Here is a 72,089-nt window from a genome sequence, read left to right on the forward strand (position 1 = left end):
CAAATTTATTATCCTTTAAGACTACAGTCTCCTGAAATATTGTTTCAGCTAACTCTTGTACAGAACTAACCACAAGCGCTAACGGTATACGAACCTTTAAGTTTACATCCATAATGTAGTGTAATAATAAATGAGTGGAAATATAGTTAATTTTTCAATATATATAAATATGTTTCATTAGTGCCTTAACACTATAAGACAAAATAATTTATTTGTATTATATCATGAACAAACTAAATAAAACAACAAACGAGTAAATCAACTATCACGCAACTAAAAGACTTGAATTTAATTCTATGAATGTTCTTTATTTTAGAGCAGGAGATAAAAAAATACTGATTTCTGATTCACTAGTGCTGCTTGAATCGGACAATATATTCGGATTTGAACTCGAAGTTGGTTAAGAATCAGTAACAACATCATCAAGACCTCTCCTCATATCTCTTTCAAAGCTCATATACGATGCTTTCTTCAGAAAATCTTACAAACCAATACTGTTTGACTTTACATCGTCAATTTATTGGTTTACGTCAAGTGTTATCTTACTTTCTAGCCAACTGTACTTAACATTCACATAAGTCATTTAATGTTAAATAATTAAGACACATACTTATTATGAATTCGCTCTAATTCGATTCAGACATAATAAAGAAACATACTTGGTTAGAATTTGGTTTCTAAAGAAACGTTTCTCATTTGAATTTGTCCTTGTTTCCAGTCTAACCTACTACGAAAAAACTCCCTAACCTACTCAGAATCTGATCTCCCAGAAAAGTACTAAATAAAAATTTGCTGAATATAAGTATAAGACATGTTTAGAAACTGACTCACTCCTAATCCAACCTAATAAAAACATTATCTACCCAGAAGCTGACTAAATAAGAAACTGGAAAAATCAGGATTAAACCTATTTCGAATTGGGTAACCTCCGCCAAAACCCTTCTTAGACAGTAGTCTTGTCATATTAAATAGGTAATAACTTCTCCCTATTAACATTCCTCGGAAAACCGCATCATAAAGCTTCAGAACTTTGGACTGCTGTAATACTATTTTGGTAAAGACCCAGCCAAAGTTAAAGAATCTGGGACAAGTCGCTACTAGTCGTAAAAACGGACGCTCTTTATTAAGGCTGCCGATTACCGGAATCATCGTGTAAGGGTCGTGTCGGGGCGGAATCCCGATACTTAATTAAAGGACACTGGCTTAATTGACAACCCTTGGTTATCCTCGATCTATGTCACACGCTTTTATTTAATTTATACTCCGTATTAACCACATTTTTAACTTTTTGCATAACTACCATCTGTAATCTATTTTGTTTATCATTGATCTTGCTTAGTTCTATGTGCCTTGTATGTTTTTAAGATTTTTTCTAGTTATAATAAATAAAGCATACATCAAGAGTTTAAGTAGTTAGTTTTCACCGGCCTATAAAAAACTTCCAGTTATATGCTAGGTATAGGTCCCAAACTTTGAACGTAATGGTTAGGACTACTCAAGGAACGCCATACCATGCTAGACACGTTTTAATTTTTCCGAAGATGCAGGTTAGGTAGTGATGTTTTGTTCGCTGAATAAGAAACTGATAAATAGGTCAAACACATGCATAAATCATCAAAAGTTAAAGATACAGGAGCCCATTTTTTGGTTGACCGGACGGTCTCGATCCAAATTGTGACAGGTTGCTTCTTTACTTTTGGGAGCAGAGATATTAAATTATATTTTATTAGTAAATGTAGTTCTAAGTGCCGCGATTTGAAAAAACATTTTATTTCATATAAAAATAACTTTTAGAATTAGTCTTTAGAGGACTGATCTCATCGAGAGACAAGCGCATGCCTCAGATTTAACAATATATTCTTGCTGGAATTTTTGATTGATAACTCTATTTTCAGCTACACCACCGTTCAGGATCAGCAGCTTCGATATCAAACGCTTCAACTCCAAACAAGACTCCCGATAAAACTTTGCTGTCCCGCAAAATTTCCAGAGCGATACCCAAGGATGTTGCAAATAAATGATAAATTATTGAAGTTCCCAGATTCTATTCACTTCATTATCTTGCCTTTGTATTATTTATAAGGGAAACATGGGAGTTGTGTGAAATTATGTGCGATGGGAGTTGGATTATTTTGTTTGACGTACAAGGCGTCCTTTCACTTACCCACGGATTTAGTTAAGACTGGGTCCTGGGCGTCCTCATTAGGAGAATTGTGTTTTTGTAACAAACCAATAATTTCTGTATAAATCAGTATATCGTTACTCTGTATACCATAGCATATAAAATAGCTAAGTGATATAGCCGAGAGATTTTAAAAAACATAATAAAAAAAGAAAAAAAAACATGTAGGTACAGTCAGCATCAAAAGTAGCGGATCAAACAACGCTTCAAAAGTTTCTACCATTCTGGAACAGCTTAACAAAAAGTGATGGTTCTATATGTAGAACAATTTAGGCTCTAAAATATATACTTCTGGATGTGAATTTTACAGATATACCTACATTTAGAAAATTTATTCGGAATATCAGATACTTTTGGCGCGTTGTTTCATCCGCTACTTTTGATGCTGACTGTACACTGTACATTCATTATTTATATTGAAAAGGTATTGTTGCTTAACTTTTAATTGATTCGTTAATGATATTTAAAACCGTCATGTAGTACGAGTATGACAGTGGTTTATTGTTGTTTTGAAAGTAATTTCTAGAATTGTATTAATTCTTTGGAAAAATCGAACAGTAATCCGGGAAATGCCGAATCCCAAGCTAATTCAAATCGTATTTGTCACTTCAACATAAAAACTTTATAAGCCTTATCATACTTTGCTTGACATCCTATTTGGCGAATCCCTGAAAGTAGCGAAGCGCAAACAAAACTCAAAGGCGCAAAGACAATACTAACATATCACAAAGTAGAGAAGCGCAAAGTAAGAGCATTTGCTTGCCAAGTACCAGTGGCGCAAACACCGGGAGAACAGGAACGTGAACATGCGGCTAAAAACATTGCAAGTACCTAAATAACAACGAGGGATTACGAGCTCTTAGTCGTCTACATAACGTAGCTTATATCTTGAAATGGTTAGGCGTCGAAAGAAAAGGCAGATGCTCACATTTATTCTCAGTCGGAATGCCGCTGTACTGTGATATGCTAAGCAAAAGGTAAGTAAACAAATTGGAAGAGAAACATTATAAGACCAAAATGTTTGGTATGGAAATATTTGAATAAGCCAAATTTTACTTCAGAAGAATGATTATGTAATAGATGTTTCTACATTTATTATTATTGCAGTGTCGTAGCTTTTTACCCGGAAAGCCGAGTATTCTGAACGGATTTTCGTGGAAGTTTTTGCATTGAATTATCAAAATAATCAATAACAATGCAATATGTTTTGCCGATTTCGACAAAAATAATTAAAATTATTTTTATTTTTCCATACAAATAAAGCTTAATGTGCATTTTTAAGTTAACGGCCCTCAACTATGTACACACACATTATACGTGTAGTTATACCTACATGTTTTTTCATACGTACGTACGTAAATAAGCTTTAAGACCATCATTTAATACAGAATTATGTAGGAATACTCGGAAATTTTATTTCTGGATATATTTCTTTATATAAATGTCCCTGAATGCTAAATAAGACAACCGTTTATTATATTATTAAGGAAATTTATTATATATTGAATGAAATCGCATTTTAACTAAGACATTTTTGAAAATTGGCTAAAATTAAAGTAAGGGTAACTAACTGGGTTTTACAATAACATATTTATCTGTATAAATATCTGCTCTAGACTGAAGCGACGCATTGTTATTTATAAATTGCTATCATACTTGACGTTAAACTCCTCCTTGGCAATGGATAATTGGCTCATCGAGCGTGTACACCGAGAAAACTCTGCTCAACTTGACTCCAACTTGAACATAAGTTCGTACCAAGAGCCGAGGTGAATAAACAAGCGTATTTGGAAGTGAAACTATGTGTTGCAAGAATCTGTGGCCGACGTGGATGTGTGAATTTAATACGCGCGTATATAACGGGATGCTCTGCAATAGTGGATCAAAATCGTATTTTATTTCCTAGGCATAATATAATACGTAGTTGATTATTTGAGTACATTGTACACGGCTTTCGGCATACAGATTCGAAGAGATAGAAAGTTTTAACATGTTAGGCTTAAACTCCGTTTATTAACCGACTTCTAGATTTCAAAAGGAGGAGTTTCTCAATTCGGTTGTATGGTTTTTTAATTTTTTGTTATTTCATAACTCCGTCATTACTGAACCAATTTCGGAAATATATTTTTTTGATTGAATTTATATATAAACAGATTGGTCCCGTTTTTGTCAAAGCTCAGTTCTGATGATGGTATCCATGAGGAATCGAGGGAACTCTTCAACTGTGAAAGGCATACATATAGTGATTTTTGTATTTTCAACAACAAATCAAGCAATATATAACATTTAAAAAGTGACATTTGATGAAGTGGAACTGCTGATGCTGATCAGAATGGAACTCTTCAACGACGCATAGTTCTCGTTTGGCGATCTGTCCTCTTCGGTTTGTTTGTTAAGAAAATTAGATTTTCCAGACAATTTTTTATCAAGTTTGAGTTCTGACGATGGTGTCCATGAGGAATCGAGGGAATTCCTCAAATGTTTAAGGCATATATCGTCAGGTGTCAAGCAAAACTCAATAGTTATCATGACAAATTCATATCCATTATGAACCATATTACTACTAAATTCGCATTATGGCACTCCAGCAGACGGCTGAGATCAGCCGTTATCAACTCCACGCTTATTTTAGCGCCAGTATTACGAATTATATTACTTAGACTAAATATTTTGTTTCATTTATAAATATCCGAAATTATCCGCAATATTTGAATATTGGGATAGTACAAATTTCATTATTCGAACTATCCGAATAATAAAATCGGATGGATATTGCAAATCCTAGTTACATGTGAACAACAAAAGTTTCAATGAGCGCAAATTCGCTGCTGTTTTGGCATTTTTGTTTATATAGTGTAACTTTAATTAGCTATATCCTTAATAGTATTCTTAAGTCCTCAGTCCTCAATAATAATATTTTTATAGATAATAATACTTTACTAAAAATATCGTTCAGTAAGTTACCTTTACTTAAACATCATTTGCCTTGCAAATTGTATTGAAACAGCCATCAGACTCTTGGTGGTGACATCCGGTATGGAACAAAAATAGTGTAATTTGCTTGTTTATAAACCGATTTTCAAAATGTTAATGGATTTTTATACATTTTTAAGGTTGATTTTTGTTTAATTATTTTTTAGTAATTAGAGAGAGTTCTCAATTCTTTTAAGCATACTTATAGCCATTTTTATTATTTTTATATTTTCTAATAATTATCTGGTGCTTTATTTCATGCATGGTGTGCAATAATTTATTTTAAATACAGCCGCATACCCTATTGTATCTTACCAGTCAACCATAGGGAAAATCTAAAATGTGTCAAGGTGGGTGCAGTAACAAAAATAAACATTTTACCTCCTTTTGTACATAATTAGGCGTAGGACGCTGTCTTTTTAATGTCATTGTATGAAATCCAAAATCAACAATAATCTTTCTTTCACCGGTCTCCCTCATTAAAGTCGTTTTTGTTTTCTTTCTTCTCTTCTCTTATCTTTTTTTCATCGTACCAACCCAAACTGAAAAGCTTACCTAATATTAGCTATTAGATCCACTATATTATTTTTATGACACCTCTTTTAACGTTCTATTTTCTCAATAGAAATAAAAAAACACTTAACGGCTTTTGTAACGTCTATCGTCACTATTTCAAATATGATAGATAGCTACTTCATAAAAACTGGGCTCTTGATTGTATTTACAACTCTCTAATTTGTTAGCATCCCGAAACATTTTCCAGCGGCATCAAAATTTATAAACAGCTAGGCTCTGTAAATTCTTGCTTGTTTCTTAGAATCCGGCGAAGTTTCGCCCGCGATTTATTCATGACTTGGCCAAATATTTGATTGATTACTGTGTCTAAAGCAATCAGGCCTTCGATAAACTTGCAGACCACTTCATTTAGGGAAAAAGACCCTTGTTTAAATCGGAGCGGAAAGTGATGAGGCTGTTTTTGCTTAGTAAGTACAAAATACACTATTTATTAATCTGATAACACTATTTTCTTAGCGCGTTAACTTTTGCTTCGTTTCTGTTTTAGTAATTTTAAAACACGTTTTAGTGATTCTAGCTGAAACTTCACGAAGAAAATAAATGTTCAAAGCAATAGTTACTCAAATTCCAAAATGATTTTGTACGCGGCTGCGCATACATGAAGTTCTGTTAGCGCTATTTACAAATACAAAATACAAATACTTACTCTTCATTGCACACCTCAAAAAAAAAACAATACAGAGACAAAACAGTATCAGAAGTAGAGGTAAACAACAGGCGATGTAGCGGTAGGCGGCTATTTATTTCTTACGCAAGGAGACTTTGTTTCCAAAAATATTTTTTGTACAAAAAAAATGAATACCTGACTGTACTTTTTAGGGTTCCGTACCCAAAGGGTAAAACGGGACCCTATTTACTAAGACTCCGCTATCCGTCCGTCCGTCCGTCCGTCCGTCTGTCACCAGGCTGTATCTCATGAACCGTGATAGCTAGACAGTTGAAATTTTCACAGATGATGTATTTCTGTTGCCGCTATAACAACAAATACTAAAAAGTACGGAACCCTCCGTGGGCGAGTCCGACCCGCACTTGTCCGGTTTTTATTCAACAGGCGACTAATACTTATCGAGGCAAAATTGCAGTATACAATAAGTTTTTGGCAACATTTTCATTTTTAGTACTCTTAGTAGCTTTTAGTAGCTGTTATCGCTGACTACTTTCCTTTTAACAGGCAACTAATACTCATCGAGACAATACTAAAAACCCCAAACACCATTAGGTTGCGTTATTTCATCACAGAGTTCCTATGGCCACCTTCTGTCTCTATCATCAGATCAGCTCGATGGTGCCATAATATTACAATGTCACCCGATTTACATATGCTTGCAAATTTTCAGCTCACTCAATCAGTCAGAAATCGGGAAGTGGTCAAAGGGTGTAGCAGGATAGCCTAGGAAAAATTGCCCCCAGAGATTTTGGGCCGAAACTGTAATCAAACGATGCCTTTTGGGGAGGTTATACTCTGCACAAAGTTTCATCCCTCTGTTACCCCCTGGGGGTGAAAAACACCCGATTAACCCCAAAACTGTTTTAATTAATTTTTCCTAAACTATGAAAGTGACGAATTTCAAATTTCGTACAAATATTAATAAGACTAAAAGCTATGTGCTAAAAAAATATTAATCCCCTAACGATTGAAATTCTTGTAAAAAAAAACAAAAATAAAAAAAGAATCAACCTGTATATCAAGTTAGGCTCATGGTACCACACCATTTTTTTTTTCATAAATGAACCAGTTTATATTCTACATGATACAAAAGTTTCATGGACCTACTCCAGAAGGAACATTGCGAAATTAATATGTATTGGCTCTTTGGTGCGTACTATTCATTGAACTCTCACAAAGAGCCTTGCATTATTAATAAACAATGGCTTGCGATCGGACCGCTGGCGCTGCTCGTGCCCGATTTGAAAAAGGTGGGGATAAAGAAGTATGAATCAAACTCATTTGTATTTATAAAAACATTTTTAGGGTTCCGTAGTCAACTAGGAACCCTTATAGTTTCGCCATGTCCGCCTGCCTCTCTGTCTGTCTGTCTGTCCGAGGCTTTGCTCCGTGATCGTTAGTGCTAGAATGCTGAAATTTGGCATGGATATATAAACCAATAAAGCCGACAAAGTCGTACAATAAAATCTAAAAATTTAATTTTTTTGAGGGTACCTCCCGTACACGTAAAGTGGGGGTGAATTTTTGTTTTTTGCTTCAATCCTACAGTGTCGGGTATCGTTGGAAAGGTATTCTAATAGGGGTCTTCAACAAACATTTTTTGATTAAGTGAATATATTCGGAGATAATCGCTCCGAAAGAAAAAAAATGTTTCCCCCCCCCCCTCTAACTTTTGAACCATAGGACCAAAAAAAATTTAAAAAATCGTGGAAGTAGAGCTTAAGAAAGACATTAAATGAAAACTATAGCGGACATGATCAGTTTAGCTGTTTTTGAGTTATCGCAAAAAGTTTCCCCTTCATAGTAAAAAGACATACTTTAATTAGGTACTGATTATGCAAATTTGCCTATTTGTTTAACTCACGTGAAAGGTACCGTTTCATCCCTTGGTTAACAATTTACTATACTTTAAGCTCCAGTTTAGCTTATTGTGACGGAAGAGTAACTACGGAACCCTACACTGAGCGTGGCCCGACATGCTCTTGGCCGGTTTTTTTAAATTATTTTGTTTGCGGGTCCGAGACGTTGCGTATTAAGCATGATACGAGTATAATGATTAGTAGCTACGAAATAGTACGTTTATTTTAATTTCGCAATGTTCCTTCTGGAGTAGGTCCATGAAACTTTTATATAATATAGAATATAAATTGGTACATTTTTGAAAAAAAAAAATGGTGTGTGTACCATGAGCCAAACTTGAGATCCATGTACAAATGAGTTTGATTCATACTTCTTTATCCCCACCTTTTTCAAATCGGGCACGAGCAGCGGTCCGATCGCAAGCCATTGTTTATTAATAATGCAAGGCTCTTAGTGGGAGTTCAATGAATAGTACGCACCAAAGAGCCAATACATATTAATTTCGCAATGTTCCTTCTGGAGTAGGTCCATGAAACTTTTGTATCATGTAGAATATAAACTGGTTCATTTTAGAAAAAAAAAATGGTGTGGTACCATGAGCCAAACTTGATATACAGGTTGATTCTTTTTTTATTTTTGTTTTTTTTACAAGAATTTCAATGGTTAGGGGGTTAATATTTTTTTAGCACATAGCTTTTAGTCTTATTAATATTTGTACGAAATTTGAAATTCGTCACTTTCATAGTTTAGGAAAAAATAATTAAAACAGTTTTGGGGTTAATCGGGTTTTTTTCACCCCCAGGGGGTAACAGAGGGATGAAACTTTGTGCAGAGTATAACCTCCCCAAAAGGCATCGTTTGATTACAGTTTCGGCCCAAAATCGCTGGGGGCAATTTTTCCTAGGCTATCCTGCTACACCCTTTAACTTCTAAGATTTGAACCACATATACTACTACAAAGTCAAATAAAAGCTTGTTTAGCTAAATAAAATTATTATGCTTTTAGAGTTTCTTATATAGTATAGGAATAAATTGCAACTACCTCAAACCAAACTACAAATGTGTAGAAATAGTCCACATTACAAATGTATCCTAATAACTAATAAAATTCCAGACTCGATTAAGCAAGAACCTGAAAATGCGACCTTCAAAACTAAATTAGAAATATTATTACTCGATAATTGCTATTATTCAGTTAATGACTTTTTTGATGATAATTTATAATTTCTATTTTATTTTTAATTATTACTGTACTGACTATTTATTTATCCATACAATTGTAACATATTTAAATGTATTATTAATTTAAATTTTGTGAATTTGTAAGTTCGAATGATGATCGTGATGAATAATTTTATTTTATAATGATTAGCTTAGATTTGTAAGATATTAGTATATTGTTGTTGTATGTCCTCAAAGGGCGTCATGGACTGACTTACTGAATTGTATTGCAACACCTTAATAATTTATGTACATGACCATACAATTAATAAGTGAAATGAAACGAAACAAAATATATCATCAGATCTCAGCTAGATGGTACCATAATATTGCATTGTCACCCAACTAACATTAGTATGTGAAGTTTCAGCTCAATGGAATAATCGGAAGTGCGTCTAATTAAGCTTGCAAGATTTTACCCGAACATACATACATACAAACATTGCAAGTTAAATACAAGCTTTTAATAAAACTGCCACTATCAATTCCTATGGCTAAGCTCTTTACGTATCAAATATCATTAATATCACAAAAATAAAAAAGAAGAAGAAAGAAACAAGGTAGTTATTGTTTTTCTATGTATTTCCGTAAATTTTATTAATTTATTGTTTCGACATATCGTTGTGATAAAAAATTTATAAACAGACTAGCTTATACGGTGGGACTTAGTCAATTTGTGTAATAATGTCCTATAATATAAAAAAAAAAAAAAAATAATGTCCTATGATATACCCGTAACTTCGTCAGCGTGGAATGATGATGATGATTAATATATATTATCTTGTGCTTTTTCGGGCCAGTCGGGCCTCCAACTATCTCCATACCAAATTTCGTTTAAGCGTTTACTCGTGCAGTGGCTATAAATAAACAGACAGAGTTACATGCTAATATTAAAGGGATTAAGGTCAACCAGGACAATTGCAACTACGGGGTAAATGTAACTAGGTACTAAATATAGAAATACAAGAAGTGAGTCAAGTGAGAGAGCTATAGCCGTTTATTCCATGGATGAACTCTTTATGACTGGCGAAAGTGTGGCTCTAGCTCTAAACCCACTTCGAGTATTTTGAGAGTAGTTGCATTTGGCTCATAATTGCAGTTACCCCGGCTGACCTAATGGATATAGGGAGTTTTATAAAACCTACAAAAGATGGCCATACTCTAGGTACTGTCGACGTCAAAGATATTTTTACACTTTTGCACCTTACTCCCTTGTAATAAGGCTAAAAACGTAAAATAAAGTATCTTTGACATTGACCATACCATTTTTCTCAGTCCTATGACATGTCCGCGGTTTAGTAGTTATTATGTAGCTACCAACCAGCCAGTAGCACAACCATGTATACAAGATGTTTGCCTAATCAAAATTGGGCGAGTAAGTGAACATCACAAATTATTTACATATAACATATAGGTAAGTTTGATACTAGGTACCACGATATTTATTTTATAGATTAATAAAACTCCGTTCCAATTTAAAGAACTAGCCGGGAATCTAACGTGGTAAGATCTTTAAAAACAATCTAAAAATTGCTTTATTGCGGAAATTAATATTCAAACTCAATCCCCCACAATCACATTACTTTTGAATACAACCAATTGGAAATGTCAACATTTCCCATTAAATTTCCATTTAAATGATTACACGGATAATTTCTAAATCTTGTTTAATTCATCGACCGTATTGGATTCACACACTGTAGATATGTATAGGCTTTTAAAAATAAACGTTAATCTCTTGTGTTTCCTGTTTTCCCTCCCCTTTGTTCTATACAAATAGAACACCCTATATGGGATCTAATAATTTTCAAGATTGATTTTTGATCAGTGAGAAGTGCACTGGGGATCATCTCGAACTCATGCTTCCCTCAGGCAAGTGCATAGACTAACAAGAGATAAGTACTTATCCGCCGTGGAAGCCTAGTGGATCACTTCACTATCATACTTGTATCGTCCACTGAGCATACTTATGTGAGAAATTCATCGATGGTTCTTCATAATGGTCGTTTTGTTAAAACGCCCTTCTATCTACACGCTATTGTCAATAGATAATATTATATTATGTACTTTATACGTACAACTTTGCAGTTGTGATCGGATAAGGCTTCTGCTTTATCCTTGCTTTCTCATTTAGAACATTATGATTGAATAATTTATTAGTACAAACCATAATTAATTAGCTCCTTAAATCATTATAAATTAAATTTGGCTCCTATTTTACCAACATTTGTATTGATGCTTTACTGCACAACGAATAACAATTTCAAAGTCACTCAATATTTTACAGTATTCTCGCGTAATGTTTTTTGTGTCCCCCTTTAATGTCGTCGTGAAATTATGTCATGAAATCATGGAAGTCGATTATCCAAAATATCTTAAAAAGTTACTGGCTAGATCTTGACATTAATTGGTAGTAGTTTTTTAATACCTTATTTTAATTTAGTTTGGATAAAGTCAGCTAAATTAACGGTAGTGGGTTGTGACACTGTATGTTTTGCGTGGAAATTTCAGTTTAACGTTTTTATAATTGTCTTAAATAAAATATTTTTTGTGTGGCAAGGAAGTCATTGAGGTGGCAACGATACCTGACAACGATACAGTGACAACTAAAGTTAAATCTAAAGTATATACTAAATTTAATATATCCCCCCCCCCCCCCCCAGAAATGGCCGCGAAAACCAAAGTTCATTTATTTACGTCATTGTCCATATTTAAGTCACCGACATTTTCAACACAATTGGTAAAGTACTGGCAGAGCAAATTAGCTGTGACATACAGATAGACAAACAGACGCATGCACGGGTGATTCTATAAAGGTTCTGTTTTTCCTTTTAAGTTACGGAACGCTAAAATGTATTTATTTACGATTTGATTAGCAGGCTGAATCTTATCAATCTTAATTTATCAAGAAAAATACACACACAGTGTTGAGAGATATAGGGGTTTACTCGCACTCCGCAAACTCCTATGATTGGCCATCGTTTGATCCCTATTGAGCGCGACACCCTGTATAAAATTTTAAGGCCTAGGTAATCTAGTCTACGATACGTTTAAATACAGAATTAATTTATGTGTCAGCAGTTTAAGTACCTTAAGTAGCCGTCTTAGGTTTAAAAAGCTGAAGTTAAGCTCAATAAAGTCTCGGTGTACTTTATTGAGCCTGCTCTCTTAAGGCTCAACTTTTACGGCTTAATTTTGTTTTCTCTAACCTAAAGCTTTTAACATTTTTTTATAATATCCCCTATAGATATCGCGGGCCATCCTCTGGGAGCAGATGTGTACTGTAATAAAAATATTTCATCATTTTTACGCTCGGAAGGTGTTGAAGGAAAAAATGTCTGTCATAAATTTCACATTAGGCCGTTCGCTCACTGGGGTAATCGTCGAGCCATCGGTCACCTTGGGATTTGTCCCGAAGACTAGAAGTGATGTCCTCGAACTATGTGTTAAGATGCTTTATGCCTTAATTTTAGTAAAAAATATTTAAGTTCTAGGTATAATATTTAGAACGAGATTAACGACCTCGGTGCCTCTGAATAAAACTTTTGCAATTTTAATGAAATGATTTCACTCGTCACGTTACTTCGCAATTAGTATGGATGTGATCGTGCGACCTAAGCAAAATCGTCAAATCCGTGAAGTATGTAGCACGTTAGGGCATCAGTATCATCGTCAAAAATTTCAACATAGGTAGACATTTAAAGTCTTGGCCTCCGGTTTTCGCCGTAATTTGTGAAATGTGTACAGACAGCGTTATAAGTATAAAAATGTTTCTATCATCCTTTACAATGAAAGGTACGGAGCGTATGACGTCAATGGGAGCCATCAAGACCTTAAATGAGCAAAAATTAAGTTTCCATTACATTTCCTATACGTTATATATACTACATTCCTGGCCGGGTGCCCAAGGTGGGGTGACGAAGCTTTTGTTCAGAAGTCCGTGCTTCTACTTTGGATTCCCATCATTCACAACTTCAAAGTGAAAGCACACTTAGACTTGTGACTTTGTCATATCATTTTATATGGGGACAGTGATCGTGTTAAACGAAATTTGAGTGAGTCCTGACTAAGCTTTTGAGTTGAAGAAGTGATGTCTTATCTTAAGGAACGTTATTCTGTTTTTTAAATATTTATTATATATGATAATAAATGATATGACCGCTCGCGCTTATTGGTGCGTAGAAAATACTTTAAGATCCGTGTTATTCTTATTAGCATATAATTTATGCGCATTTTTTAGTTTTACTACTTTTTGCTGGTAATTGAATGAATAAATATCCGTTGAAAATTGTTATGTGCCTAAGCTACTAAATAGTACATTAGTATAGAGGCCGGGAAACGAATGGTTGCAGGCCAAGTAGATACAAACGGATAGGGATACGTCTTGCTGAGATTTGTATAGTGCCTTTCTCAAACTTGCAATGAAACAAAAATAAATATTGTAAATTTATTTTATTCCTAGGTTTACACGGCTAAAAACAAATAACGGATCTTCTTTACATTTCATTTTCACTCATCGCACCGGATACGTAGTATTTTCGGACCTAATTTGAAGTAAGTCAATGTCAACATTTCATTGCAAGTTTGAGAAAAGCACTATAAAAATATAATATAGATTATAATGTTTGCGGTAGGCACGTTTGTTGAATCTTAGGCCAAAGCTGAAGTCGGCACTGTTCTTTAGCCAACTCCTTGTTGTAGTTCAAATATCTTAACCTTAAGTAATTCCAACTAAAATAAAGATTACCTACGAATGACGTTTAATAGATTTAATATTGTCGAGTGTTAAACTCTCATAGAATTAAAGTACCTACCTATATTGTTTTTAAGGTACCTATATAAGTTACTAAAACTACATTAGTAGTTAGTTAAAATATCTGTGGATTATTCATATTTCAGTTTAAACACACTCCTTTAAAATGTCCCTATTAATATTTATTTATTGACCGCAGCGTAAGCGAAGGTCTACGTTTCGACTCGGGTAGTCTGCTTTCGTATGTCCGCATGTTCTCCTCTACAGGTCGCAATTCTCAACCGATTCACGTGAAATTTGGTGACCATGTTTTTTTTTTTTTACGTCGATTCAGTTTTTTTATAGCGGAGTTACGGTACGTAGCATCTAAATAAGTAGCAGTATCGATATCATACGAGTTTCTTCCTTATGAGACATGATTACACATATACCGCGAGCCAGGAACAGATTTCCATGACCAATCGCCTCCCGGGTGAAAACTCGTATAGTGGTAAACGGCTATGTATGATGAACCCTCGTGGACGTCAGCTGCCGCTCCTTTGGTGGATTGAGGAATGGCAGCCACCAAAACAAGTAAAAAAAAATTTTTGTCATCGCCTCCCGACATTTTGTCAATACTACTACCTACTACTACTACTTTGTCTTTGTACTTTGTCAGATAACAGTTCAGATGCTATTGTTCAATTAAATAAACCGTTAGCCGGTTGTATCACGGTGGTAAGAACGTCAGCTGGTCGCATGAACATGTAAAAATAAGCGCTTTACTTTTTATGAGAGTAATAAAATACGAAACTTTGCAAGTAGCATTCCATCAGGCGTTACGCATTACGCATACTTTGCGGATATAAAGTGGTAAGGCACGTATTTTTTACATGTTCATGTCATCCTCTGACGGTCTTTCCACCGCGATATAACCGGCTGGTTGTTTTTTTAATTCATGATAGCATCTTAACTATCATGTGACAAAGTATCAGCCGGGAGGCGATGACTGACGATATATACTCCTGGCCCGCCTTTGTGAAAAATTCAGATATTTTAGAACGCTGGTTTAGGGGGTATTTTGATATTTAGGTTATACTCGAGAATAAGTAGTCTTATTTCACCGTAGCACATATATCCTTTCGTGGCTCAATTGGAATACACTCGCTTTGCAATTGCGAGGTTCTAGGTTCTAACCTCGGTTCCCGAACAATGATTTCTTTTGCACTTTAATTTCCTTTTTTTTTATTAGAGCGCTGGTAGCCTAGCTGTAAGAGCGTGCGGTCGCGTGTGCAAACCCCGGTTCATACCAACATGTTTTTAGGAACGTATATACGAAATATCATTTCATATTTACCAGTCGCTTTTCGGTGAAGGAAAACATCGTGAGGAAACCGGACTAATCCCAATAAAGCATAGTTTACCCTCTGGGTTGGAAGGTCAGATGGCAGTCGCTTTCATAAAAACTAGTGCCTAAGCCAAATCTTAGGATTAGTTGTCAAGCGGACCCCAGGCTCCCATGAGCCGTGGCAAAATGCCGGGACAACGCGAGGAAGAGGAGGAATTTCCTATTTGTCGCAGGGCTCCGGTTCGATCCCCTGAATTGTAACTTGTTGTATTTTGTTTTGCATTACAAATTTTTCGTATTAGTGATTGAGTAAGTAAGCGGGAGTTAACCGTATTCGTTTAAGTTATTTTTGTCTGAACTTTTTTCAGCCGTTACAATTAAGGAGACGGACAGTTGTGCAGGCGAAAGCATGTCCAAAATTTTCCGGAGCAGTTTTTTCACTTAGAATTATTTATCAACTTTGGCTTTTCTATACGGACGTCGTTGCATTATCATATCTAAAAGAGGGAAACAGTTTTCTAACATTTTCCCCGGCAGTGCTTTGAGATGGCTGTCGCGGCAGAAATGTACGGTACCGCTCGTGGCATTATTTTTGACAATTTTGGTGTACATATATTACTAACCTCCGGCGATGCCTGCTATAGGTCTCGTCTACAAAAATGCAGGGCACGAATTTCACACACACACACAGTGTTCCGACGATTTATTATATATCTAGGTACTGTAGATATTTTAGGAAAGGTATTCGGTATTCGATATAGAAAAGTGTGATTTATCGGATAAAATTACCAAATCCTATAGAGATAGAACACTACAGATTGAAGCTCTAAAGACCCTCCGGAAGGCTTTTGCAAAAGAAGATAGAGGTAGTTATACTTTTACAATTCAGGGGATGACTGACTGACCGTGGGCGTTTGGAAACGGGAAGGGGAGTATTTTCTCTTCCATTCCCATTCTGTAAGCTGGTAGATTACCAGTCAGCGGCCGCATATTTGTATAAACACACATCAGTTGAACAGCTGCTTGCAACTTTGCTGTGGGGTATTTAGAGCGCCAATATAGGTCCAGACTGGATTAAAATGGTCAGTTTTTGACTTGTGTGGTTTTGTTGCACGGTGAGACAGCCCTATTCAATTTTGAGGTCGTTTACTGAAAATAGGTCGATTGGCTTTGTTTGAGTATCTTCCCAATCATGCTCTACCCGTTCCTCGCCTTTCGGTTGAAATGGTCGGATTTGATAACTGCACTGTCACAAAAACTTGGCGTCCTAAAAGCTTACATGTTCTAGGAGTCAGTGTCCACTTACGTTTATATGGGTGGTCGCCATCCATAAGTCGCAGGGGGGTATTAAAGGTAACGTTCGGATTCCCGACCGCAGCTGCACTACTACCGCAGTTTTGGAGCATGACAATATTTTTCGCTACAGGCGACTGCATAGTATTGCAGCGCTACATGACTGCAGGAAACGTCAATTTTTAAATCAATTTATGACAGCCGGCAGTATTGTCGCACTGACCTGAAATTAATAATTACTAAGAAATTACAGTACAGTTGGCCCGCTTTTAAAATTAAACAAGCGTTAGAGACGCGCGTAAATTTGCCACACTGCTGCGGGAACTTCATAGAGAAACTAATTAAAACTAATAAACTTCACTGAAGTGCTGTTTAGCACGTAATAATAAAAGTTATCGGTTCGTCAAAGCACACAAGAATGTTATAGCACAAAATACTTTGTGACTTTAAAGTTTTCATACAAAAGTAGGATAAGATAGTTGACACTGGATTACATAAATGAAAAAATGAAAAATCGTTTATTGGTCACAATATCATTGTGTTACAAATTGAGAAAGGGTTGGGACCTCCTTGTAAGTATATCAATACTTGTGACAGGAGACGCCGCTCTTCCAGCAGAAAGTTAAGGGTATATTAAACCAATACAATACACGTTAATTATGTAGCTACAGAACGTAATTTCTAATGCCCGTATTACAGCATTATTTTCTAATGCCCGTATCTCGAGTCTCTGAAGACGATCTGGTGATGGTTGCCGGAAACGCAGGACCAGACGTTGTGGAGATTCTTTACTTTGTCCCATGATGAAAATATAGTCTGCTAAATTAATGGAATCATTGGTATATATGCTCGAATGATTTGCGATCTTCTAAAAAATGTATATTTTATTAATGAAAAATGTAACTACCTAAATAAGTATAAAAAATATATCAAAATTTTGAATTTTCCAAGTTCAGATGAAGAAAAATTCTAAAAAAACCAGTTCTAATTTCCTGCTACAACATATTTCTACCTACGGAACTTTAACAGGTAGTTTTAAAGAAAATTAATGTCTTTATTTGCATAAAAAATGTTACTTAGTCATGGTTCCTTTGATGATCTCCGGTTACAAAATAAATGTGAAAAAAAAACATATAGTCAAAAATATAAACTAATGTAATGTAGAAGTCTACCTTACTAAACTAGTGAACAAGAAAAAATAGAAATGGTTCAGGTATACAGTATGTAAATGAACTAAAACCATTTACTCAAACCCGTTAATATTTACGTCATACTAAACAGCTTTTCCCAAGGGACCAACCCCGAAATCACTAAATAAAAGGCTGCTTACCATCAGACGGGCCGTATGCTTGTTTGCCACCGTCATGGTATATACATATAAAAAACTTTAATACTTGATTAAGTATAATATGTGGGGACATCAGATACATTTAAATAGACCTCCGTGTCGTTGGATGAACATGTTCTTAAATTTGAAAAACCTGTTTTTCACTCATTGGGGCTGGGGACACTTCAAAGGGACGCTGCTTTGTTGGAGAAAGGTATTGGAAATATCTGGCGTTTCTCAGAGATAATTACTGTGCACCACCAACTCACTGTTAACGAACTTGATTTATTCAATCTGGAGGCCAACTGTTATTTGTACATAACTCTGACGCGTTTTCTAACAATTATTAGAATCAAGCGTTTCTTTGCAGATATCCATAGTAATTAAATAAACCCAAAATATTGCTTCGTTAATCCACGAAATAATAACGTGCCAGGCCCAGTCTAGCCGTGTAATGCGTTTCAAGTTACCTATGTACTTTTCATGGGGGCTTTTTAAATTTATTTGCGTAGTTATTTTCGCGGTGGGAGGGTGGAAAGGGTGGCAAGGTGTATGGATTAGCAGTGATTGATTATATCACGGTATTACACGGATTATCAAAGTAATATCTTTTGTTTTATTAGTGTTTTCTAACCTTGAATACCACATTTAGGTTTAAGTGTGATGATTTTACGGCTGACAAATTTAGTACACTGATGCGCACTACTTATATTATACCATGTGTTCTTTTTTCTGTGCTTGTCATCCGTTTTTTACTGTGTTATGAAATTTTATTACTTAATAACTCATCTCTCATCTCCCAATACAAAAACAGTTAAATGTTTTTTTTTTTCTAGTATTTCGTACGCCCGCACTGTGAAACAACGAAATACTTGTGGTTGGACATGTCCATGTTATGCATGAGAATTTTCTGATTTTTGACGATAACATTTAATAGTTCTAACAAGAGTCTTAATAAAAACAAAATTAAAAATTTTGAAAAAACCTACCACGGTTAAAACGTAGTTGAAAAAGGATAAAATAATTTTGAAACCCTCGACTTAAAGAATTTATGCTATGAACTTAATAAAAAAAAATCAATAAAATCCGTAGAGGACTGCCATTTCTATTTTAGATATAAACAAATTCCCCGACGCCACTAAGCTTGGATAAAAATAACATTTTTGTGTTAAACCTTAAATATAAATAGGTACCATTATTATTTATTACGTTTTTCTGATAATTTTGTGATTAATAATTTTGAATCTGTGTAATTTCAAAATTGAATTTTCCTGCTGCTATTAAATGAACTAGTTTGGCAAGTTTATAGTAACTTGATTAGTTGTTTATATTTAAAATAGAGATGGCAGCCCCCGACGGATTTTCTTGGTTTTTTTATTAAGTTCATAGCATAAATTCTTTAAGTCGGGGGTTTCTTAATTATTTTATCCTTTTTCAACTACGTTTTAACCGTCGTGGGTTTTTTCAAAATTTTTAATTTTGTTTTTATTTCAAACTTTTTAGAGAGCAAGCATAGGTATTATGTAAATTGTACTTCATATTTATATGTATAATACTTGCTATAGTTTCAGTTTTACCAAATTATTGTTAAATTTGGTTGTAGTTGTAAAAGTTTTGGTTGTGTTTGTAATACTTGTAGCATTGACAGTAATAAGTAAGTAAGGTTAGGTAAATTGAAATATCCCTACACATTACATCACTAGCTTAATTCACAAGTATTGATCTTTGGTTAAATTTTTTTCGTACTTCGTCTTGAATTTTTGTCATCGTAATACCTATCTAAGAACATGCACCAATCAAACCCGAACTCATCACTGAAAAACGGCATCAAAATCGAACTCGTATAGTTGTGATTTCCCACAAATAAATGTTTACTGCAGCGCCCCCTGGTGAGTTGTCACCGTAAGACCTATCTAAAAACATGCACCAATCAAACCCGAACCCATCACTGAAAACCGCATCAAAATCGGACTAGTAGTTTTTGAAAAAAATGGCAACAGGTTTGCTCCGTTCCGTCGTGGGTAAAAAAAGGAGTGTACAGAGTTTTAAAGTGTCGACAACGCGCGTGTAACATCTTAAGAGTTATAGCCCTTCATAGACTACTGTAACTGCTTACTATCAGGTGGGCCGTATGCTAGTTTGCCAGAGTCATGGTATAAAAAAATCTATGAAATTTAGCAAGGATCTTGGGAATCTGTTCATGGCTATCCCTCCCAAATTTTATGATTCTTTGTTAACACCATGAAAAGTTATAATTGAATAAGTTTTTGCCAAAAATATAATTTTTACAACCTATTTTGTGGGTTAAATTTAGTTTCGAAGATTTGTTCCACACAAACAGAACTAACAAACCAATATACTTACATACTAACAGGGCAAGTTAAATAAAAGCTTATACAATTGCGTGAATGTCGTGAAATACTCGGTTGAAATGAAGTTAAGAAAGGTTCGTGACTAGGGTCTGCACGACGGCTCAGAAATGTATGGGATGATCAGTGGATCCGGATCCAAATCTGGATAATTTCATACATTTTGGATCTGGATCGCAAACCCTAGTCGTTACGGAAACTCGTGACGGAATTCAAGTGTATTTAAGTGTATTCAAGTAATTTAACACTTAACCCAAGGTGGAGATAATTTTACTCATGCTTATGCTCATGTTCATGGTCATACTCATGCTCATGTTCTTTGTGTGCGTGTTCGTATCCGTGTCCGGGTCCGTGTGCGTGTCTTTTTTTGTAACCGTGTCCGTGTCAGTGTCGGTCATTCTCATCCTTATTTTCATTATTTCTCAATGGTATGGAGTTGTGACACTTGTGACGAAAAAATATTACACTTTTTTTTTTTGCCTAGCCCCGATCCGCCAAGTCCGTACCGTCCGGTAAGGAACTTCGTTCCAAAAACAGATAGGTAATTCTCATGACCAACCACAAATATGGCGTCGTTCCACAGTGGTCCGGGCATACCCCAGTATGAAACTATTGTGAAAAAAACTTATTTTCCTACATTTTATTTACTAACCATTGATTGGCACGACGGTCCTACTTTTCTAAAGACTTCTTCTTATTATTCTTTAGCCGATCCTTTCTCGTCTCGTTAGATACTTACTGAGAAGGTACTCGTAAAATACTATCCAGTTGGGTAAGTAAACTTACCTTACGTGTGTTCCAAACTCGACCAAAACATTAACTCATTATTGGACTTCTCGGGTTTCTGCGCCCATAAATATGATTGAAATGACGTAATGTCTCGAGTTTACCAATACATTATCTATAAATGTCATTCGCTAAAGTCTTCACATGACATATTACTTACTCGTATAGAAAATACATTGACATAAATAAGTATTTGATTCAAACATAATGTAATTGACATTTGGCGGATTCTAGTTCTTGGTTAAACCAACACAATGATATATGTATGTCTACGAAAGGTATTGTACAAAAATAGATAATTATTAATGATGATCAATTAATAAATCTTTACATTTGTACATGTATTATAATAATAGTAGCGGAATTTATTATTAAAGTCGATTGAAATGTTAATAGAACAGTACAATAGAGTAATTTCGTGAAATTAACTACCTACATACCTACTTAGTATTTCTAAGAACTCTTCACTAGAGCGCTTTAGTAGATATACTCGTATATGCCAGTATTCGAACGAACATCTAAATATGATGTCATTTTGTTGTCATTCTGATAAGGCAATATGACTGTTTTACGTAGAAGTCACCGCATTATCTAAGCAAGCATAGCCTTACTTACCTAATAACACTATGTCTAGCTAGGTATGTGTAGACTCCGACCCAGTAACCTGCTTGATAGGCACCTCGATTCATCCATTATAGGTCACTTGATCTCATTGGGACCCTTCACAGACCCTAAATTAGTTAATTAAAATAACATGATTTGTTATTGGGGCTAGTATAATTTCGTCTAAAAAAGCAGCTGGTCTAAATATCAACTGGTCTAAAAAGCAGCTGGTCTAAGTATCAACTGGTCTAAACAACAAATTGTCTAAAAAGCACCTGGCATCTAGTCTAAAACGCTTCTCGCCTAAATCGCAATTGGTCTAAAGCTACCTCTCGTCTAAAACTCAACTGGTCTAAAACGCTATCCGTCAATAATGCAACTAGTCTACAACGTACTTTGACTAAATCTCATCCCGTCAATAAATAATTACATGCACTTCAGCTCGTTTGTGGTGCGCGTCCCGCGGCCGCTGCTCGAAACCATCGCGAGCGCGGACTTCTGGCCGAAGGGTGTGATATTCCGGCGGTTTCGTGGGAATCTGCCGAATCCCGCACCGGAACAGTTGGCACAACCGAAAATGCGTCGTCAAAATGATTTGTAGATTTTTATTATTGTATGTAGGTATGTTAGTTTGTAAGATATGTATGTATGGGCCTTAGTTGCCTGAAAATAAATGATATTTAATTTAATTTAATTTAATAATGTGGTCTAAACACAAATTGTGTCGTTCTCAAGCAAAAGGTACCACACTGTCATTTGCCATAAGGAAAATCAATCAGATAGGTTATTCGTATAAAGGTACGAACAAATTTCGTCCGTATGGTAAAAAAATAAATATTGAATGACAATACTAATATTTTTAACCCGTGCCACCATTGCCAAGCGACACTAACATAGGTAAATTCATACTTGATATGAAATCGCGGCGTGAGGGGCACGAAATGTGCTGACTTTATATCAAGTTAATGGCGGCGAAAAGGTTAAAGACAGTTTTGAAAACAAAATATACTTATAGGTAAATAATAAAATTACGCCAGTAATAATTACATTTTATTCTTAATAACTTCTTAACGAATTGGACTAAAATTCCTATTATTAAACAAAAAATGTTCCTTTAAACCAAAAAATGCTCCTTATTAATCTACTTATAAAACTAACTTACTTACTAATAAAACTTTTTTGCTCCTAATGTGACCTTTCATATTTCACACAGAACATTATCGTTTGTATATTTTTAATTTTTTTTCAACTTCTGTTACTTTCTGCAAACAGTTAAATGGCGTAATCAAATCCTCTAACGCAGCCAATAGCTTATATTGTATTATTCAGTGTTGCATTTTATATTAATATTTTTTCTATTATTGACTTTGAAAATATTTTTGAATAGTTGAATGTCTTGTATTTTAGACTCTTGAACTATTTTTTCCAAAAAATAAACGCTTGTGGGATTTGGACTCGTCTCTTCAATCGTCTATGCCATGCAAAGCACTGTTTGTCGTCCGATGTATTTACTCGGCACAGCTTTTCATGGGTAATGAAAGCCATTGTTTGTTTACATACTTATGGAGTTCCCACATTTCGTCCGTATCAGATGCAACTTGTAAAGTATGAATCCAAGAGTCGGCTATATAAGTGGTGGGAAGTAATGGTACATTCGCGATCAATCTGACAGCTTGGCGTCCTTCTTTAGTTGATGTGAGATTTATATCGTCACCCATCTCCCATACTTTTTTATTAAAATGGAAGTAGCATGCGGTCAAGTGAGCTTGAGGGAATACCATTCTGAAAGCTTTGTATTGGTCTATTTCGTAGTCGCACTTGAAAAAGTCTATTTCGAGCAATAGCTTTGTTTTAAGGGCATAGACCATTGGAACAATATAGTTATGGTTTTTGTTACTTCCAATATCCAATTACAAAGTGAAAAATTGCTTGAAAGGTTTGGGTACACTTTTGAATGTGAAATCTTCGAAAAACTGTTTGCCCTTAATTTCATTCAATGTTTTCTGACTTTTTTGATACAGAAAACTAATATTTTGTCTTTATTATTCCCATTACACCATACCAAAAAGTATTTGGCTAAAATCTCGGGTACTTAAACGTCGTTTTTTGGGGGGTTAGTTTTTTACATTTAGAAATTTCCTTCTTTTTCTATTGAATACATACACATACCATTTCGGTTATTTTACGTCTTGAACTTTCATGTAATGTGGATATAGATAACTGTACTCCTAGTGTAATTTTTTTCAATAGCGAAACGTGACGTACGCGTTTGCGTTAAGTGTCATTTTGTATGAGATTTTTGAGTTTCCAAAACGTCCCGCTTGGCGCGCTGTTCAAAATCCCATACAAAATGAGACTTAACGCAAACGCGTACGTCACGTTTCGCTATCGAATAAATTTACACAAGAGGTACTGTTCTTCAAAAATATGTTGTACATGGGCGTAATTCTTACAGACTTCTTTTTTACATGAATCAATCATAAAGTCCATTTCATTTAGAATTCATTTCTTCAGCAGGAATGTGGGGTGTAAAGTCATTGTTTCACCGTGGGCCCAATTAAATAGAAGCACTACATTCGGCGCGGTTTACACAACGCCAAAGATTAGTGTTGTCTTTATTAGATTTATTTAAATTATACCTATATCCGTCATATAATACAGATAAACCTTCTCTCTGACTCTCTATAAATATCAGTTCTGGTTGTCGACGTCATTTCCCACTACTTAGTGCAGGATTCATATTTAAATTATATTTAAAATGTAACTATTGCACATAAAAATATGACAAAATTATGCATAAAGGCAGAAAAACATTACATTGTAGAATGCAGTTGTCATTAATCTAATCAAATACTCGTACATGTGACATAGACACGTATACGTGCGCTCACGCTATTTGCGTATGAGTGTTCACATACCTAGTGAGCGCGCGTAGAGTACAAGGTCCTGGCTCACAGACTAAGCGAACGTACCCTGAGATACCGTGGGGTTATGGTGTCGCTAGAGTAGCTAAAGGACCTAGTTTCGGAGCACACTTGTACCTACATATAGACGCTATATAAATATTTATATAATGTTAATTACATGTTTAGCATAAACATGTAATTCACATTATGACAATGGTATTGATTAGCATCGTGTGTGCGACTATGTTTAAGAACACGGTTGGTTAAGTAAGAATGAATAAATAGTAACATCGACTAGCTATGTTTGTCATTTATCTCTATCTACAATTCCACGCCTCATACTCCTTACTTTCCAATCAGTACTCAAATGAACTCTACGCTACCCGTTTTTATACACAGTATTTTTTTAAACTCCAATAATTTCGGGGTATGGCTAAGCTAAGTACATTTAAGAAAACTAAATGGCACAGTTACGTGTACGTAGCACGCACGCACATACGTGTGGCATAGACTATGTGAATAATCTAAAGTGGCCAGTATTGTGTCTCCGATGTAAAGGAGTTTCAATAATTATTGTCTCCACTTGCAGGCCATTCGGCTATAGGTCAGTATTGAAAATTATCTCAAAAATCAAATTTTTGTTGGAAACTTATCCGTATGTTATACAGGGTGGGCCAAACAGGGCCAAAAAATTAAACGGAGGTTATTAATCATATCAGCAATTATTTCCGTATGGTTTCAGGTAAAAAATAAAATATTTTTGTTGAAATATAGCCTACTTGTATTTGTTTGCCCTTCTAGAATTATAAAATTATCATAAATATTACTTTAAAACAAAAATGAAAATTACGGCTCGCTGCTTGACGTTACTTCAAACTTAGCTTTGAATTTCCCGCTATGAATATGATCACGTAGTGTGGGTCCCCACACTACCTGGAGGTAGCACATTTAAATCAAAATTTCTCCGAATTGGAAAATAATATAAAAAAGTTGTAAAACTAAAAAACTTGATGATGTCGCCAATAAACAGATACAACGATTGCGAAGAACTTGACGAATTGGCACAAAAACGACAATTGTGACGAAATTCCGACACAGGACTATACTCATGTTGTTACGGGCTGACAAGGGCATAAATCAAGGCACAATAAATGCTAAAACTACGTTTATTACCCTCTATGTACAATTAAACTTAACTATTCTAAAATTAGTTGGATGCCAGGAGCGTTTACTGCCTGTCCTTTTAGCTAGCCCAATCATCAAATATCAATATTCACCGTACACTAAAAGTTTCGTTAAGCTAAAACAAATATACTTTACGTTATTTTACGTTACTTTATGAAAATTACATTAACTTCTTATTGTGTGTTTGATTGAAAAACATTAACTTCTTATTGATTGTTTTTGTTATAACTTAGAACTCACCCCTTAGTGTGGTTGACACGGCACACACAATATTAACAAAAGAGTATCACTCCAGCTGGTTGGATTTCCTGATTGCACATATAAACAATTTCGGTATAATAAATATTCCATATCACATTTCACAAGAACAGCGGAGGATGTTTACCCCTTGGAGGATTTAACAACTGGAGACGCCTTTAAGAGCTTACCCCTCTGTCGAAAAGCTCGGCCGATGGTCATATGTATTGTATGGACTGACGTTTATATGACATGGCTATTTGTACGTTATGTAGAAATAGCCATACATTAGACGTGCCACTCCCCCGCAAACATTGGCAGACTGTTTTGTACAGAAAATTACAGTCAAGGCGTCTCCAGTTTTAAATCCTCCAAGGTTTACCCGAGTCGCCGTCACGAGCTCAAGTGTTTGTTCAATTTTATTTTTGTTGATTTCTCGTCATGACCGCAACCAATATTCTAAATCTACAAATTAACAAATTAACATGGAAAAAGTTAGCCCACTGCGGGGATTGAACTGGGTGCCTCGAGCTTGTTAGTCAAGCCCTCGCACCACTGGACCATCCGAGCAGATGTCAAGCAGGCTCAAATAAGTAACCATTTCTAGCGACTAAAATCGATGCACCTTAATGCAACTACAGAAGGCACATTATTGCTTACCCCTCTTTACACTAGATAATAACATCACAATGTCAAGAATTACTGACAATTACCTGTGACAATTTGACAAGTGCTTCGCAAAAGTAATATCTGTTTATTGACGATATCATTAAGTATGCAACTTTGGTTGCAAAGCACACATCCCGCCCGACGGTAAGCGGTAACTGTAGCCTATGAAGCAATCGGTTATGTCCCCTCATTCTTTTTATTTTCATAAAATAAGGTAGCCTATGTGGACATAGGCACCCTTGGGGTGCCCTAGGGTGGGGCTTAAGGTGGACCCCAAGGCCATATTTTCATCAAAGTCGGTTCAATAATAAGGCCGTGGAAAGGTAACAGACAGACCTATATACTGGTAACCAGCTTCAGCTTAGCTGAAAGTTATACAACTTAAAACTAGAAGAGTTCACCTAATTGGTATCAGTTTTTAAGAGGAATTCCTAGTTGCAATTTTTCCATACAAACACTCTTGACTGCTTCCTTTTCAAATAAGATCAATATCATCAATATCTGTGCCGCTATGTTTTCCTTTTTTGGATTATTTAATTTTGACGAAACTTACATCGCTTCAAAAATCGGTAAACGGCTCAATTGAATTGGCAGCTAAAAAAAGCGCAGTATACAAATATGACAACAAATATCCAAAAACTCAAAACATAGCGGCATAGATTATTTCTTCTTGCAGTTTCCAAAATTTCATAATGATTGGTTGTGTTTTGGAGGAGGAAACAGTCGAGAGAGAAACCTCGATTTTTGAGTTATTTGCGTGGGAATTTTAGTCCGAGCTGCAATTGTCCTTTTCGCACGCAGCAGCACCCACCGCAGCTTTAAAATTCGGGATTTGAAAAGTTGCTCAGCTAGGAATTGCTCTTAACTACAATAACCCCGAAATTGATAGTTTTGTAAAAAAAATACAAGCTACCTGCGTCTTATTTTCGCTTGACCACATCTGGCCCGGGGTGCGCTAATGATTAATGTAAATAGAGACGCACAACGCACAAGGGTAAATATTGACGGTAAGCATTGTTATTTGTAGTTTCTTTATTTAGGCATTTTGGTGACTAGCGCGATTTTCCCCTGCGGCCTTTTCTTGTGTTTGTCCCGATACATTTTCTTCTCGTAGCCGAACACCGAGTAGAACGAGAGCGGGACTACCGTCGAAGATACAGGCTGGAGATCTGGAATAGCAGAAAATATTATTAGATAATAGTTTTTCTGTTACCAAAGTTTTCGTTAGTTGTTACAGTACATGTGCTACTTTACCGTACTAGTGCGATAATTAGCACATTGCGTAAGTATGTCGAAAATTTAAAGGGCCATATGTACTGTAAAACGTTGTACGATACATTTGTGCGAATAGGTAATTCGCAACTCGTGTCGATTTATAACATTCCCTTCGAGCTTCGGTCGTGTTTTAATTTATCGCCACTTGTTTTGAATTTCCTTTTTTTCGTACTTGTAAATTAATGTACTACCTATTAATGTGTTTTTATAAAAATATTCATACTGTGAGAACTTCGCTCACCTGTAGACTAATCTCAGGAAAAAACACTATATATAGTTAAACACTTTAATTACTATTACGTAACACAAAAAAAAAACTCAATACAAAAATCATCCTCCGCTGACAATTATAATTTTTGCTTAACAGAGAACCGTCACATTCCATTCAAACATCCCTCATGATTCAAATCAGCCAGTCTGTCAACAATTGTCCAAATTAATTGTGTATGTTAAATTAAATTTTAATGCACTGTTTGGTTTCATACATTATTAACTTTAAAGTTAAGATTTAAATTTAACGTGTTTCTACAAGTAGTGATGCGTTTACTTTGTCTTAACTACCACCAACTACATACTAATTTTCATAGGTATAATATTAAGCACTTATTATATTAGATATTGGTAATATGAAAAATAAAATAAAATAATAAAGGTAAAATAATAAGAACATTTTTACACAAATTGACTAAGCCCCCATGGTGCTCCCACATTAACTATAATAAAATGTTAAGTATATGTTAGTATAATATTTTGTAACAGCCAATGTGGGAGCACCAGGGCTTGTACTGTAGGTACGTAAACAACAATATTATGTAGCATTTTCAACCAAAAGGCTACTTATTGTCCGTTGTCAAGAAGGCGCTATTTCCATATAGCTTCAATTTGAAATCAAACTTATCAACAACCGGCAATTTATAGGTATGTTGCTTTTGTTATATTTTGATTTCATTTAAACCATAATAGATATAATGCCTCTTTTTATATAATTAATTATCATAAAGACACTTAGGAAACAGACCTCTGGGTTTATATTAAAAATCCTTTTGTACAAGTTTGTTTATGAAATAAATTATTATTAATTATTACATTAGTTATATTATATTTTAATACAACAATAAATATTTTTTTATGCGGGGTCTCAGTTCTAACCTAACCTAACCCGCTTTTTGCTAGATATTCGATTGTGTGGAATAGCAGTTTTTACCTAACCCACTTTTCTAGAAACCTTTATATCTAATGAGTCCTAGAAATAATTATGACATTAGTTAGACCAAACATGTTGTAGAGTATGTAATACTAATAAATATGGTAGTGTAAATTAGACAAAGTGTTAATATACCATATATAATCATTATTTCAAAAATTATAGGTCGCTGATTAGGCCCTTTTATTACATTAATTTAAATAATGGTATATCAAACTATAATAAACGAAAAAGTAGTGCACCCAGTTAAACCATATTGGCTACGTGCGTAGTGCATGGTGGGGGTAATTAAAGCTATCCAAGCGCATAAGGTGGTAAAAAATTTAAAAATTAGAACTAACTGCGGATAGCGTCTGATGAAACTTTAATTTACGATTACTCCTGAAATATTCATTTAAATTGTATGGTGTAAGGGACCATAGTAATCTCTATGAAATGCTTAATATAACTATCGTATTTAATTTGATGATTATTAATACTGTATCCGTGAAAATAGCTTTGCAAATGCCACATATTATGTGATCTTTTTCTAGGATGGGTATAGTAAGTTATCCTTAAAAGATAGACATTCAAGATGCCGACTATTTTGTAGACCCGTGAAAGAAAGACAACCCCACCATACATTATTGTTATAACTCAAACGGATTAGGCAGCGTTTTCGTTTAAAGCTCGTAGCCAGCGTGATTTATACAAATCCTTAACAAGTTATATACCTAAGCCTTCCTCAAGAATCACGCTATTGATAGATGAAAGTCGTATGAAAATCCGTTCAGTAGTTTTTAGTTTTAAAGTAGTTTTATACGATGTAGTGAATTGACGTTTTCCCCTAGACACATAGTGAATTTTCATCGACAACGATTCATCGAAACTTCAGTACTAGTAATATTGTTTGGCGTTATTTTATTTCAACTACTATTTATTTAAATTTATCTGAGTACGTAGAAATACTATTTACTTAACGAATATTATTTAATCGCTGATTTGTTTCAAATTATCTTAATTGGCACACCTACAAAACATTGCAATTAATTTCTTCGACGTTGCCAGAAGTGGGTTAGGTTAGGTTAGAACTGCGACTTCCAAGAAAATGAACTGTTGCCAGAAGTGCGTTAGGTTAGGTTAAAACTGCGACCCCAATAAATCAAACTGTTGCCAGAAGTGGGTTAGGTTAAGTTAGAACTGTAACCCCCAAGAAAACGAACTGATGCTAAAAGTGGGTTAGGTAAGGTTAGAACTGCGACCCCCGAGAAAACGAACTGTGGCCAGAAAAGCCACACATAGCATGTAAAAAAATCCGAAATTAAAAGCCATGACATTATTTTTATTGAAATAAGTCAACTACCAATATTTTTAAAAGACCTCGGTTCAAATTATCTAGTATCGAGTCCTCGACGCAATGACTTGTCGATGAAATGAAAACACTTGACACGTTGTATTTTAATACATAAACAATTTTGTATTATTATACATACATGTTAGGTATCGGTCGCAGGTACTGGTTTGGCCTCTGCCTCAAGCGCTTTTGTAAAAACCATGCCTAGGACGGTCTAAACAGTAAGAAGAGCAACACTGAACGTTGTTAGCTTTGAGTAAACGGTAGGAGTTAGAGAGTACTTATATCTTTCGTGGGTTTAATTATTAAGACTTCTGTTATTGGCTGAGCTTATAATGAAAGTCGCGTACAATTATAACATGAAAAAAATCTCGCGTAAAAATTACAGAACCCTCCAAACATACAATATTCAAATTGCCAGCAATCCTGAAAGACAAATAACAACTGAATCAATCTCAATAATTTATAAACAGTTATTTTCGAGAAAATTAAATTATTCTTTTTGTGATATGATCCACTACATTCTACAAAAGTAAAGTACGAGTAAAGAAAAAAATTATTATTAAAAATCAGTCTGATACATTTACATAAATGTTGTGGGTCACACTATTAGGCTAAGCCTGTCCCGTGACTCCACGTTTCCGCATTCTGTTTGGAGCGATTCGCAACTTTCGGTGTTACCTGTGTAAGCATATTTTATATTTTGGTTCGAACCAAGCTGATTACATCTTAAAAACTATTATCTGTCTCTTCCTTAGTGTTTCTGTCCGTGTTACCGGTTTTAACTTTTGGCAAGAATTATACATATAGTATTGTATATATAAATAATAAATAAATAATGTATATATTTATGTACGTAGTTTATATGTATGTATATAAATAAATAAATAAATAAATATTATAGGACATTAGTACACAAATTGACTAAGTCCCACAGTAAGCTCAATAAGGCTTGTGTTGAGGGTACTTAGACAACGATATATATAATATATAAATATTTATAAATACTTAAATACATAGAAAATATCCATGAATCAGGAACAAATATCCATGATAAACACACGAATAAATGCCCTTACCAGGATTTGAACCCGGGACCATCAGCTTCGTAGGCAGGGTCACTACCCACTAGGCCAAACCGGTCGTCATAGGTCTCTATAGTTGGCAAAATATGGATATATTGATGATTTGTTTATGACTGACACGCTGAGCATTATTTTAACTTGGAAAGAATTCCAATACGTATCGTAACGTAATTAATACATCAAGCTGTATTGATGTTATCTATCCATCTATCAGACGGTATGTTATTGGAAACCATTCCTAATAATTGGACTGGACCATAAAAGTATCAGAATTGCAGGTATGACCGAGCTGGGTCAATAAACTTTCCTGTTGGCTTCAATTCCAAGTGGAAAAAATAAATCAGAAGATTACGAGGGAAACAAAGGTATCGGTCGCAGGTACTAGTTTGGCCTCTGCCTCAAGCGCTTTTGTAAAAACCATGCCTAGGACGGTCTAAACAGTAAGAAGAGCAACACTGAACGTTGTTAGCTTTGAGTAAACGGTAGGAGTTAGAGAGTACTTATATCTTTCGTGGGTTTAATTATTAAGACTTCTGTTATTGGCTGAGCTTATAATGAAAGTCGCGTACAATTATAACATGAAAAAAATCTCGCGTAAAAATTACAGAACCCTCCAAACATACAATATTCAAATTGCCAGCAATCCTGAAAGACAAATAACAACTGAATCAATCTCAATAATTTATAAACAGTTATTTTCGAGAAAATTAAATTATTCTTTTTGTGATATGATCCACTACATTCTACAAAAGTAAAGTACGAGTAAAGAAAAAAATTATTATTAAAAATCAGTCTGATACATTTACATAAATGTTGTGGGTCACACTATTAGGCTAAGCCTGTCCCGTGACTCCACGTTTCCGCATTCTGTTTGGAGCGATTCGCAACTTTCGGTGTTACCTGTGTAAGCATATTTTATATTTTGGTTCGAACCAAGCTGATTACATCTTAAAAACTATTATCTGTCTCTTCCTTAGTGTTTCTGTCCGTGTTACCGGTTTTAACTTTTGGCAAGAATTATACATATAGTATTGTATATATAAATAATAAATAAATAATGTATATATTTATGTACGTAGTTTATATGTATGTATATAAATAAATAAATAAATAAATATTATAGGACATTAGTACACAAATTGACTAAGTCCCACAGTAAGCTCAATAAGGCTTGTGTTGAGGGTACTTAGACAACGATATATATAATATATAAATATTTATAAATACTTAAATACATAGAAAACACCCATGAGTCAGGAACAAATATCCATGCTCATCACACGAATAAATGCCCTTACCAGGATTTGAACCCGGGACCATCGGCTTCGTAGGCAGGGTCACTACCCACTAGGCCAAACTGGTCGTTGTATATTATTATTATTATTTAAACTTTATTGCACAAGTACAAGTATAATGTACAATAGGCGGACTTAATGCCTTACTATATATACTTACTTACTGTATATGTATTGTTTTACTGTTGTAGACTTAAATTTTAAAGGTATTTTCTCTTCTGCTATTTAATTTTAATATTTTTTTGCACCTCCTAATTCGTTAAATTAAAAGTTTCATTTCTCTACTAACTAAAGGTCATCTGGAAGAGTTCGCTCTGTAGCAATAAGGCCGCCTGTTGTTTACCTCTACATTCATGTATTATATGTGTTTCCATGTATATTTATTCTGAGGATTTGTATTGTATTGTATTGTATTACTTTCAGTCCGAGAAGTTTAAAGATAAAACTTTGAACTTTAGGTTATTATGCCGAGGTTTAATATTCTCATTTATCCATTTTGTTTCGAAAGTTCAAAATTTTTCTTACAATACAAATGCCTAGTTACAGGTAAAAAAATACACCCGAAACCTGATTTTAAGTTATAGCCGGAAATAGGCTTCATGATCTATTAGTAGGTATTTTCATTCATAATTTAAACAGAAACTCGAGTTTATAAGCTAGTTGTCATTTTTTTTATTAAACAATCAGTATCAATGGATCAGGTTTGTTTTGAGGATCAAATGTCTATACTGAAATTATGCTTAGGCTAATGATTAAGCTATGTCTGAAATTTCCATAAAAATAATGCAGTGTCACAGGACCCATTGCTTTAAAGCAATACAAAAGTTACAGAAATGATAGTCAAAGACTAACAATTAGGTACACTTTTCTAACGAAACGCTACTACCAAAATGGCAATACATGACGTCACACATATACGAGGGGCAAACTGAATCTCTGAAATCTGGGGCAAAATGAAATATCTAATACATCAGGATTATAGTTTTTTTTTACACATAACATAAATATATATGCATGAATTTTTAACAGTGTCATGTGAATACTGAAGGATGTCAGTAACTGCTGATATACAATTTGTTTATTAACTGCTCTACTGCGATGTAAACTTTTGATGTCGCTCTTGAATGGCATGTTTTCCTATAATTCTTTGATAAAGAACTACAAAGGCGATTGTATAGGAAATTTTAAGAATAAAAATACCTACGTACGAGAACTAGGCTTCATTATGAAAATATAACTGAAGCTTATTATAACTCTATTGTTGGCTGAGCCCACGATGAAAACCGTTTAAAATTGTGACTAAAAAAAGTTGTATTTTCATAAATAATAAGCTTATGTTTGTAATCTGATCTCAAAGCAGCCTTAGATCGTATTGTATAAAACCTGAGGGCATATGCGTTAAGGTTTGACTTTCAGTACATAAACCATTGCCGTATGATACATGTACTAACAGACAAGCCAATATACTGTGTGTAGAAATAGTATGTTACGTCCTTTACTAACCTTAGATGTAGGAAGACTAATTAATTAATTAATTATTTCATATTACTACTAAGACATATAATGTATTATTGTTATAATTTAAATGTATATTAATGTTATGATTTAAACATAAAATTATGGACCTGGTTTGAAATAAAGAACATATAATAAAATAATATAAAATATAAAGAATCGAATGGTACCACATTTTTTCCTTTTAGGATCTTAATAAAAAGCTTACGTTTAGAAACTTGGTCTTGCATTTTTGTATTATTCCCATATATTTTTTAAGTTACCAATTATTTGTGATAAATTTCTCATTTTCTATTTATTGAACTAGATTTAGTTACAAAGTTTAACATGTGCCAACAACCCTACTGAATGCACCTGCTTTTGTTATTTGGCCTGGATGGATATTGCATCCTTAACTTCCGGGTTCGGATGAGACTATTTTTATTTTCTGTCCGTCTACGAACCGTATACAATGTAGGTATACTATACATCCACATGCTGGTTGCCGGTTATATCGGCGCGCCATTCCAGTCCGCTTGACCGTGGCACGGTCGGCAAGGCCAGTCAAGCACTCTCAACACAGTCGCGCGAGCATTCGCTCAGAGAACGGTAAATAGCAATGCGGCATATTATTATGATACTGCGGCACTTAAAATTTGGGTTCAATATAGATATTTTACACACACAATTTTACGTATAATCAGCACACTAAATAAGCTTAAAAATTGTGTTCTAAATGAAAGGCTTAGCCCAACCAAAGAGAAATTAGTATGGAAGGTGGAGGTAAAGAATGCAATCTCCATAGGCAGAACTGATGCAAAAGTGTCCAGTTGTCAGCTATAAATAATAGTTACAAATCTTTCCAGAGTAGCGCTAGAGTAGCTAAGAACCTAGGCGTTATTGACGGAGTGAAGTGCGCTGTCTATAAAAAAAATTTCAAGTATTCTAGGTATGGTAGCGCCACCTATTTAAGGCTTTTTGACGGACACTTTTTGGTATATGGAGAATCCATTCCTTACCTCTACCTTCCATAGAAATTAGTATAGAGACGTATTGTCAAAATAAATTGTGTAGTCAACTAAATTTAATGCCATCTTTCGACACAGAGATAAAATTCTTCGAATGACATATGGCTATTTGACCCATGTTATGTGTCAAATATCAAACGGTATCGCCATCTACTCATCTACTCGAGTATAGGCCAAAGGTATATCGCCATCTATTTGTGCATACACTTTTCTTGATTTTTCGAGGCACGTTTTTACTTGGACATTATTTATCTTATACGGAATTATATATATATATATATATATATATATATATATTTGACCCACATACACGCGGGAGGCATGCACGTGAATTTTGGGCAATATTGTTTTAGATTTACGATAAAGTGTCAAATAATAAGAATAATATAATATATTTATTTCAAGAATTTGGCATTACAAGAGCAGCAGTACATTGATCCCCACACTAGGCTCAGCCTGTAACGTGGGAATCTCAGAGAAGTATCAAAATGGTGCGGTTCTTATTTTAACAGAATACATTATTGTTAAAGCTAAATTAAATATAAGATGTTTTATTATATGACTAACTATCAAACTAAGTACAAAGACAGTTAAAAAGGTCTCAGTAAGTTGTATGTAAGTGAAAGTGTTTATGTGAGGGTATATGTATGTATGAATACGTGCATGTGAAGAAAGACAAGAAAAAAAAGAAGAAAAGAAAAGTACGACGCAATTGAATACTGTCGTCTACTACAGTCATTTCAAAATATCCTCTGACTCATCATAGTTCCAAGAAAATAGTAGGGGTTGGATATGCCTTTTTTGCTTCAGTTAAGTTACAGTGCCTTATGTCGCAGATTTTTACTAATTTATTATATAAATGCGAAAAAGATAAGCCGAGAATTTCATAGCAAAAGCAGTTTTAACAAGGGTTTAGGAATTTTATAGACTCTTTTTAGTATCATGTCTTTTTGATTAGGCTGACGACAGACCATATTATGTACTCGTACGTAAAGGGAAGCACGCAGTAAAAACAATCTACGAACACTTAAGACGTGCGCTTTAATGAAAAGTTCAGAAGTAGAAATACCGTCGGGGGAGTCCCAGGCAGACCTTCAGAACTGCTCTTTGTGCTCGCTCTAAAGTGATTAAAGTTGATTTAGCAGAACCCCAAGCGAGTATACAATAACTTAAAATAGATTGACATAGAGCCAAATATACAACTCTAAGCAGGTGAGTATCCGCAACCTCCCGTAAAAGTTTCATAGTATATATAAGACGTCGCTGAAATATGTTTTTTAAAGTTAAGGTTCTCGTCGACTATAACGCCTAAGTATCTCAGTGAATTGGTTCGATTTATACCGTCACAGAGGCACGCAGAGGTTTGAGAGGTAGGCGGTGTTATGCAAGTGTCACTGTGGATTTTAAAACAAGAAAAGGCAAGAGGAGGACATGACGCCGCTGTTTTATGAAATCCGATAAATTTTGATTTGTCAGCGTTAAGGGTTAAAAGATTCTGGTTTAGCCAAGTGGATAGTCGTTGTAACCCTGCTGTAGCCACATCATAGGCGTCCCGCTATGAGTCACCATGAAACACTATGGCTGTGTCATCGGCTTAACATAAAACTTTACTATTTTTAAAGTCTAGCGACATGATGTCATTGATATATGCAATGAATAACGTAGGACCAAGTATGCTGCCTTGTGGTACGCCGAATGTCACTGGCTTCGCAGTACTAGTGACGTTACCTATTTTAATATGCTGGCTTCTACTCGTAAGATAGCTAGAAAACCAATCCAACGATTTTCCAAAAGCCTCCAGTTTTCTGAGCAGGATGGGAATCGACACCGTGTCAAAGGCTTTTGCCAAATCGAGGAAAACACCAATGCATTCTTTGCCTTCATCAAGATGTGAAACGACAAGATCTGTAAAAATTTTTACAGCCTCATCAGTAGACTTTCCTTGGCGAAAGCCAAATTGACGGTCAGACAGGAGCTGATTTTTTTCCAAGAATTGGACAAAACGCTTGTGTACTAGCCGTTCAAGTAGTTTAGAATAAGCTCCGAGGAGTGAGATTAGCCAGTAGTTGTTTGGTGTATTGGTAGGCCCACCTTTGTGTATTGGAACTACGGCAGCGGTCTTCCAATCTTGAGGAAATGAACCCGACGTGAAACTAAGGTTAAAAATAGCCGAAAGTGGGGGAGATATAACATCACTAATAGATCTTAAAAATCTATTTCTTATACCATCTTGACCAGAGGCACTGTTAAGGTCTAAGCTAAGTATAAGACTTTGTACTTCGTTCGGATCTGTAGGCTCGATACAAAAGGATCCTGAGGAGTTATTACTTTTTACAGTGACTACTTTCGAGGCTAAATTTTCTTGACTAGTATTTAGTTTTAGTAATATGACCTCTGCAACCCGACCTTTCGAGCCGACTGTCGAAAAATACAAATGAGGTTAAATAGCATAAAAAAAATAGAAAATGTTTTTGATACCTAATTAAAAGTAAAGTTATCATCAAGATGAAGAGGTGTGATGATGGTGTGATATTATTCCTGTAAAATCTATGTGTAAAATATATGTATATGTTAATGATATATAACAAATATATGATTTTTCGTAAGTAAACTTCGGAGATAAGGGGGAGGGAGGGAATGGTATTTTTTTCACATTTTCCTTCAAAAAACTTTTTTTTCACTATGACAAAAAATGAAAAAAATGTTTTGGAATGCTCAATTTCAGCTCTTTTAATTGATACTCCACTTCACCTAGTAACTAGACTTTCAAATTTTGCCCCCTCTTTATAGTGGGCATTTTCTATACTTAATAAAAAAAAAACAATTTCAATGACTCTGGGTTAGCCTTGTTCACAACTACTTATTCCAAATTTCAAATCGATAGCTCGAGATATCTGGCAATGTGACAAACAGACGGACGGGCGCACCATAAGGGTTCCTTTTGTACCATTTCGGTACGGAACTCTAAAAACAAAGCGATGTTGTAAACGTAAGTGCTAATTTTACATACAAAACATACAAAGTGCTATTATTTTTTTCATAACGTCCTGTGTATATACGGGGCTTAATAAACATCTTTTATTTAATTCACGATATCATAAATTAAGCCAATAAAGGACAATACCAATGTCACCTGAAAATTAAATATTCACAAAGCAGTACTGGTTTGACATTTTTCGATCAAGTTTATATCTTAGCGGCATTCGAGATTGACTAAATCTGTGAAATTTGTTATTGAAATGTTACTAACCACTTGTAACTTTATTGCGCATCTCGCTCACACCACTATACATTATATATAAGTACAAGCGAGATATATGAAGTGATAACAAAATGAGATTAAACTAACATAAATCCATAGGGGAGGGTGGGGCTAGAAATTCTGATTATTATAAAATACAAAATTGAGGTATGAAAACAATGTGATAAGATTGTGTGGCTTGCGCTATTTTAAAGAAGATTATTCACGTTTCTGAAAAGTGATATTATTTTTTTCATAATTAAATAGTTTTCTTACCAGAATATTTTTTAAGAGATCAGAACGGAACAACGGGGTTTTCGTTCGATTCAAATTCTAGCTTATCTGTCTAAGATCAAAATCCTAAAAGAGTGTTTTGCAAATCATCGAATTTCGTGACATGGTATCCTAACCTAACCTATCGCGACAAATACTATACGAAGCACTCCGTTGTTTACTTGTGTTCCTTGTCTCATCGGAACTACTTACCCCCGGTGCGTTATTTAGCCCTGATGTCCCCTGCCTTATATCTGAATCGGCCTGTTTAAGTATATGAGACTCTTGTTTGAATACCATCAGATGTTCCTTGAGAATATGTTCTTACGTCGGTATTAGTTTAATATAAATCTTAACGCAACCTTTTAGAGAACCCGCATGAGTTCACTGAACACTGTCTTGTTCAAATGCAATCCCATTAGCCATTCGAATATGTACTCTATCACAGTCATTATTCAATACATAGTCATTTGATTCGACTTGTACAATCTAATTCAGTTCGTTTTTGTTAAAAGTGCAAGCAACTAGCGATAACGAAGGTAATGCGCTGTCTGACCTCTAAATTAAGTGTACTTACATAAGATTCAATATTATTTTATTATTCATTAAATTAATGTATACGAATCACAGATTGTTCTTTTTCTGCTCTCTCAAAAAATAAATGACGACTTAAAGAAGTTTTTTTTACCTGGCTAAACCTTACTTTTATTGTAGTTAAATAGTTAAGTATTGTTTAACTCGTCTGTATTAAATTATGGAAATTATAGCAATTTAATATATATATATATATACTTAATTAAATCGCTTCTGTCCGCGACTTCGTCTGAGTGGGATGATGATGATGATGATTGGTAAAAGATATCCTATGTCCTTCCTCGGGCCTCATCAAACTTTCTCCATACCAAATTTCATCTACTTAAATCGATTCATTGGTTTAGGCCTGAAGAGGTAACAGACAGACACACAGAGAGAGTTACTTTCTCATTTATAATATTAGTACTTAGTAGGGATTAATTCGAATTGAACCTGCAGACACAATAATCTGATCTGAATATAAAACATCTTAACTTCTCATAATATAAGCAAACAGTCAAGGTAAAACATTTGATTATACTTATAAGTACCCACCAAACATATGAAACGAATTAACAAACATATTGCAATATAATATTTTTAATGCACCTACTCAAAACAGTCGGAATCTCTGTATAATTAGGCTTTTTTTTACAAGGATTCTGATACCTATATTGTTGAGTTCATTTAACAAAACATTTTATCCACACTAATTGAGTTTTCCAGTATGTACTTATAGGTGTTAAAGTTTCACAGCCAAACAATAATTTATACGGGCAAATATATATTTTTTAATTATAATTATTATTGAAATATGATTGTATTGTTATATACACGAAATTTGTATATACATATATTAAATATTTTACTACTCGTACTGCACTATATAGCAATTAATATTCACAAATAAAAAAGCGCATTATTGTATCAACAGTGGAATAAAAATGACAGCGTTCAGTTTCATCAAAACAAATAAAGTCCGCGCCGCGTTTAAATCAAGCTGAGCTGATAAATTATTTCCATTAAACTCACCCGGTTTTAAAACATTGTCGGCATCCCTTCTGTATAACATTCCTGAGCAACACACGAAAAAGCATAGAACGAAAACCAAACAAAAATTCATTCTTCAACCGGCACGTATATAGCGGGATCACAGAACACGACAGCGGATATATTTCAACCTGTATTTATTTGACACCCTTCCGTGTAGCGGCGTGTACTCGTATAGACTCGAATAAAGTATTGAACGTATCGTGGCATCGGTGACATTCTGATACGGCCCGCTCTGCGTTCCGAGTTCGCAAAATCTAATATGAATACGCTTTTGATAAATACGCTCCGAGTACGGGATCACCTTCCTCTCTTGTAAATAATGTTTGGACGTGGGCCTAATAAAATGAAATTCGGAATGGCAGATTTCACGTACGACTACGATTCTCCTACGAAAATAACAATTGAATACTCGTAAGGTGTAACGAATGTCGCTGACATGTCGGCGTTTTCTTGCGAAGTCAGGGTCGGCTTTGTATTAGCATCAGTTAGGGTCCTTGCGAGATCAGGGTAGTTTCTACAAAATTCTTCACCTAAGTATGTCACGTTTTTGTGTACATGATGTTATGTATACCCTTATATTTTTAAGGGGATTCTGGCTTAAGCACATTACTTTCTCTCTAGTACCGCCCTAAAGATTATGTATGATTTTCTCTGTGGGGTATCGTACGAACACGAAACAAACAGGAGCGAAATTGGGTGTATTCGCCAATAACTAAAAAATAATATATTCGTTTGTACAGTAAGCTGCAGAGATAACTGACCTCTCTGCATAGAAACAGAACATTGTTTTCAGGGGGGCTCAGTTATCTTTGCGGGGGAGAGTGGGGCTAGAAGTTAGCAGAACCCGGAATTAGCGGCAAAACAAAAGACTGTCGCAATCTAGCTACTTAGCTAGTGTTAGAAACATTTTTTTATTGAATCGTGTAATGGAAGAAAAAACGGTCCACCATATAAAAAATTATATTTGTTTACGTAAGGTATTATTATTACAAAAACGGCATTTTTAAGGCGTTTTATCAAACAAATAATATCGAGATGCAATTTATATTTTACTAGCGACTAGCCCCGACTTCGCACGGGTTACACAAAACCTTAATCAATTATACACCTAAACCTTCATCAAAAATCACTCTATTGATACCTGAAAACCGCATGAAAATCCGTTCAGTAGTTTTTGAGTTTATTGCGAACATACATACACAGACGCGGCGGGGGACTTTGTTTTATAAGGTGCAGTGATCAGCAGGAGTGCAGGAGGCAACAGGAGTGGTTTCTCCATACAAACGTACTCGACTGTTTTCTCCGTGGTTTTTGAAGCTAGAGCAGTAACTTTTTTCATCACAGATTATGATTATTAATATCTGTGTCGGACTGTTTTGCTTTTTTTGTTTCTTAAGGCGCTATCGCTAGTGCACTTCAAAAATTCGCAAAAACGGCCTAATTTACTAGGCCACAAAGAGAAGCATGGTATTCAAAACTGACATCAATTAGCATAAAAAGCAAAACAGTCCGACACAGATAATTTAATTACCATTTAGATCTCAAAATTTCATTACATTTGGTTAAGTTTTGGAGAAGGAAGCAGTCGAATACGAAACATCATTTTTTGAGATTTTTACACACGATTTGTCGCCTAAACCTGGCGTTGTCCTTATCGCACCAGTTTTAAGGAGCAGCTCCCGTATCCTCTTAATGTGATGACATTAAATGTCTTACGGAGTAGGTACTCATTTTCTGAAGTGTCTATTATTTTCAATAAGGTGGTATGGTGGTATGGTATAGTCACTGATAAGTTGTGCCGTCATTTTAGATTTTATTTTATACCGTATTCGTACCTATCGCGCTGAATATCATACGAATCACTCCGTTGTTTACTGGCGTTCCTATTATCATCAGAACAACTTACCGCCGGCACTCTACATAACTACATAACACATAAATATATATGCTAAATTCAACAAGGTATGCTTTAATTAAGTAATATCTGAGGTTTTTATTGCTTACTTCATAAATCTCGTGGAAAAACCATCAGACACAAACATGCCTTTATTCGATCTCAAAGTACTGGGAATGTTCTTTTGAATTAATTAATTAAGATTCTTTTGATAAATATCTCAGGAAATATATTATTCAGATACCTCCAATTTTCTGTACTCGCAGTAGGTACTTCTAAGTATTCAAATGTTTTAGATATTTTTGTTTTAAATATTACTGTTTCGCGTAAGGTTTAATGCTGCCTATTTTGTCTATAAATGCACCTTTTCATTTAAAACATGTATTTTTATAAGTAAAAACATGACCGAATTATGTAAAAAAATATAAGTCAGCATACATACGCCTCACTGCTGGGCACAGCCTCCTTTTATACACGAGAGGGTATTTTTTACAATAAATCAATAAAAATAAATTAATTTAAAGTTAAACTAAAATCACGACTACGTTTAAAATCGAACCGAAGACTTAAACTTACGGTTACTTAAATAAATACTTGTAACTGTATTGGATAAGTTTAGGAACATGATTTTTTTTCGTTTTTACTTTCATCTGCCATCGGTTTTCTTAGCCATAATCAGATTGTATGTATCTATAAGTTTCTTTTTTCAGGTGGTGGTCCATTAACCACCATTCCTTTATGTGAAGAGAGGGGGTGGGTTATTCTCTCTAGTCTAGTTCCAAGATCTGCCACCTTTTGAGTCTTGTGATGTTACTGTTGCCGTTTTATAGGTCTCTGGCAAGTTCGTTCTCATGATTTCTGAGCCTTTCCTTATATTTCTTTGAGAAGGTATTTATATCCTCTTAGATGGTTGGTATATGTAAGTAGTCATGTATTTCTTTATTGCGGATAAACCTGCACTAATAAAGTGCACAAGATATTGTTCTGAGAGCAATATTCTGGAATCATTGAAGGATCTCGAGGTTAAAATTGCTGGCTGGCTGGCTGAGAGTTGTGTACCATACGTCCAGATAGGTTTTATAATACATTTGTACACCAAAAGGTTTGTTACTGAGCATCAAAGGGGACTGGACATGAATATACCTGTAATTGTAAATTTAATTACGCTTGTGACCGGGGAACGTTTTGAATGGTATAATGCGTTACATCAAGGTCCCTGACTGGAAGGAACCAAAAGGAGGAAATTAATCATAACTATTAGTTCGGTATCCTTACGACGGTTTCCTTCACTGAAAAGCGAAAGGCAAATATAAAATTATAATTGATATTGAGTTACAGTATTATTATATAATTATTCATAATAGGTACCAATTTTAACAATGATATATACAATAGAGTAGAAGAGAATATTTGACTTTATAGCTTAGGTAAATGAGTTTTATAATTCTTGAACAATAATGGCCATAGGCCATGCGACAGAAATATTCCTTAAATACCAGTATGTTTATGTAGTTTAAAACCTTGAGAACATATTTATCACCTACATTTGACGAAATCGCCAAACAGCTAGATGCAGCCTTCCGGAATCATCTTTATTTCCAGTTGGATGAGATCACAGCGTCCGTGACTCAACGCGGGGGCGGGACACATGTCGCGGCACCTTATTCCAATTTCCAACTAAGCTCTAAGATACACCGTGTCGACAACATTTTCTTTTATAAACTAACTTTAATAAATTAGGTAAATTAATTCAAATTCTTACACAACTAGAAATTAACTATGACGTTTTAGACGGAAAACATAATGTAGTCTGTGTACTAAATTCTCTCCAACAGAGTGCTTGTGACACTGTGTTTGTATACTCGTAGTAGGTATTTTGGTCTTTTTTCTGCTATTCCTTATGTTGATATTTATTAGTCACGAGACAAATAAACCACGTTATGTCCGAATTCTGTACTAATTCTATTGGTTCCGTAAGACATTCTGTAGACTGGTAAGAAGGTATATAGTAAACACCCCTATAATGGAACAGGCACCAGTAATGGGATGGTATAGACAAATCCTGTAATCCCTGTTTTAAAAATTGATAACATTTTACCATAAACAAGAGCCAAAAAGCTGCTTAAGTTTATTTTTCATTGATATATGTTAAGTTGAAAATTAATGACGCCATACATCCCATGACTGGAGCAAAAAACCATGGTTTTAATTGGTTAATAATATTGAAACCAATTGCATTAGCTTTCATTAAATACATAGAAAACATAGAGGATGAATGGGACATTCAACTTTTAAAGCATAAAGCGGTAGAAATTTTACAGATATCGGTGAAATATCAAAAATACTCAAATTTTTCTCTTAAATGTCCCATGACTGGTGCCGTTAATATAATAGGTGAATTTTAGAAAATTGAAGGTTTATTTGGACAGGTTTTATATAAATGATTTGACATGTATAGAGAGTAAATCTTTGTGAAATACTTATTTTTGCCAATTAATGATACATCATTACTTTAAGTTGACCGGAAATCTACCGATTACACCTACTTTGATTAATAGCACACTAGTTGATGTATTTAACTGGTTTACTATTAATAATCTGCTAAGAAAACCAAATGTACTTATTAGATTTTCTTGACAGAATATTAAACCAGTGGATACTAGGATACTTTTGATGGATGAGGATGAGGATAGGATGATGAATGCTTATAGATGGTAGATAAAACACTGTTCCTTGGTTTAGCATTGGACAAAAATATACAATGGAGTCGTCATATAACAGTTTTAGTATAGGTACATAAATTAAGTTAGGTCGCTTATGCCGTCAGGAGAATTAGCTAATTGACTAATTTTGAGACAGCTCGCCTAGTTTCACATAGTTATTTTCAAAGTGTAATGTGTTATTATGGTATTCTGGTTTAGGGCACAGCAGCTGACATACATATATATTATATTAGGGTTAAATAAGAGATTTTATTTTAGAATTAGTTTGTCACGCTCGCACACATTTACCACACTGTATGTAGATCCAATGCTAAGCACGTAAACTTTCTATTTGGCCCTGAGATAGAGTCTGCGCGGAAAGAGAAGAGTCGTGGAATATATGATTTTATATCATTTATAAGGGAACCAATACATTATATGACTCTACTCTTTCCTGTGTGTCGCTATGTACAAACAGCTGACAAATGGAAATAATGCACGTACGTCATGTATAATCGGTACAGTGTGTATTTGCTTCATGTTGATATTTGTATAATATATAATGAATACATTGTTTTCAGAGAATAGATGCTTTGTTGGAGATGATGCTTTTGAGGGAAAATCGACGCCCCCCGGCCGGGCGTCCTAGGTATCGATGGACGGATGTTGTGGACACGGATCTGCGCGAACTCCAGGTTGAAGGCTGGTGATAAACTAAACTGCACAGGACCGGGATCAGTGGCGAGCAGTCGTGTTGAAGGTCAAGATACATTTTGGGTCGCTGCGCCAGAGAAGTAAGTATAATAGGTTACCTATTCTTCAAAATCCGATTTTAAATATTTAATATTAATATATTCTTCAGACTCTGACTCCGATGACATTTGATTTTCGTTAGTTATTGTGTCGCTTTCAGGACCAAACCTCGATTATCTAAATAACTTTTTCGCCAAAGCACAATATTGGAACGCTCCATCAGTATCAGGTTTCTGCATTTCTTATACATATTTGAATCCCATACTATGCATAACTTTTCGCAAATACGTCCTGCTGTCTGCAAAACCTAACCCTTTTTGCAAAGCAGTAAGCAGGGTTTTGAGATTTGCAGGACATTGAACCGATATTTGAATGATATTGGAATCATATGAGTTAGCTGCTATCCTCGTTTATAATTGTGAAATATTTTCTTTTTGCGACATCGATGACTTTCAACGTCTGTTGTCAAAGAGTACGCGTCGCCGTATCCGTCGTATTTTTATGACCTACTTACTTTAATGTTACATATTTTATATTAGGGAAAAATGAAAAAAAAATTGATACATTTTTAAATAAATTACTGTGTTAAAACATCTCGTTTTCCTTTTGGCAGTAAAACTTTATCCTCAACCCTGAAAGTGTTTTCCAAACACATCCTTCGATTTTATAGTGATCTTATATTGTTGTTTTATATACATATATATTAACCCAGAAAGATTGATCGGGGCTCCTAATGTTGATTAAATTGGATAGACAGATTTCGGATGCAACAAGATTTACGCTACATAATAGAAATAAGCCAGCGTTTTACGATTTCCGAGCTTTACCCTAGCAACGGTAAAGTTTTTGCCAAACCACCAAAAAAGGAAACTTGCCTCACAAAACCAGCCCATTGCTATAATTAACGTAGTCAACAAAAGCCACTCAGAGAGCTTGGTTTGAAAGTCGTCAACTAAAGCTGAAGTTGGGAACTCTCAGACAAGGGTTCCATAGGGATTTTTAGTTTACCAACTATTTCGTGATACTCATTGTTTTAAATGCTGTGGTAAGGTGCTAACTGGCGGCTTAAGGGCATTTTGGACGCCCAGAAAGCGCGGAACCTACTATAAACCTGTTTATAACCACTGGAAAGTGAAGGAGGCTATTTGACAATGTGTCTGTAGTAGGAAAAAGTTATTTTTTGGTCAGCTTCGGTCGTGACTTTTAGTATAAGCCTCAGAACTTATAAGCCAATTTAAGAGAATAACTAGTCAATAAGTATTTTACCAGTCGAATCAAACACATGTTGTAGTAACTTACATTAGAAAACTCCAGTTTCTATGTCAAATATTAGTAGCATCCAACCCAACCGGTCCTTGGTGTTTTATGACCTTCACAAATCCACACACGTCGCGTCGGGCAAAATATTCGATTGAGTGGAATCATATCAGTCCCTTGACAGCCTTCTGTTCTGCTGGGTGCTCGAAATGGCTTATGTAAATGCACTTTTTCACAACGTTCATATAGAGAGAATATTTCAAACAAGCTCCTCGATCTCATGTTTTACACCTTATTATTTTTTACAGATAGGGCAAATCGTACTTGTTCCTGAATCATACATACCCCCTATCAAGTTCTCATTTCGTGAAACTGCAGTGGCAATGCGAGTGCTATAAAATGGACCTACTACATATTTCGCCATGCAATGACTCCACCCTGCCGCTCCTTTAGAAATTATTCAAAAAATAAGTAATTTTACTGTTTCGAGTTTTTTTCGTTGATTCATAAGGATTTCAATTTTGTTAATGCTGAGTTATGTACTATAACTTAGAAGTTTCTTACTTAATTCTATACTTATATACGTTTTAAATTACTGGATGTCTATTCGCCAGCCTAGCAGCTATTTTGTTACATGGAAAATTTGAAATCGTTAATTATCTTGTGCCTAATTCATACTCATCCCTATGTCGTATTTGGTACCGATATTTTGTACAAGAAGAGATGATATAGTACACACAATATGAAACCTGGACTCACGAGCTTCGGTGAGCTGGAGTTGACAAAAATGCTCATTATAGTATTTGTAATGATGGCAAAGAATTACATAATACAGTTAGATATGCTATCTATATATGTTCGTCTTATATCTAAGATCATTCGACAGGTATTGACCAATTAATAGGATCAGCCCGCGTAGCCAACATGCCAATCGATAACGCTCCGTAGCGAACAAAACGCAACTGTCACTGTCGCACTAACATATAAGAGTGATAGAGAGAGATGACTATTACGCTACGCTACGAAGGAGGACGTTAAGCAGTTAAGCTATAATAGTTACTATTACTTATGTATGTCAATTACTGTGACTATGAGACTGATATTATTCATTGGATCTTGGTTTGCCATAGGAATATACAGGTACGATATGGAAATATACTGGTACGATTTAGGAATACTTAAGCTTGAATCGTACCTTAACCACTTTAAAAAAAAAAACACATTTTTCTCAGAAGTTATTTAAACTTAAATTCAAATTATTATTCTAGTTGATTACTGAATAAAGAAAAAATCTTTTTACATCAACTGAATATTATTTTCTTATTTATATACCCAGATCATTAGCCTTTTCTCTTAGGAAGTATGAATTAGGCAAGTTTCCACTTCTACTTTTTATTTATTTAACTTTAGTCGCGATTCTTCATTCTTAATAATATATTTTTTATAACATTTTTCCTTGTCTGTTGTACTTTTGCACGGTGTTTAACTGCTCATCGTTGTGATCCTAATGGTACGGCCAGACATGCAGGGATTCTGCGAATATTCGTGATGGCGTCTCTTTCATTTTCGTTAGATGGCGAGAGACGACATCACGAATCAAAAAGCGGCCAAGTGCGAGTCGGACTCGCCCATGAAGGGTCCCGTACAATTTATGACGTATTAAAACTACTTACTAGATCTCGTTCAAACCAACTTTCGGTGGAAGTTTGCATGGTAATGTACATCATAATTTTTTTTTTAGGTTTATCATTCTCTTATTTTAGAAATTACAGGGGGGGGGACACATTTTACCACTTTGGAAGTGTCTCTCGTGCAAACTATTCAGTTTAGAAAAAAATGATATTAGAACTCTCAATATCATTTTTGAAGACCTATCCATAGATACCCCTCATGTATGGGTTTGTGAAAAAATTTTTTATGACGTATTAATAAAAAACTACTTACTAGATCTCGTTCAAACCAATTTTCGGTGAAAGTTTGCATGGTAATGTACATCATATGTTTATTTAGGTTTATCATTCTCTTATTTTAAAAGTTACAGGGGGGGGGGGCACTGTGGAAGTGTCTCTCGCGCAAACTATTCAGTTTAGAAAAAAATGACATTAAAAAACTCAATATCATTTTTGAAGACCTATCCAATCAAAAAAAAATTATCATACCCATACGTGTGGGGTATCTATCCCACACGTATGGGTATGATAATTTTTTTTTTTTAATTTTATGACGTATTAAAAAAAACTACTTACTAGATCTCGTTCAAACCCATTTTCGGTGGAAGTTTGCATGCCAATGTAGACCATTTTTTTTTTTTAGATTTTTCATTCTGTTATTTTAGAAGTTACGGGGGACTCGCCCATGAAGGGTCCCGTACAATTTATGACGTATTAAAACTACTTACTAGATCTCGTTCAAACCAACTTTCGGTGGAAGTTTGCATGGTAATGTACATCATAATTTTTTTTTTTAGGTTTATCATACTCTTATTTTAGAAATTACAGGGGGGGGGGGGACACATTTTACCACTTTGGAAGTGTCTCTCGCGCAAACTATTCAGTTTAGAAAAAAATGATATTAGAAACCTCAATATCATTTTTGAAGACCTATCCACAGATACCCCTCACGTATAGGTTTGATGACCATTTTTTTTTTGAGTTTCAGTTCTAAGTATGGGGAACCCCCAAAATTTATTGTTTTGTTTTCTATTTTTGTGTGAAAATCATAATGCGGTTCATAGAATACATCTACTTACCAAGTTTAAACAGTATAGTTCTTATAGTTTAGGAAAAAAGTGGCTGTGACATAAACGGACAGACAGACGGACATGACGAATCTATAAGGGTTCTTTGCCATTTGGCTACGGAATCCTAAAAATGATTCTGCAAGTAGGTCTTAAGGGCTCTTTTACAAGTCAATACAACATTTATAGTAACATCATATAGTGACATGAAAAATGCATAAAAACATTTTATAAACACAACAGCCAATACCTGGGTAAACATTACATTATAATAATCTTAAAATAAATAATTACTACAATATAACAGACATGTATAGTCTCTATGGTAAAAATACATTAAATCTGGGGATGTAACTGTGTTAAATTATATAAAAACAATTAAAATGTGTTAAATGTGTAATAATTAAATTGAATAATATATGTACCTAATCATGACATGTAAATGTAAGTTGGCGTTATTAATAAATTATTTGTACTTGTATTTGTTCGAAGTTAATGCAAAGTTATGATGTCGAGTTAATGAACTGTCATAAGCACCATTATTCCCGCGAGATGTACATATAAGTAAGTACCTACGTAATGCTTACGCCAGCAATTACTTATTTTCAATTAAGTTACTATGGGTACAAATATTACTTAACATGCAATACTAGTTAATCAAAATGTGAGTACGTAATTTTGTGGACAACACTTACTTACAAGTACACTTATTTATTACCAGTTGCTTAAAAATAGAGAAGTGGAAGGAACGTAGTAACTTAAAAGCTACGCATGAGCTAAAAAAGTTACATTGTAATAAAGGTAACGTAGGTTATTTAGGGATCATATTCAAAACCAAAGCCGAACATCAAAAACATTCTCGTAGCCCATTTTCAAGTAACACAAAATTTCTCACATAATATCAGTGACTACAGGTGCAAATTACTGCCCTGCGGGGCAAAGGGACCCTTGTATCACGTATATCAAGACCAGCGGCCTGTGGCCTCTTGAAATTTAGTTAAGCGTAGTGACTTGGGGCTCTCGTGAAGGGATTCCGCAGCCGTAGAAGCTCTCCTTAAACTGGAGCCGTGAAAGCCCAGTTGCAATATGGGTATCCAGGGAAATAACACAGCGTCGTGCGGAGTAGTGAAGTTATAATGTTCTGTTAGCTAGTTCGCTAACACCCAAACGTAAATAAGGCTTAATAAATAGCCACATTACCAACGCTTCCGTTAAACATGAGTTGCTGCTCAGAATCCAATATTCCAGATCCAATATTAGGACAGCGACCTTTGCTTATTTTAAAAACTATTTCAATCTCCGGATGAACTTTAGCGGCAAACAAAGTAAAACACCGTAACGGGTCATTTAAAAGGAGTAAGATCGGACATTTGGCGAAATAAATGTTCCAGGCGCAATGAAAAATTTGCTCTAATAGTCTTTCATAGAGTCTTTTATCGTGTGTATGATCCTTGGCACGGTGTTCGAAAATGTAATGAAAAGCGAACTAACATTTTTATAGGGGTCCCAACGACTCTGGGAGCGGCGGGGAGCGCTTTACATTTAAGGAATTCAGAGTGTTATATGTGGCGTCACATAGCGCGCTGCGACAACTATTGGAATACATTACTCGTCCTGACTCGGCTGAATGATCTCATATACGAGCTGTTTGTCGCGCCAAGTGTTAGCGCAATATTATTCTAATGCGTCCCGTATAATATTCTTCTTAGCCAATACCCATAAACTTAAGGCGACTAGTAATACAGTTCATAATTATTATGGTTTATACACAAACCTTTTCTGCCCCGCCAAGACGAGCAAAGCGAAGCGCAAGGGCACTACCACCTTCTGTCGAAGCGATTCGTCGTTTTTTTTAACCCTCATAACTTGGGTTTGGATTATACCAGATAAACAAATTCTTTCTCGGGATATAATGTCAATAGTGGACCTATTAAACATAAAAAAAATCATTAAAATAATTCTACGTATTTTTAGATACGCACGCGACATGTGAAAATACGTGAGTGTAATCCGTAGAATTATCTTAATGTTAGTATGTCTCACGACAGATTAAATTCGATAAAAATTTCAATTGCATAGCTCTCATTCATCATATCATCATCATAGTGATTCATTATTTTTTTTATTTTTTTACAAGAATGTAAATGATTAGGAGGATCATATTTTTTTACCATATAGCCTTTAGTCTCATTAATATTTTTACAAAATTTGAAATTCGTCACTTTCATAGTTTAGGAAAAAATAAATAAAACAGTTTTGGGGTTAATCGGGTGTTTTTCATCGGGGGTAACAGATGAATGAAACATTGTGCAGGGTATTACCTCCTCAAAAGGCATCGTTTGATTATAGTTTCGACCCAAAAACGCTGGGGGCAATTTTTCTAAAGTTATCCTGCTTATACCCTTTGGTATGCAGGATAGTATTAGTACACAAACAACACAAAAATTAAAAAAAACTTGATATTTTCAGCCCCTAAAGGGGGCCGTAAGGGGGGTGAATAGGGGGTCGAATTTTGCATGCGGGAACAATAACCGCTGAACCGAGTTATTTGAAATTTGGTATGTAGATAATTTTCGTTATGGGGAAGGATAAAGAATAGTTTTAAATTCCAAAATCACCCCTTAAAGATGAAAAGGGGGGAAAAAAGGGTTAAAGTTTGTAAGGAGAATCAGTAAAAAAGCAGATTGTATAAAAGATGCCTCCAGATACGTATTTCAGCATTTTTAATAGTAAATCACCCCCAACCCAATTATGGGATGAAGTTCGTCAAAAGCAACTTACAAAAAGAAGTAAAATTCCATCAAATACATTTCCATGTAAAATTTTGCCAAGACGAAACCATAAGGCTCGCACTGTCAAAAAGTTATCAGATCTCTTGTAGCCCTAACTTCACAAACTCTACACCTTGGTCAAAATATGTGGCTTGGCCGTTTGGTTTCGTCTTGGCAACATTTTACGTGAAAATATTTTTGATGGGATTCTATATTACCAGAGAACTAGCAGCGTACTAGAAGAAGCGTACTAGCAGCCGTAAAAGTGCATGGCTTCATTATCAATGAATTCATTCATAATTTTTCCATGTAATTTCTCATCGCAACTCTTTGTAAGTACTTCTCTTATTTTTTAATATTTCTGGTTAATTATTGTTGAATATTATAAAGAGGATATTCACACGACAGTCACTTGGTATGTATTTTGGAATGTAGATTTAGAGTAAAATGCGAATTTATCCTGGATGGTACACATTTTCCAAGATGGCTGCGATTCCTCGAGGTCCCCAAATGTCAAATGGTGTGGGCATGAAAAAGGGGCATCGAGCCTATCCTTTTACTTGCCAATTCTGAAAGATCGTGTTCGAAATTCAAATTCCGAATCCCGCACGCGTCACAGGCTAATGCGTAAAATCAAAACGTCCGCACCGATAAGAACACGTCGCACGCCGTCCGATTCTGTTACCGACAAATGTCTTTCCAATCTCGAACATATACGGACCAACTGTAATAGAGGGCATTTTGCGGGGTCTTTTCTTATTTTTTACGAGCGAAAGCCGGCGGTATTACGTCGACATGTGGCCAGGAGCGCGGTTATTATTTTTGGAGACGATGGTCCTAATTCTTTCTGCTACATGCGGTGTAAAAGTCGACTAGTTTTGTTCAATTAATTTTGTAATCTAACGTTCTGGAACTGCGAATTAATGTTTTACACGTAGTAAGTTGAAATGCATGACTAATCAAACGGGCGAGCGAAGTTTGGCGAAGTATTTACATTTAACTTGAAACATACAGCTGACGTCCCGGATTTTATGTTTCACTTAACTATCAAAGGATAGTTTATTACGCAATTATTTTAGTTCTAATTTAAATCTAAGTAAATGTGTTGTCGAGGGCAATATATCTTTAAGTTCTAACATAAGCAGGATCGATCAAGGGGTTATGTAGCTAGAAGAGCCTAGTGGACCCAAAAGCTGAGGAGGAGGAGCTAGTGAGGAGTCTTGCTATACTGGTCAACTCCTTTGCGAGAAAGTATGCGTGGCCACAGTGTAGGTATGTATATATTAGATATGGTAGGTGCACTGTTGTCTGGTCAATTGTGGTGGGTACGCGGGAAACTGGGCATTTTAGGAGGCATATAAAGTAATAGTATGTATCACTGGTCTGATTGAGTTGTAAATTGAAGCCTGAGGATATGCGGAAGGAATTTTAAAACAAAATGGGGGTCAATAACGGACAAAGTTTGCCCAATTTTGTTTACTCCTTATTTGAATTCATTAGTTTGATAATGACAAAAATTTATAAATAACGATGTGAAAATATGAATCTGTAGTCAAAACTATAAACAAAACGGCAATCTTAAATTTCAACATTGGTTTATTCAATCGCGTCGAACACTAAATATGTAAGTATATTATGTCTAAGTATCTAGTCTATATACTTTTTACCAAATCGCGAACTCGGGGCGAACTACCAGTTTTACTGACATACAGTATTTTAATTTAATTGACATGCAGTGATGTCACATCCGGAAGTGCCTACATAAGTTTAGAAAAATATGTGTATTTTATATTTACCTAGTCTAGCCATAGATTATCACCACATACGTTAATTGTACAGAACATGTGTAAATGCAGGAGGCTGACTTAATGGTTTTAAATTGCCAAAGGTATGTAATTTAAGTAAATAAATGAAATATCGTAATGGATTTAAGTACTTACTATTTATTATCACTGTGTTTATACACACATTTAACTCACCAATTACAAACGCTTGCCATACTCGTATGCAATTTATAACGTAAAACGTGTAGTTGTAAACAAATTATGTAATATGCAGGTTAGTGTTTAATTTTAGAACTCCTTTCCTTTTGCTGGTTAAATCAAGACTGCCCTACGGCCGTTGCGACTATTCCCGCTACTTCAAGCGTCATCACTGTGGGCCAATCAGAACGCCGCGCCACCATTTTAGCAGTGCCCTGATTGGTCGACATGCCAACTGTCAGGTCTTGGTTTAATCATTACACTCACTTCTTTTACTAAATAAATCAGATTATTATTAATAAAGTACAAGTATATGTAAATAATTTGTTATTAATTATATAAAGCTAACACATGTATGAATTAAAGTTATTTAGTTAGGTAATTTTAAAGAGAACCGTTAAAATTTTGTATGCAGCCTTGACCTTTTCTTAATGTACTTTTGGCGCTATCCACCAATGGCTATAAGCCAATCGTAACCAGACAATGTACAGCGAGCTGTAAAAGTAATAATAATGAGCTCAAGCGCGTGTATACATTTAAGTATCTTGGACACTATGTCACCGACGACCTTAAAGACCAATTAGATATAGAACGGGAGCGCAGGGCACTGGCGGTCCGATGCAACATGCTAATAAGGAGGTTTGCACGGTGTAGCCAACAGGTAAAAATAACTTTATTTAAAGCCTATTGTCAAGTTTTCTACACGTGCAGCCTCTGGACTAGTTTTACGCAGAAGACCATCAGTTCCCTGCGCGTCCAATATAATAATGGTTTCAGGATTTTGTTGGGGCTGCCCCATTTCTGCAGCGCATCGGGCATGTTTGCACAAGCTCGCACAGATGACTACTATGCCATAATAGATTTAGATTTTTAGATTTAGATTTATTTATTACACAACATACGATTCCATTACAAATTACATTCATGTCAATTTATATGAATCTATATTGTGATTGTCAAAAAGAGAGAGAGAGAGAATACGAAAGAGGATTGCCTCGTTGCTCTGCAAAGTGCGGGCCAGCTCCAACCCCATCCTGGCTACGGTAGCGGGCCGATACGACTCACCTGTTGTGCAACATTTTGAGGGTCTCATGACCGCTACCAGGTGATTGTTTGTTATTATTGCTGTACTTTTCGCTTTTCTTTTTGTCTTTTTGTATTTGTTCTACTAACACTTAGGTTTAAACCTTAAATGTTACTAACCATTATGGACCATTGTTGTCTTTTGAAATAAATAAATTAAATTAATTAAAAGTCTATAGATATATTAGATTGTTTTTAGATATTTATTCTCATGATATAAAATTACACTATAAATTATGCTAAACTAATCTACATGAATTTATATTATAATTGTCATTAATATAAAGTTACATAATATTATTTAATAAGATGGATACAATTCAAAACATGTCCTAAAAATAATAATCAATCTTATCTATCTTATCGTCAGCAACCTTATCATTCATGTCAAAACTAAGTATGGGAATAAGATAACTAAGTACCTATGAGTATCTCCTAATGATCGTCATGTTCTAAAATAAAAACTAGGTACAAATTACTTAAAAAAGAATAAATGAGAACATGTCAAATTTACACAATTCAATTTACAATTTCAAATGTCGAGGTCTATACTCATTTACTGAATGAAGTGGATTATCCATTAAAAGGACTCTCAGTTGACGTTCAAATGTTTCGTCACATGTTTCCATACGTAATTCAGCGGGTAGACGCTCGTACAGTCAGCATCAAAAGTAGCGGATGAAACAACGCGCCAAAAGTATCTGATATTCCGTTAACTTTTCCAAATAAAGATAAATTTCAAAAATTCGCGTTCAAAAGTATATTATTATCTTTTACAGTCTTAGTTGTTCTATATTAAATACATCACTTTTTGTTAAGCTGTTACAGAATGATAGATGCTTATGAAGCGTTATTTGGAAAAGTTTGATGCTGACTGTACTAAGTCGGGCCGATTACTCGCGGATTTTTGCTTGAAAGTGCCATGCGTCGCGGAACTGTTCTAAGTAACCTTTGAAATTTATAAATGAATTCCATTCAAGAAGTGGGTATGCATTTTTGATTATCAAGTCATTTTATCTAGTTTCACGTATTCACTTCAAAACAAATACTTCAACCAGCCAGGGCCAGCTACGAATAAAATAAATAGTACATATTTCAAAAACGGTGAGCTGGCGGCAAATAAAGATAACTGCCCACCGAATGTTTTAGGGAAGTGCAACAGCAAGCTCGTTTCTCCATACAAACGTAGTTGCTCTGAAACTTTGTACTTACAATAGGATAAGGTATCTCTGTGCCTGTAATTGAGTTTATGTAGCAGTAGATACTAATAGTCAAAAAATTATTCTTGATAATTATTTAGAACATAATTTGTAGATACTAATATAGGTTATAAAGTAGATACTAGTATTGTTTGATGTGAAATAATTATTGTATGTTATTGTTATGTTTTGATTATGTTATGTTCATTAATTACGAGTATGTTAATTTAATTTATAATGCATGTAGTTTAAGAATATTTTACGCCTTAAAGGCAGGTTATAATGGACAACCATTTTGATTTTCTAAAATGGATATCACCTACATATAACCAACAATAATAAATTGAATTGAAATAAAAAATACAGGAAATTTAAATTTTTCATACAACACTTGTTTCTTGCTCTTTTTCGTTTGTTTTATAAGCTGGAGCTATATAAACTAATTACAAGCATAGATATACCTCATGTCATTGTATGTGCAAAGTTTCATTACAATCCAACACGTTGTTTTAAAATGAAAGGCCGCCACTAGTAGGTACCTATTGTTCGACGAGTAACCTCCGTCATGAGGAATCATGGATCCCATCATCAGAACTCGAACTTGACGAAAATGTAGCTTAAAATCCTAACTTGGTTAGCAAATATAACGAAGTGGATATATAGTGTTTGGGAGCGAATGATACGACCGGCTTGATTCAGAACTGGTTTATTCCTGTCTTACATACTTGCATACATGACAGGATAAATCGCCAAACGTGAGCTATGCGTCGTTAACAAGTTTCGTTCTGATCATCATCAGCAATACAATTTCATCAAATGTCACAATGTAAATGCTTGATTTGTTGATAAAAAACACAATAATCACTCATTGATCCCATTATCAGAACTAGATTTTGACAAAAACGGGACCAGTCTGTATATTGACAGTCAAAAAATAATTTTCAAAATCGGTCCAGAAATGACGGAGATATGGAGTAACAAACATAAAAAAAACATACATCCTAATTTAGAACCTGCTTCTTTTGGAATCTTGAAGTCGGTTAAAGATTAAAAGTTTTAAAAATCTACATAAAGATTTGGTCACCCATACAATTATGACAGCGCAAATTGTTGTCGATGATTGATTACGTACTTTAAATAAGTACTATATTTTTTGTATTAATATTTATATTATTTGTAATTTTTGTATTATTTGTAAGGTAAAGTTTTCAGATTTTTCCCTTTACTTGTAGTATAAGACGATATTACTTTGCCAAATTTCATAATTCTAGGTCAACAGAAAGTACACTAAACAATTTGATTACCTTGAGAGAGAACTTAGAAGTTTGATATTTTCACAGCTTCAAGAGACTGTAGTCCTACTCGTAGGTATATGTTTTTAATTTCCTCCTTACCTCCTCCTCTTACCTCCACAAGTTCCCGAGATAACAAAGTGATCCTAAAACCTCACCTCAAAAGGAAAAACCGGAACCCTAAAATTTAAGAAACAACGCTTGTTTATTGAGTAAGTATAGCGCAAGAAAAATAATATATTATTCTTACAAAATATTGAAAGTAAAAAAAACTTTGATGTTATATTTTAAACAAGCAATAAAACAAGTCTGAATGCCTTACGAAAAAAAAATACAATAACAATAGTTTAAATTATACAAATAAACTACAATTAACTAAACTAAAACTACTATAAAACTAAAAATCTAAATCTAAAAAATCGTAGCATGGTGCCGACGATGCTGGCAGCATTTCCTCGCTGGCTCGCTATGTTCAAGCGTTGGGCGGCCTCTCTTATCCCCGGTCCCATCCACCAGCCGTTTCGCCAATTGCCGGTATAGGCCCTGTGCTGCGGGGCCCCACGGACCAAGAGTCTCGACTCCAAATGCAACAAAGTTGTAGTTGGTGTCGAGACTCCCCTATTTGCGCTTTCTCGTATTTGAGGAGGGCCTCGGCCGCCTTCACCGCCGCGCCATACAGTACCGTGGAGGTGAGAAGGTGCTAGCGTGTCAACACACGTTGCGTCCCACACGAGCACACGTCCACTCCACGGAATTAAAGACATCCCGTCTGGTCTCGTGCCATCGTCTCTGGCTATACCGGCAGGCTCCAGTATAGCCGGAACGTTGACGGTGGCAATTGTCCGATGGATTATGTCGTTACGTGCAGCGTGGCGAGAAAGGCGACCTGCGCTACGTTGGCAAGCAAGCCCGTGGCGCCCCAGCTGGTCCACCTCAAAGCCACAGGAGCAAGCATTTATATAATAAATTTATAAATATCGCTTTGAATTCTTCGTCGTCCATGTGTTTAGCCTCGGGGGCAATCGCAAAGTAATTGCTAGTATCTGCGAGTATCTTAGAGCATTTTTGGTCGCGGCATTCGTTTTGCATTAGTTATACCGTTGCCGAGTCCCGCTAAGTGGTAACATAGCTCAAGGCGACATTTGGGGTTTTTCCAAAACTTTCCTCAAAATAAAATTTCTTGTAGTTACTTTATTCTTAGCATTCGGTGTCGTGAAATAAAAAGGTTGGAATAATCTCAAATACAATTGAGTACTTATATGCATAAGGGTTTTTTAAACCGTTTATAAATTGAAATAAATTCTCAATAGAAAAAGATTAACCCCCTTTTTCATACTTTACGGGCCTTATTTAGTTAAATTATGTTTTATCCCTTTCTTACATATACATTATGTGAAAATGACAGATAAAAAGAAACAATTCATAGCAAAATCAGGCCAGTAACGCGTTTATGAATAAAGCCATAAGTATTTAACATCCCAAGCATCGCATTACATTCAAATATAAAATCTTAAAAACAACTTTACGTTTAACGTACCAAGTATTAGTTATGTTGATCCTTTTTTTAATACTACGTCGGTGGCAAACAAGCATACGGCCCGCCTGATGGTAAGCAGTCTCTGTACGCCTGCAACTCCGAAGGAGTTACATGCGCTTTGCCGACCCTCCTTGAGCTCTGGCAACCTTACTCACCGGTAGGAACACAACACTATGAGTAGGTTCTAGTGTTATTTGGTCGCGGTTTTCTGTAAGGTGGAGGTACATCCCCAGTTGGGCTTGTAATTTCTTAGCCTGACTAAACTCTACTACAAAAGCTTTGTAAGCTGAAATACTGTTACTTTCCTCAACTCTATTGAAACCTTTGGAAAGTAATACTGAAATTTAGTAAATAAGGGTCTAGGCTATAGGGGATGAAGTATAAAATAAACAAGGTATTAAATGCTAATAAATTTGATTTATTGCATTAAAATTGATTGAGTATGATTCAATAATTTATGAGCTCTATATCCAATGAAGTCTGATTAGGACCCATTCGGATATACCGCCTTGATTGCTAGGGCCAAATACCTAAGTCAGGAAAACAAGACGGAACAAAAACCTGACTGCCCAATTTAACCTGTACACAAACATAACAAAATATGTCACAGATAAAGACAAATTAAAACCTCATTTAAATTAGGTATGGCGTGATCATTTAGTGGTAAATATAGACCAACATCATGATAAATAACAACCCAAGCTCTCTGAGGTGTGAGACATGTTACATGATAAAATAAAATCTGAAATATATTCCAACAAGCACAAAACATATCCGTTCTTAAAGAAAGACGAATATAAACCATGTCAATAAAATGAAACACTATTTTAAGTGCATTGAACCAATAGGAAATTATAAAATCCTATCAAAATTATTGAATACTATTTACAAGACTACTATAATAAACCCTACCTTCTTCCTATAAAATGCCATTGTGGGATACATCAGGAGATCAAAATATTCCTACTTTAAGATAAAGAAAATTATGAAACAAGAAGTTGTAGCAAGTTCTATTAATAATATATAAGGTTTACTAATATGCTCAGATATAAATAAAGATATGTTAGCACTTATGTTGTGATTGACGTATTGATAACGTATTCATAAATGTGTTATAAAGATCGACCGGGTGAAGTCTGGCTTCTCACAACTATATTACTTTAATTAGTATACTGTAAAATAGCTGGTTGCAGTCAACTATAAGGCAACCTTTTGGATCTCATAAAATTATCATGCATACGCCGCTCTATGGACAACTCCCTAATATGTCAAGCCGCAAATCCCACGTGAAATGTTTCCATAGGTAAGTCACTTGGACCTTGCACCGTCTGCAGTACCTGAGGCATGTAGCCTAATGGAATATTACACGTAAGGTTCAGACTATCAAGTACTGAAACCGGGATAATAGTAAATAAATGACATGAGTGACCAAGAACGAAAATATACAAGACAATGATATAAGCGTTGCCCCTAATATCATGAGATCAGCCATTTTACTAAATTATCATATGCAACGTCACGCAAAAAGTAAGACTGTTAATTAAATTAAAAGCCAGTTGGATTAAGATTTGATACCTTTTGATCAAATATAAGTAAAGATGTATTAGTACTTATGATAACACATTCATAAATACGCTATAAAATTAGGTAGGATCGACGGGGTGTAGTCTGGCTTCACACAACTTTATCACCTTAATATACTGTAAAATAAAATAGCTGGTTGCAGTCAACTATAAGGCAACCTTTTGAATCTCATAAAATTATCATGCATACACCGCTCTATGGACAACTCCCTAATATGTCAAGCCGCAAATCCCACGTGAAATGTTTCCATAGGTAAGTCACTTGGACCTTGCACCATCTGCAGTACCTGAGGCATGTAGCCTAATGGAATATTACACGTAAAGTTCAGACTATCAAGTACTGAAACCGGGATAATAGTAAATAAATGACATGAGTGACCAAGAACGACAATATACAAGACAATGATATAAGCGTTGCCCCTAATATCATGAGATCAGCCATTTTACTAAATTATCATATGCGACATCTCGCAGAGTACAACTGTTAATTAAATTAAAAGCCAGTCGGTTTAGGATTCGATACCTTTAGTCATAACTGGGATCAATCAAATGCAACGACAATCCCAAATATAACCAAAAGCCGCATTGTTAAAACAGGCACTTATAAAACCATTGTGACAGGTTTCAACAACTACAATTGATTAGTAAATATATATAATATTCTCTCAATTGGACATAATCCAAAATGTAATAACCACATTCTAGTCATATGATTTGATTCAATATGACAAATAAATTAGGGCAGGTATAATACATTGGCAAATACAGATCAAACTATATACCAAATGATCAAAATATATACACCCACAATAACATTTCAACATACGTAATATACTTAGGTATGTACCTATAAAACGGAATCATGATCATAAAATAAGTATCAAATAGGCATCAGTTATCTACCTACAAATAATTAAGCAGTTAGGAATCGTGAATATTATTTAAACCGCTTGTATACTCCTATCATAACTAGACTATGAAATTTAAACCTTTTGTATAATTTATTGAAAGGTTACGTCACCGCTAGGTATTAAGATCTGCTTGATGGGGCTTCGATGCTCTCACATCATGATGAGAAGACAAGGCAAGGCAGGATCAATTCTCGTTCCACGCAAATGGACGGCGCACTGGATACAATGTGCAGGCGTGAGATACAGATGCGGCGTAGTGCAGCCAGCCTCTTCATGTAGAAGGTAGGTCTTGCATCTGGGCGCCCGTGGCAGTGGGGTTGATCAGGTACCGACGAGGATGCTCGGAGACACCGAGACACTCGAAAGCCGCTGATGGAACAAGACTCGCTCCGCAACCACCGTGAACCGGAAATTTGAGACAAAAATAGTGCTTAATATTCTAATCGAGTTAAACATTTACGCCCTACGGAATATATGAAGCTAAGTATCTATATGAATAAAGACAACTAGTCATTCAAAGGAAGAATCATTTCAATTATGATAATCAAACTATAATAGTGGAAGTCAAAGGATCTAAACTTAGTGACGTACAGAATACCTATAACGGTAGCCACAGTAATTAAGCTACTGTAAGAAGTCATTGAATAAAACCTATAATGTATTGCGACATAATATTACGTCATTAGCCATTTGTATAACATTCTAAATAAATAAGTATTTTGTAAAACTCATTCACCAAACAATAATATCAATCTAGTTCATGAACTTGGTTGCTAATTAAACAAACGTGGCCGTATACCTCTATACGCGCGCACAAATAATTACACAACCAATTATTTTTGTAGTATTGTAAAAGGTGAATTATGTAACTGCGTATTACATCATAATACACTCAACCTATCAACCTACATTTTCAATCAAAGTGCTGTAATTCACTAACACTGAAACATGAAAGTATGTGATATATAGATATGTCAGGTCAAGATTGAGATAACATATAAATCAGAACCAACGCACCGTGTCTACTAGCTTGCACCGGAGTGAATCTTCGCCCACATCTGCGAGGTCTGCATCTTGATTTGAAGCGTAGGAACTCTCGAAGGCAGAACACCCCAGGAATTGATGGCGGGACACGCAGCAGGCGCCCTTAGGATCCGCTGACAGGACTCGATATTCCTCGTACATGAACCGAGAATTCAGAAATAAACAATTTTAAATATATGTTAAAACATTTCATGAATTAAATTACCTACACCGTTCGTTGACTTTACGTGTTATACTATATATGGTAATAATGACTGATATTGACGGCTAAACCTACATAAAACGATAAAGAAATGACCGCCGAGTGTAACCCAACTAAAGTTATTTATCAACCTAATTGAATACATCTACTTATGCCATCTATATCTAAATCGAGACACATTCCACCCTTGCCATTGAATTAAAACATGGAAAATACATACGTTCCACTTCTTTTCGTAAACGGTTAATCCACAATAATAAACGCGCTCGTTTACTACTAAACACCTTCAATTATTTGCTAATGATTTCACAACTCAAATCAAGTACTTATCGTAATTGAATGCATCTACCTACCCTATAATCATATCACACACGAACACTGATTTACCTATCTTCAAAATTGATTATATTTAAAAAGCATATACACGATTTAGGAATTCACTGAACAAATGAAATTAAATATCTCAATCCATTTTGATGTCGTATTTAAAATAACACTCGTTTAAGAATCCGACTTACATTCACAGAGCACAAGAATTGTCATCTCGTTCCACAATGAAGGGTACCCAACGCGATCTATTCAACCTACCCGCTATTCATATATAGAAATAATGATTTTATTTATAGGCAACTCATCGGTATCAACCAAGCCTACAATCCTACTGATATTAAGCAAACATTGGAGCCTATGAATGAACGGAATATGTATTTTAGGTTTCCTCAAGATATAAAATGATATGCAAATAATTAAGTAGGTATATGAAATTACCGCACCGTAACACGTAGTTGTTTGGCAGCTGACCCATGACGGTTTTGTGTTTTTCAACACGCCCATGGTCCGGATGAAGCTCCTACAGCGTCCCGCCCATGTTGGCCGTATCCACACGCTAAGCTTCCAACGAAGGTGGCAGCTTATACTCGTATCTGCGAACAAGTTCTAATACACGGTTTTCTTATGATTTGCCACTCACAGTGACAATTTAAGAACCTTTAAGACCCGATGCTCGTGAAATGTAGCCCTTTCGGCAGCTGCCCGTGGTAGGCTCACGCAGTTCTTCACAACCGAGGTTAAGGTCAATACGACCCGCGTGTCGCCCATTGCAGTCGCTGTTCTTTTTCATATCTCCTGAAGATGGCCGCTAATAGACGTATCTGCAAACAAGCTTAGACACATGGTTTTCCTTACAACCTAACACTCACAGGATTCCTTCTTGACTCGACGCTCTGCTGAAGGCAAAAGATCTCGAATCCACTTTGCAGTTCCTTAAATAACTTCGTTCCCCCATGAGAACCCCTCAACCGCCATGTTAATCCTACTCCTAAGCCCAACCAGAATGCAGAGTTTTGATTGGATAATATTTACTATCCTCGTCTATGATTGGTCACTTTTATTCCCGCGTATTTAGATTGATCTGCCTTACAACAGATGGCATCTCTAAAGATAACAAATAAATTAAAAGCTTACGAAGTAGTTTATTGTGTTTAATCGATTATTCAATAAACATTACTTAAGAATTTATATTGAAAAATATATTATAAACAAATATTGTACTATGCAATATTATCATGAGTAAACTACCTGCTAGTTCAGTCATTCACCGCCAGATGTCACCGGATGCCACTGTCACATTACAAGTGCGAATATTATGCGCGAAATTCACTCCAAACAAATTCAATAATTTCTAAGAGAGTAAATAAATAAATGTAGATGTCAGTCTGTTACAGGCTCTGCTCTAGATCTGTAATGACATCCGCTGTGCTGTGCCCTACCACACAAGCGAGATAACATTCACAGTGCCCATACCTCTCTTTCCGACGTAGTTTAAACCTGCCATACCATACCAAAAGCCATACCTGGTTCCAATCCTGGCCTCTAGCGGCCCACCATACCAGGAAAATCGCCAATCAAATTCAAATCAATGGTATAGAAAATAGAGTTGAATTTGTTTTGTTTTAAAATTGAACGAAACAAAACAAAAGCACATCTTTTTCATTTCAATAAGATTTAAATTTCATATGAAGTAATTTGTACTAGTATTAGGGCATTGAACCCCAAGAGGCTAGTTCAATAAGCTTAGCGAAGTTTCATAATTAGAAATATCTATCAAATGGGCGGTTTGTTACAGTGTCTGTTTTTCCTTAAGCCACCAACGGAGCGACAACTGATGTTCACGAAGCTTTATTATATATCTTCCTTAACCACTTTGGTGATGAAATAGGGACATAGTCTATTTAAATAAGTGATAGATGCTCCCGTCTGTCTTCGGCGTTACGGCCTTCGGGTTATCAGCTGACCGTCTTTCCTAGTCTTTCCACCGCGATACTTACGTATGGCCAGCTGACGGTATTATTTATTCACAATTCAACTATCATCTGACAAAGTATCAATCGGGAGATGTTCATGTGACCAGCTGACGGTCTTTCAACTGCGATACAACGGTTGACGTTTATTCATAATTATATGACGTTTATTTTATTCATATGGGCTCCCAACTCAACTAAAATATTCATTTCGATACGCTGTAGTCAACTATAAAAAAATAACCAATCACGTGCCGCTTGCTCCCATAAAAAAGACTAAACGGTTGGACTTCGTGCGTTTATGTTTTTTGTACTAGGTACATTTTTTTTCTACTGAGATACTTACCAAATTTCATCAAATATTTAGGTTTTATAGTAAAAAAAGTATTATTTTGGATGAATCGTAGTAAAAGTATTGTATGCAATAATCAAGCTTTTCAATCTCGTAGGTTACGTACTCAGTAAACTTCGTTACGGTATTCGACTGAAAAGCTCTCTATTATATCTCGATTGGATTAAATACTATTTTTTGCAATATGTTCGTGGGACCAGCTGGCCGGGTTTTCCACCACGATAAGCGGATGACGATTTTTTTATTTACAATAGCAGTCAAACTACCATCTGACAAATTATCAATCGGGAGGCGATGACTAAATTTTACGTGTTTCGTGGACTTCATAAATACACCAACGGAGCAGCAGCTGACGTCCACAGACGAACCTGGTGCATTTAAATAAGTGATAGATGCCCCCGTCTGGCTTCTGTGTTACTGCCCTCGGGGCATCGTCTAACGGTTTTTTCACCGAAATACAGGCTGTAGAATATTCATTTGGTTGCATAGTAAAAATAATTACTTCATAAGTCAGAAACACGCATGTGACACCCGTAATATAGCAACACCCATAGACTACGAAGACCGCTTAGCGTTGCTTGTTAGTCTCCGTAGGCTACGGTGGCCAAAATTGAGAAAAAACTGTCCAAAAAATTAATTTAGCAAGTAGCAAGTACCAGGGCCTCATGAGTTACGAGGAGGTGTCGCTTACCGGCCGGCGTATTCCTTTACAATGTTCGCCTACGCCTTCGACTCCGGTTCACATTGTAACTCACGCCACTCGCCTTTTTTGACCCTTCTTATACAACTGTTGCATAAAATACTATTTTCGTTCGCATTGGTAAAAGTAGAGTTATCATATATTATAATAAATGATGTTGTTCAAAACGGTAGAAGTCGATAGGATGCGCGTGGTGCGGAAGAGGGGTCGGCGGCGCGTCATATTTTACAGTGATTCTTGCGGAGGACAAAATAAAAATATAATAGGTCTGTGCATTCGATGCCTAATCTGTCAATAAATTACAAAATTTGCGGACGAATGTTTGATATGTCACCGTATCTAAGAATTATTTCGCTTAAAATTTAGTTTTTTTTTCGCACCACCCTTGTATCCAAAATTTCACTTACCCCCCACGTTGCACAATGTACTATTTTACATGTCCATGTGCCCAGCTGACGGTCTTTTAAATAAAATATAAATAAAATCAGGCGATAAAACCAACTGTGCTAATTGACACATGTCACGCGAAAGAATGATAAAATGTGTATATATTTTAATGTGGCGCTCAAAAGGTAAAATTGACACTCGAATAGCTTTTTAGGACATGCCAATATACTTAATAGAAAGTTGGAAATGTGGATTAAGCGCTTATGTTACAACATGGACCTAGAATACTAAGACGTAGTTTCGCTAAAACACAACTAAGATTCCATCATCCACCAATTTTCTAGTATTTACGCGTGACACACACACATTGACAGTTGTTATCTCTATGGCCTCATCCACTCCACCAATCTGCCGTCAGTCGAATTGAGACGTCAGTGCATTAATTGTTCGATGAAAATAATTAAATACGCCATGCGTGGTCGAGTGTTGCAAAAAATATACCGATCGAAAGAAAAAAAGAGACAGGATAAATTTTCATACATAAGTTAATCAATTATCACGTTATCTTTCGTAAAATACGATATTAATCCATTAAGTTGTATCTAAAGTGGAGGGCGCTCTCACTTTTTTGCCATACTAAATTGATCTTTATCCCCGAGAAGAAAGGTATTCGTACCAAACTAGAGAAAATGTACTCAATCCGCCTAGGCATACATTCGTGACACGCACACATTTTATTTATTTGGAACCATCCGCCATTGCAGTTTCACAGCTGGTCATCAGTGGCGCGGCCTCTGTCTAATCAAATCATTTATTTGCTAGAATACAGTCAAGTGGATGTTGTCAAATACATTTCAAAGAACAGTCTATTCAGCCAGCTAATGGGCATGCAAATCTTATATTCATAAATAAAATTAATGTAACTTATACTACATTATGCTAAATTTAATAAATATGCGGCGTATGGTTAAAATATTCATTTAAAGAGTAAAAAGCATTTTGTACAAAAAAATCCGATAAATGCTTCCTAAATACTGGCATTTCAGATTCTCTTATTGAATTGGGTAATTTATTATACAATTTGGGTGCCATGCCATAAACACTTTTTGCACGCAAGGCTGTTTTTAATTGCTGATATGAGATTTTGTGTCGCTGCCGTGCACTATTATAAACAGGAAATTTATTAATATATAATTTAACATACATAGCAATTTTAAAAATATATAAACATTGTACATGGTATCTTCAAATTAATAAAGTATGGCTTGCATGATTCAGGTATCCTGAGTCCACAAGCAGAACGCAAACACTTTTTTGAGACTAAAAACCAATTCCCGGTCGGTTGAGTTACCCCAAAACATGATACCATAACGCAATGTAGCTGAGCTGTTACATATGCGTGATAGGCAGTAAGAAAAGAACCTCGGACTTACGATTTTATTTAAATTATACAATGCATATGAAACGCTATTTTATTTCTTACATATTATTATTATTATTATTTAAACTTTATTGCACAAGTACAAGTATGACGTACAATAGGCGGACTTAATGCCTTGAGGCATTCTCTACCAGTCAACCACTGGGCCAAACAGAAATTTGCTAAGGTGGGTATAGTATCAATCTGGGTTTTCCATGTCAATTTATTATCTAAATTTAATCCTAAAAATTTCATACTATCCAATTCCTCAATTACATAATTATTATATGTCACAGTAATATCATTCATCATAATAATATCATGTTATTTGTTCTTTGGTTAAAATTCATAATTTTTGTTTTTCTTAAATTTATATTGCCGTTTAACCAATTGATTATTAATTATAATGTGTTATTTATATTGACTTTACATATCTGTGGATCTTCTTCTTTCTTGTTCCTCTATGTGTTATCATATGATAAATATCAAGTTATGGTTTTTCCCTGAGTTTTATTAGTATTGACTGATTATAAATATAGCATGTGTGATTATGTGGATGTACCTATTATTTTGTTTTTATTTCAGTTATGAGTAAAACAATAAATATATTTACATCTTAGTATTTTAAATCCACTTAATTGGCATTACACCATCTGAGTCTGATATCAATTTTTTATTACATAGAATTACTTATAGGTCTGTATGCAGGAATATCAAGAGGTTCATGAGCGTTAGTTGTTAATTATTTGAAGTTACGACAATTTGCTTTGCCGTTGTCGCGAACGTATTGCGAACCAGCTAATATTTGCCAACGTCATGGAGTAGATGGCGCTAGTAGTCACGTTTAACTTAAGTAACCGCTTCTAGGTTATTGGGATTTTTTGAGGGAAGTTGAGAGGGTAGATGAGAACGACAGTAGGAAAAAGGTTGTGTGCGAACAAATCGACGCGGCAGTGATATTTGCTTTTAGATCAAGTCAAGAACGTTCTTATGGTGTTATTAGAATAATGATGTGTCTCGGGTATATTGTGACCCACGTTATCAGTACTCAGAGTGAACAGTGATCCAGTGAGGCTAATATAACTTTGTGTGAGGAATGGGGTCGCTATAAGGGGAGGTTTGGAGGCGACTATTAAGCACAAGAAACCAGGTGGATAATCATGTGATATTCATGTTATATGTAGGTAATAAAGTCGGACACCAGCACAACTCATATCGTCATCTCACTAACATCCAGGCCTCGTATAGGTATGTAGTACATTTACATATCGCTTTCCAGTATCCGTAAAAGCATTAGCTCATTCGATAGGTTAATAAGTATGGTGAGCTTGACGACAGCCGTTGTCCAATCAGTCCACTCTCTCTAAGAAAAGCAAAGATGAAAAACTGTCAGCAAAGGTGACCTAGTGTGTTTAAAATTAGACTCGGCTGATCAAAGAGAGGCCCGCAGCGTCTCTCATGGTGCGCTCCACCACAAACAATATTTAGAGCCACGTTATTACTGTTTTTTTGCAACCAAATTACACAATTTTCGATACTAATTAGTCCCTTGGTCGAAGTTGCCACTGGTTGCCACATGGTATGTCAGTTGTAAATCCAGGATTATCACATTGCTCTCAAGAATAATTCCTTATCATTAGTGTACGCTGAAATAGTACATTGTGCAACGAGGGGGGTAAGTGAAATTTCGGAGACGAGGGTGGTAATACCCGACAGCCGCAGGGTGGAGGGAATTAAAGACCGGAGCTTACAATATTCTTACCCCGGAGTTACACACTATGTTTTTCATCATATTTGCTAAGAAAAAACTACATTTTAAGAGAAATAATTCTTAAAAGAGGCCTTATTCCTACAGACGAGCGTATTGTGTAAAATGCTTCCTTTTTCATTCAAGATTACGACGTAACTATTAGTATTTATTAAAAAACTGGTAACGTATTTAAATACTCATTTCCTAAACTAGGGGCTTGAACGGTTCTTCATTTTCTCTTTTAAACCTCTTTTTTAATAAGTTTCCTTGGGAGTCTTTTTCAAATTTTGCAGTGAGAAGTGTCGTTTCGGTACTCAATTTTGCAGTAAACAAGAATCATTTGGTACATGAGTTTTACAATTTGATTTAACATATCTTGTACGTGGGGCTGGAACAATTTAAAATGAAAGATTTATTTGAAAAATTTGATAAAATACCTTCCGAGTTTTCTTCATTTTTTGTTGCGAAAACAGGGTTATATTATATTTTTTTCCGAAATTTGTACGTACATTTTGCTTTAAAAATAATATTAAGGCAAACTGTAACTTTATGTTAACCTATCAAAAAAAAATCATAACTATGGGATCTACATTGCGGTAAATTTTTTTTTAAAGACGTATATAAATAACGCTGCATCGACGGGACGCCACGCCGCGCACTCATTCTCCGCCGAGCGCGCTTAGAGGACGGACTTGTGCTCGATTGTCAGGCGTTCGTTGCGTTCGTAATCAGCTACGCAGTTCCGAGAAGTGCTGAATACTGCGATTAGAAAATTTGAATACAAGTACATGTTTTAGACTACGCTTAACAACCGACTCTCGCTTATTGATAGATTTGCAGTGTTACTTGAAATTACATTAGGGTTTGCATTGTTATTTTTGACCCGGATGAAGTCCAAGTTCTGATGATGGAGTGGAGTTGGTCACCAGAACTCCTAATCTACTCATTATAATTCCATCGTGTTTGGGCTCAAAAGATTTGCCCCGACGAGCACCATCAATCTGAATGAGGTCCAGGGTCTCATGATGGAGTCAGGAGTTGGTCACCAGAACTCCTAATCTACTCATCATAACTCCATCGTGTTTGGGCTCAATAGATTTGCCCTGATGAGCGCCATCGATTTAGAAGATGAGTTCCAGGGTCTCATGATGGGGTCAGGAGTTGGCCACCAGAACTCCTAATCTACTCATCACAACTGCATCGTATTTGGGCTCAATAGATTTGCTCTGATGAGTGAAGTTCACCTGTGTACTAATGATGTGTGTTTTTCCTGTTTTATGTCTTTTTGTACAATAAAATGTTTTACTACTACTAGTAGTGACGTGATGACTTGTAGTAATAGTAGTAGTAGTACTACTACTACTCTTACTATAACTCATTTCTGGTGATAAAATAAATTAATTACGGACCTCACTCAATATAAGTTTCTCATTTATTTAAGTTTC

At 35.2% G+C, this 72,089-nt stretch overlaps 1 protein-coding gene and 1 long non-coding RNA gene across 2 annotated transcripts in view; one reads left to right on the forward strand and one right to left on the reverse strand.

The window, feature by feature from the left end:
* The window catches only part of LOC133517132 (uncharacterized), a 6,112-nt gene extending 4,079 nt beyond the window's left edge, over positions 1-2,033 (forward strand). The window contains exon 2 of the long non-coding RNA XR_009799333.1: positions 1,896-2,033. This is a non-coding gene — a long non-coding RNA (uncharacterized LOC133517132). The remainder of the gene's footprint in view (positions 1-1,895) is intronic.
* A 23,962-nt stretch (positions 2,034-25,995) lies between these two features.
* Positions 25,996-40,979, reverse strand: LOC133517133 (uncharacterized). The gene is made up of 2 exons (XM_061850291.1): positions 40,768-40,979; positions 25,996-28,103 (listed from the first exon to the last, which is right to left on the reverse strand). Exons 1-2 carry the CDS (start codon positions 40,856-40,858, stop codon positions 27,967-27,969), a joined length of 228 nt encoding a protein of 75 aa, XP_061706275.1. The 5' UTR covers positions 40,859-40,979; the 3' UTR covers positions 25,996-27,966.
* Between the last annotated feature and the right edge of the window lie 31,110 nt (positions 40,980-72,089).

The sequence above is a fragment of the Cydia pomonella genome, chromosome 4 (genome assembly GCF_033807575.1).
Source record: "Cydia pomonella isolate Wapato2018A chromosome 4, ilCydPomo1, whole genome shotgun sequence".
Classification (NCBI taxonomy): Eukaryota; Metazoa; Arthropoda; class Insecta; order Lepidoptera; family Tortricidae; genus Cydia; species Cydia pomonella.

What these genes read in the sequence shown, in the direction of transcription:
- LOC133517133 (XM_061850291.1), bottom strand. Translation starts at nt 40,858, where the DNA reads ATGAATTTTTGTTTGGTTTTCGTTCTATGCTTTTTCGTGTGTTGCTCA. An exon ending in CGACAATGTTTTAAAACCGG is followed by an intron (nt 28,104 to 40,767) that starts GTGAGTTTAATG and finishes CTGCTATTCCAG; the next exon opens with ATCTCCAGCCTGTATCTTCG.